Source organism: Thamnophis sirtalis, unplaced genomic scaffold (genome assembly GCF_051295495.1).
Source record: "Thamnophis sirtalis isolate CommonGarterSnake01/CBP01778 unplaced genomic scaffold, rThaSir2_p1.2 scaffold_4, whole genome shotgun sequence".
In the NCBI taxonomy this organism is placed as follows: Eukaryota; Metazoa; Chordata; class Lepidosauria; order Squamata; family Natricidae; genus Thamnophis; species Thamnophis sirtalis.
In genome coordinates, this window is record NW_028261384.1 from 82533307 (window position 1) to 82594254 (window position 60948).

The 60948-nt window shown below is 37.2% G+C and overlaps 2 protein-coding genes across 3 annotated transcripts in view; both read right to left on the reverse strand.

Annotated features, from left to right (window-relative positions):
* The window catches only part of ZNF830 (zinc finger protein 830), a 22579-nt gene extending 3865 nt beyond the window's left edge, over positions 1–18714 (reverse strand). Inside the window, exons 1-7 of the mRNA XM_087713193.1 lie at positions 18542–18714; positions 17168–17263; positions 12855–12954; positions 9894–9930; positions 7300–7532; positions 5664–5754; positions 3766–3829 (exon numbers count right to left, since the gene is read on the reverse strand). Of these exons, the coding sequence (XP_087569319.1) occupies positions 3766–3829; positions 5664–5754; positions 7300–7532; positions 9894–9930; positions 12855–12954; positions 17168–17263; positions 18542–18682 (762 nt within the window). The 5' untranslated portion in view covers positions 18683–18714. The remainder of the gene's footprint in view (positions 1–3765; positions 3830–5663; positions 5755–7299; positions 7533–9893; positions 9931–12854; positions 12955–17167; positions 17264–18541) is intronic.
* Positions 18715–26192: 7478 nt separating this feature from the next.
* On the reverse strand, positions 26193–60626 carry BAG1 (BAG cochaperone 1). Of its 2 annotated transcripts, XM_087713194.1 has the most exons (7): positions 60415–60616; positions 55614–55739; positions 54680–54762; positions 44702–44815; positions 44020–44127; positions 29485–29547; positions 26193–26666 (listed from the first exon to the last, which is right to left on the reverse strand). In XM_087713194.1, the coding sequence occupies exons 1-7, from the start codon at positions 60461–60463 to the stop codon at positions 26577–26579; spliced, it is 633 nt and encodes a 210-aa protein (XP_087569320.1). In that variant the 5' UTR covers positions 60464–60616; the 3' UTR covers positions 26193–26576. The 2 variants fall into 2 exon arrangements, with proteins under 2 accessions (XP_087569320.1, XP_087569321.1); XM_087713195.1 differs by lacking the exon at positions 44020–44127 and having other exon boundaries at positions 60415–60626.
* Between the last annotated feature and the right edge of the window lie 322 nt (positions 60627–60948).

The window sequence follows — 60948 nt, forward strand, 5'->3', positions numbered from 1 at the left end:
AGCAAATCTGCCTCATGGCAAAGAAAAGTGTGTTTAGTAAGGAGCATATTAGGAAGACAGGCTAGGTGTTCAAAATGTTAACATAAAAACTAATCTCTAGTAGGTTTCTTGCTTGCTTACTTTAAATATCAAGCAATATAGATTACGTGATACGTCAGCATTCTGGCATCACAAAAAATTGATGGGCAAAATCTTTGCCTTATTATGCATCCATTTAAAATATCAGTAAATTGTATATTTGCAAGATGTGATTAAATTTTGTATAATTGGTTGATTGACTGAAAGGAAGAATAGCATGTAAATAGCACATTAAGATTAATAAACAGAGAAGAAAGTAATGGAATTAGGTTTTGTATGCTAAGCAGAAGAAATTGTATTTTTATTAGTAATGTAAATATTGTAATGTGATCAGTTTATTTTTGTATAATAAATAACAGTTTGTGGATAATTTATTGCATTTATCTATCATTACTGCAATATAGCCTAAGGCTGTGGTGGCGAACCAATGGCACACATGCCAGAGGTGGCATGCAGAGCCCTCTCTGTGGGCACTCGTGCCTTTGCCGCAGCCCAGCTTCATCGGGTTTTTCTGTCATGGTTCCCGCTGTCGTTGGCAGGGAAACAAATGTTTGTGAGACTAAAAAAAATTCACTTAATCAATTCCAACTTCTCGCAAAAGAAAAAGATCTTGCAAAGTTGGAATTGATTGAGTGAACTTTTTCACCCAGGTGTTTCACAATGGGGGAGATGGAATCTCCTCCTCCTGAAGCCCATTACAACGCAGAGACACAATAAAACCCTGCGCCATCTCAGCTCGGCAAAAAATGTCAGTTGCTTTTCCAGCAGAGCTGCCTGTGTTGGGATTCCGTGCCTCCCAGCTGAGTTTCAGCGCACTGCTCCTGGGCTCGTCGGGCTCCAGGCTTCAGATTTCCACTACCCAGCACCAGTTCGGGTGGGAAGAGAGAGGGGGAAGAGGGAGGAAAAGAGAGCGACATAGAAAGAGAGAGAGACGAGAAACACAGAGAAGAGATAGACAGAAAGAGTGACAGAAAGAGAGAGAGGGAGTGAAAGAGACAAAGAGGTAGAGATGGAAATAGAGGAAGGGAGAGAGAGGTGAACAATATTTTTACAGAACTATAAATATGTTGAGGCCTTTGAGGCAAGGCTGGGCATGACAAGAGGTGGCTTGGAGGGGAGGGGTGAGGCAGGGCTGGGCGTTGCAAATAATTTAACAACCAGCTGGTCATTAAGGCAGTTCTCTGCCTTAATGACCAGCTGGGTTGCAATGGCTTGGGGTGTGTCATGTGACTGGGTGGGAGTGAATGACGTCAAGTTGGGCCACACTCACCCAGGTCTTATGGCTCCCTGTGTTTTTATTTTTCTGTGGGAAACTGGTCCAAATGGCTCTTTGAGGGTTTAAGGTTGCAGGCCCATGTTCTAGACCAAGTCTATGGAAGGAGATCCAATACTATTCTGGACAATATCTCTCTAGTCTCTTCTTGAAAACCTCCAGTAATGGAGCTCTCACAACTTCATTCCATTGATTGTTCTCATTGTCAGAAAATTTCTCATTAGTTCTAGGTTGGATCTCTCTTTAATAACCACTTCCCATTATTTTGTATCCTGCCCTCGGGTCCTTTGGAGAACAGGCTGATCCCCTCGTCTCTATGACAGTACCTCAAGTACTAGAATATTGCTATCATATTATCCCTAGTCCTTTTCCTCATTATACTAGACATATGTAGTTCCTGCAGCCATTCATCATAGGGTTTAGCCTCCAGACGCCTTATTATCTTTGTTGCTCTTCTCTGCACTGTTTCTATGGTCTCAGCAGGTTTCCTCTATTGTGGTCATCAGAACTAGACATAATATTCCAAGTATGGTTCCCCCACCAGTGCAGCATAAAGCGAAGCTATCATTTCACACAATTTTGAAACTTTTTATCTGCTAATGAACCTAAGACTGTATAAACATTTTTGGCAGCTGCAATTCATTGCTAGATCACGCTTAGTGGTGATCTACTAGAACAATATATGCTTTTCAAAGTTACCACTCTTGAGTCAGATACCATCTATTTTATAGCTGTGTATTTGCCTATGTGTAGGACTATACTTTTTTCACATGAACTGCACTTCGTTGGCTAGGGCCCAGTGTTCATGTCTGTCAAGGTCCTTCTGAATCGTGAGTCTATCATCTACAGTGTTGGCTATTCTAATCATCTTGGTCTGCAAATTTGATGAGTACCCATTCTATCCCCTCATCTAGATCATTTATGAAAATGTTGAAGAGTACTTGAAGAGATAGAACTTTGAGGTACTCCATTGTTTACTTCTCTCCATGTAGATGTAGTTCCATTGCAGACTACCTGCTGGGTGCAGTTGGTCAGCCAGTTTCAAATTCATCTGGTGGTGGTATACTCTATATCTGTGATGGTGAACCTATGTCACACGGAGCCATTTGTCCAGGCACGCGAGGCATTGCCCTGTCGGCCTTCTTTAGAGGCCATTTTTCACCCTCCGGAGGCAGCAGGAGCTTCACTAAAGCCTCTGGAGTGCAAAAAACCAGCCTTTCGGGCAAACTGGAAATTCAGGAACGGACTTCCAGTTTGCTTGTAGGGCCTGTTTTAGCCCTCCACAGCTTTCAGGAGGCCTCCCTGAAGGTTCCGGAGGGCAAAAAATGACCCTACGAGCAAAACGAAAGTTACTTTGAGTCATTTTTTGCCCTCCGGAGCCTTCAGAGAAGCCTCCTGAAGGCTAAAACAGGCCCTACGAGTAAACCGTAAGTCTGTTCTGGAAGCTTTAAGGAAGTTCCTGCAGCCTCCAGAGGGTGAAAAATGGCCTCAAAAGGCAACCGACAGGGCAACGCCTCACGTGCCCAGACAAATGGCTCCGTGTGCTATAGGTTCGCCATCACGGATATAGAGTATACCACCACAGCCTCCCCCGCCATCCCCCGAGGCCCTCCAGAGGCTTCAGGAGTTTCCTGAAGCCTCCGGGGGGCCTCCAGGGAGGAGACTGTTTTCGTCCTCCCCAGGCTCCTATAAAACCTCTGAAGCCTGGGGAGGGTGAAAAAAGTACACCAAAAATGGGGGGGGGAGCGCTGGTCATGCACACATGCACGCTGGGGTTGTGCGCATAGCATTATGGGTGTGGCACGCCCACGTACGACTCCCCCACGTGCTCCCCCCGCTTTTGGCACGCGAGCCACAAAAGGTTCACCATCACTGCTCTATATCATATTGTTCTAATTTACTAAGAAATAGGCTGCAGTTTACTTTGTCAAATATCTTATTGTATTCTAAATAAATTATGTCCATAGCACTTCCGTTTTCCACAAATGTATAGTTACTCATTCCATTCAAATTGTTGAGATTTCAATTAATACATCAGAAAAGGCATTCAACATCACCTTATGGAAGATTAGATCTAGAAAGAACCATGCAGGTTTTACTATAACAATAATATTAAAATATCAGTTACATTTTATAGTATCACTCAAGTCACCAAGAAGCATATCAATATTTTTAGGGACCTATTTAATTACAGCAACTAGAAGTCCTTGGATCATTCATTTATTTGTTTTCTTGATATATATCCTGCCTTTTGCTCTATGACCTGAAAGGGGTTTGATGGTATTCTTATTCCAACAAATAAGATGGTGATTTTATTTATTGCTACAGCAATAATGTAAGTTATGATGTAGGTAAAACACAAAATGTGTCACATGCCAAAGAACTCATATGAGCTGAAACAATTAAATACTTGCCTTTGCATCCACTTCTGGATCATCAAAAAATCCCTCTGGTAAGGCCTCTGCAGTATTTTCTCTTCTGAAATGTTAAGGCAATAATTAATACCCATCTCGAAATACTGTAATAAATGAACTATTCAAACTGAGAATAAGTAAAGATTAAGCCAACATAAAGCCATCTTAAAATACAATACAAGTAGTCTTTGCTTAATGACGAGTCATTTAATAGCCATTTGAAGTTAAAACAGACCCCTATAAGTTACTTATGACTTGTTCTTGATGTTTCGGCTTCCGCAACACCTCTTGCAATCATATATTGCATTCAGATATTTGGCAACCAGCTCATATTTATGACTGGCTGCACTGTCCCACAGTAACATGACTGCGATATGCAACATTTTTCTGGTTTCTGATGTTTTTTGCTGGTTTCAAACAAAAAAATGCCCATTTAAGAAAATGATTTGAACCATGTGGTTTGCTTAACAACCATGGTGACTCACTTTATGAATGTCATAAAAATGATCAAGTCTTAATGATTGTAGCAACTTACAACCAAAATTCCTGGCTTAATGGTGGTGGTTAGGTGACAACTACCTGAAATATTAACATTCATTTTATAACTACTGATATATTATAAAGGTTTAGTTATTCCAAGCCTTAACATCAAATTATGAAAATTATCTTAACCAGAATCCTGAAGTCAGAATTCCCAAATCTTATCTAAATTATTTTAATATTTTAAAAATATTTTAATGCTTTTAATATTTTAAAGTATTCAAGTTCTGTGGCTTAAATCGTGAGGTTTTATGCTACACCTTATGCTGGTCTACGACTAATAAAGATATACCATAATATATTTAATCAAGGTTGTACTATTAGAAGTGACAAAAGTAATATTAAGAAACTGGAAATTTTTCCAGTTGTCAAGGAATGGAAATGTGTGGTCCATTTTGGAAAGGCAATTTTTCCTACCATCTAAGGAGGCAGCTATATGTATTATAGTACTATATTTTTCAGAGTATAAGACTCACCTTTTTCCCTCAAAAAAGAAGCTGAAAATCTGGGTGCATCTTAAACACTGAATACAGCATTTTTAACCTCCTGAAGCCCCACCCCATTCACCAAAATGGCTGTGCATAGCCTTATGGAGACTTTCAGAGAGCTCCTGGAGACTGGGGAGGGCAGAAATGAGCAAAAAATGGGCCATTTTTTGCTCAATTTCCCCCAGCCCCCAGGAGCACTCTATAAGCCTCCATAAGACTATTCAAGCTCTTTTTTTTTAATGAAAAATGGGCTGTTTTTTGCTTGTTTATGCCACCCCAATTATGGCACACATTCTGTGATAATTTATACTATCTTGCATTGTTCATATTATATTAATTGCCTAGCAATTACTCTGTTTAACAATTAAACAACAACTAACCTTTTATGATAGTGCTGAAAAAGTAACTTTACAACCAGTTCTCCCATTTACAACTATTGCAGCATCCTCAGTCACATGATCAGTTTGTGGGCACTTTTCAACCAGTGGGTGTTTACAAATACTGCATTATAATCAATATTTATGCACTTCAAAACCAACTTCTGGAAAGCAAAGTCAATGAAGAAGCCAGCAGTAAAATCACAAGTTGCAGTCATATGATGTCTTAACAACTTGTTGTTTCACTTAACTGAATGGGAAATGACATTATAAGTCTATCACAGTCATAATATTTCACTTAGCAATCAAATTGCTTAGTGACAGTTGCCACTTTCAGTTGTAGTCATTATGCAAAAACTATGTATAATGCTATAGGTAATTTAATTTTCTGATAATATTAATTAAATATTACTAATCCATATTTAATTCTAATTAAGGAGAAAAATAATTCAGATTAAAATATTAGACTTATTTTTTGTTCTAGATACTTGACCTTTGATGGTTTTTTTCTTGTGGTTCTGCCTTCTGTACAGATTCGGAATGTGATAACTGAGGAGTAGCTAAAGCATTGTTCTCCAAGTAGTCTACAAAACACAAGGTTATACTTAAGCACATGTGATTTACTACCAAAATAGATATATTAATTGTGAATAGCACAAGGAATAAACTGAAAAAACATTGATTTAAGATTCTTTCTGTGTAAATCAACATTGGATCAAATTTAGAAGGACCTGAGCATGAAATTCTGGTTTGAGATTAAATGCAATTTGAATAGATAGGTGGAAAGAACAAGACCCATGGCAAACTATGACAATAAATACAATGTCATCTTTGCAGAAATGACACTACTATTTCTATACAGAACTATTCTATTCTTGCAACCCAGAATTTTCATTATTCATTTCAATATTTACTTACTTTGCCCAGGTGTGGATGCCCATTTATGGAGACATTCCAAGAGATCCACTGTTGAAGTAGGTTGAGCTTTATTTGCAGGCTTAACCTTCTCCTGCTTCTTCACATTCACTGCTAACAATTAGTTAACTACAGCATGTGTCTGTGAAAGCACTGGTGATCATGTTAGCACTAACTAGGATGCTAATAAATTACTCTGGATTGACTCATATTCTGGGTCTACTGTTAGTTCATACCCATGCACACCTGATCTGTCATGTCAGTCATATTCAGCCTTTTGACATGAAAAGTCCTGAGCCTGCCTAAGCACAAACACCAGGGAAGAAATGTGGAAGAAATAAGAAACCCAGCCTGTTTAAACACCATGCAGAACACCTAACTCTTTCTGTCCTGCAACCATGATACTGCTGAAAATACTTCATGAAAGAACTGGAGTCAAAACCAATCAAAGAGAGAAGGTAGCAAAATCTGTCACCTTCCATCTCAATGAGTGATGCTTATGGAGTACCATTAACTGATGATTTTGGACTATGCTGTTACTGCCACTTGAGGACTGCTTCACGTATTGATTCAGGGGAGGAGGCAGGCTTTTAAACTCAAATAAGGGTTGGCCTGAAAAACAGTGAAAAGGATAAGGAAATCCTTCTCTTTCTCACTATTATTTAGCCAAACAATAATCTGCTCTACAATAGTGGATTAAAATGAAACTAAATAAAATAAAAAGGGAGTGGGATATGGAGATCACTTCAGAGACAAATAGGCAGGCAACCTGTTATTTATCACCAGACATCACACTAGAGAAATACTAGATAAGCACTAAATTCAAAGGTTCCAAGCTGCAATTATTAGTTTCATATCTTACACTCTAGTCAGTTCGTGATGTACAGAATGACTTCTTTACTGTTGGCACTACTTAAACACTTGTTTTTTTACTTCAAAATTCCCTCCAGATAACCTCATAGTAGAGACATAACTGTCTACTCCCATATTGGCCCAGAAAGAACTGCTCCCCCCAAAAGCAATTGCAAAAGTCAAAGATTTTGTGTCAAAGTGCTTTGCTTACACCTAAAAGCTACACAATTTCTTCAAGATAAATTAAGCTTGTATTATTATTCATGTCATCTTTGCTCTATTGACCTTGGATAATGGTGTTTGGTTTTTTGGGGGGGCTGTGTGTTTCGTTATTTGATGGTATCTAAAAATACTAATCTTACCTGTTGATGAACAGGCCACAAGTTCTGCTTTTGGAACAAGATCTGAAGATAATTCATACTGAGCTGGGGTTGGCAATGAAGTTTTGCTGTCCCTCTCTCTAATTTCTTTTGTCATATCTTCTTTCTTTCCTTCCTCAGTTTTATAATTTCCTAGTAAGACAACACTTGAACTTTTTGAAGATATTATTTCTACTTCTGTTTGCTCAATTTTGTCAAAAAAGGTTTTTGGCAAGCTAAAAAAGAAAGGAAATTTTTTTTAAATGCAATCACAATGCAAATCAGAATTTGGACAATCAACTCCACTAGTTTTTCTACTTCTATTTTAAAAATGCATTATTGTGGTCACAAAGCTGCTGCAAAAATGGTTTGTCCTATAGCTGTGATGGCAAACCTCTGGCATGTGTGGCACAGAGTCCTCTCTGTGAGCATCCACGCCATTGCCAGCTGCTCTTCTGTTTTCTGGAGCACTGGGAAACGGCTTGAAAATGGCTCAAAAAACAGCCCAGAAAACAGGCATGCGCATGCCGGCCGGCTAATCTTTATGTTTCCGGCGCTCCAGCATGCACACATGGATATATATGCACCCATGTTCTGGTTTGGGCACTTGGTGTCGAAAAGATTCGCCATCACTGTCCTATAGCAATGCATGTTGAATCAGTCATTCACTGTTTTTGCATGCAATTCATAATGTTCAAAAAGCCAACTGTTTGATCTATAGTCTCAGTTCTCATGCCAATCTACCACACAGGAATTAATACTCAGAGCATAAGAAACAACCTGAACACTTTTAAAAATTTACTCATGTTTATAGAATAATGTGCAAAGTTTTATTGTAACAGACATGATAGATCCAAGCCGCAACATCATCATCATCATCATCATCATCATCATCATTCTAACCATTGTCTATCTATCCACTGAAGGATGTCCTTTTCCACACGTTTTTAACCAATACAGTCTTGAACTAGTTGATCCCACAATACTTGCCAATGTTGATCCATCTTGTTTTAGGCTCTTTTGTGGATGCTTTTTATCAAATGGAATATATTTATGACTGCCCTAGTCTATCTGTCATCAGTTCTTTCTTTGTCACTAGTCCATTTCCATTGCAATTCTTTTACTCTCTTGATATTGTATGCCTTCGTTTGTTCTCTAATCCATGTACAGGTCTTTCTATCTTGTCTTGTGATGCTGAGCATCTATCTTCCCATGGTTCTTTGTGCCACTCGTAGCTTTTGTACTGATAGTGAGGTTGGTGTCAATGTTTCACTGGCATATAAAAGAAGTCTATAGCACACTGATCAGGCATGGAAGGTTGTTCTTGAAAATTATGCTTAGCTTGCCAAATGCCTGCCAATCACATTTAACACACCACTCTATTTCCTTTATTATATCACCTTCCATTGAGATCTGTTTGCCAAGGTATATATAGTGGTCTATTATGTCTAGATCTTGTCCAGATATAACAATTATTCTTACTTTAATGAATTTATTTTTCAGATTTATTTTTAAGGAAATGGTTCTCCTACTTTGTGCAGCTCTTGTATGTGTCTTGGTAACTTTTATGGGACTTGTGAGAAGAGACTTGTGCAAATCTTAAGTGATTTAAATAGACACTATTGATTTTATTCCATCTTTTGCCCAGTCCAGTTTGTGAAATACTTCAAGGTAGACTGAGAAAAGAATAGATGATATTGTGTCACCTTGTCGTACACTTTGTTCTATCTTGATTTCCACTTTAAAGATAATTAAAACAAATTGTCATCATGTTTTTTCGTATAATACTATACTATACTATACTATACTATACTATACTATACTATACTATACTATACTATACTATACTATACTATACTACTGATTGTAGTAAGTTGTAAGAAATCTTTACACCTTGGTTGAGCAATGCGTTAATTATTGCTTGCTGAAATACTGAGTCAAATACCTTTTTGTAGTCAATGAAAGCCATGCACAGCATCATTGTGTACTCATAGTGCCTTTCAATGTCTTGCTGAACAATCTGGATGTGATCTATTGTGCTGTAACCATTTCTGAGCCCTGCCTACTCCTTTGACCAAACATCATTTAATGTTCTCAATATTCTTTTTACTATTACATTGGAGAAAACCTTGCAGATGACTGAAAGGAGGCTTATTGAACAATTTCTTTAAATCATCTTGGGTCCCTTTCTTATATATAAGATTCCCTTCAGCATTTTCCATGTATCAGGCATTTTTCTTCTCTGAAGCATCTCGAGTATAGTTTTCTTAACATCTTGTGTAAACTGTGATCACCAGTTTTCAGCATTTCAACTGTAATACAGTTGTTTCCTGAAGGTTTGCCATTTTTTATTGATTGTATGGCACAAAGCAACAAACTGTTAAGACTCCTTAATATAATGGCACTATGCTTTAAACATCTGCAGAAAACTGAAATCAGCAATAAAACCATTAATAAACCTACTAGTTTGTCACACCAAAACTTAATTTAGAGCCATTTCCTCTGCATAGTAATTTTGTACAAAAAATATAGAAAGCAAATTCTATTTTATATCTTTACTTGTGAAAAGGGGGAAATGCAAAAAGGTAACAACTTACTTAGATGAAACTGCTTGTGGTTGGTGGTCATTACAATCTGAAAATAAAGATATTAATCAGATTTATATCAATAGCAGCTTTGCATATACTATATAAGATTTTATCCCATCCTTATTTTTATCAACTCAAACATGGTTTAGTAATGCTCCCAACTCCCATTTTCCTCATAACAATAAGCCTATGAGTGGGTTGAGATGAGATAGAGTGACTGATCTAAAGTCTACAACCTAGCTCTCAACTCTGCAGGGTTCTGCTTGGTGCTTCACAGGCATCCTGCCATCAAAGACTAGAAAGGGAGGGAAGGAGAATGTAAAGGCAATAAAGCTATGTGTGTACGTAATGGGAAATTGGGGAAGGGGGGAATGACTAGTGATAAAGACCAGAGCACCCCAGACCCAGTTTGTACCAGCATTCCAAGGTTAGGCAACCTGAGAAAATATGCAGATTACACCAAACAAAAACAAAAAAACCCACCCATGGGAATACAGTAATTTGCTTAATGATCATCAGATTCACTTAATGACTTTCACAAAGTAGTTGTAAAATCTTTATGATTTGGTTAATGGGTGCCTTGGCTAACCATGTCATGAGTCTTACAATGGAAATTCCAGGCTCTGATACAGTTGTTAAGTTGAAGATTACCTGTAGAGCCTATTCAATCAATCCACTCCAAGCGCCTTGATGCACCTAATGCAGTGTCACTGTGAGGAATATACCTAGGATTTATGTAGCAATATTGCTCAACTTTGCATAGAGCTAGATTCTGGTCGGCCAGACTCTTCGGAGGTGATAGAGTCACATCTGAGCCTTGTTTACTGTCCTAGGAAGAGTTCAAGCCAGTTGCTCTTGAGGAAGTGGAAAGGAACCTTAGAACTGTAAGCATGGTACTGAGCCCATGCCTGATTGGTTAAAGCTTCCTAAGAAGTTCTATGTGGTTAATGTTTCTTTGCTGGAAGGATGGTACTTGCATATCCTTCTCAAGAGGCCATCCTTGGACCTCACAATATTAGACAATTTTTATTCGGTCTCCAACTTTCCCTTTTTAGGGAAAGTTGCTGAGAGGTTGGTTGACTCATAGCTACAAAGGTCCCTGGATGAAGCAGATTATCTGGATTATTTTCAAACTAGATTCAGGAAGGGCACAACATTGAAACAGAATTGATTGCACCTGCCAATGACCTTTGGAGGGCTAGGATAGGAATCATGCAACTATTCTGGCCCTCTCAGTGGTTTTCAATACCATCAACCATGAATGCTTCAAGACCACCTTCAGGGATTGGGAATGAGACACTGTGTTAAGAGTGGTTCTCCTCCTTCTTTAATTACATCCAGTTAGTGTTGTTTGGGGAAAAGAGTCAAGCCCTGCAATGTAGGATGCCTCAGGGCTGGAGTTTTTCTTTTTCTTTTTTACCACCTACATGAAATCTTTAGGGGAGATAATTTATTGGTATGGAGTCTGGTATCTAATATATGTGAATATGTTAATGAGTCCCAGTTATATATCTTTACCCCTAGCTGGGCAAGTGACAGGTTTAAGGGAAGGTGGGAAGGTGCAGGTTTAAGGGAAGGTGGGCAGGTGGCAGGTTTAAGGGAAATGCAGCTAGATCTTTCTCTTAAACATGCCCACTATATAGGAATTAAGAAGTGCACCTTTTCTATGGCAACTCTTGCTTTATGGAGTACTCTTCTCTCTTAACCTCAACAAGCCTCTAACCTCCTAGCCTTCTGAAAAGCACCCCCCCTCAAAGTGTTAGAACAGAATGAGATGTCTACATGTCAAAGCTTGACATAGTGCCAAGTTTATGGTTTTTAATGTTTATGGTTTTAATAGCTTTTAATATGATTATTATGTTGTTTTAATTCTTAATTGTGAGCTTGCCAGAGTTTGATACAAGACAGAAAGCTATATACATTTTAAAATATTTTTTTGAATAAATCAATAAAATCTGAACATTTCTTCTTTAGGCAAAGTCAGTGTTAAATACAAACAAATGGCATTTTCTTTCTATCTACCGTAGCTTTATACATAATGAGAGAAATGAGAATGAACATATTCTCTCTCATCATAATTTGGAGAATTATGGAGAAGAAGAGAAACTCCACAAAGAGAATGGTAAGAACAAGAATTAGTGAAATCACCCCTACTTCCCCTCCTCTTGTATAGAAATTACATGCAAAAATAATTGTGTTGTTTTAATTAGATTCCATCAAAAACAAATATGATAAATAAAATTTCAAATGATTTAAATCTATTCTGTGCAACAAACTCAATTCATAATGGAGATTTAAACACTCATTTTTCCAATTAGCTCAACATCAAATTCAGATGACAATTATTTCTGTCAGTCAAAATATTTTTTTCTGACAAAAGTTTGATCAATTTGTTTACAGCCACAAGCAGTCAAAGCCAACTTGTAACATCAGTTTGCACAATATCATACATAGTCACAAACTGAAGATTTACAATTACCCAATCTCATAATTTTCAATTAGCTACCTACCAAATTAAATTCAGTTAAATCAATTCAATAAGCATATTATTGCTCTCCCTTCCCAGTGTTTTAATGTGGTACTCTCATGTTATGCTTTGTTCTTCGATCAAAAGGCCATGACATTGGGTTTGTTTCATTGATTTTGCTTCATAATTTCAATATTGTGAAGCCTGAAAAAAGAGATAGTCTGTTGCTACATTACCAGGCTACAACAAGAGAAGGGCCTGCAGGAATCTAGAGAGAAGGGCATGTCCACCACCTAAATACAAATTAGAAATTCCAGAAATGACAATATTGACTTCATCCATAAAGCATTGCTTCATTCTACAATCTAACTAACTGGACGTAGCCAGTACACAAGAAATTTTATGAATAAAGTCAAACTTAAATGCAGCAGACCTTAACTGTCAGATTTTAAAAGCTACACATCAAATTAGAAATATAGCAAGCACAAAGGAGTTTTTCATACCTTGTCCTTTCTTTTGATCTAGAATTCTTGGTTCCAACTTTTTTTTTTTGAGAGGAGATGAAGTTTCAGTAAATGATTTGGATGTAGAATATTTAATATTCTAGAAAAAAAAATTAAAGCAGCAAATAAAATACCTGAGGATTATTTGCAGGGCTCAAAATCATATCAGAAATACCAATATCAAGAAGGAAAAAGTGCAACTGAAAGAACCTTTATGCAGTCATGTGAAAAAGAAAATGCACCGTCTATGGATTTACATCAGTGGTGGGTTCCTACTGGTTCGGTTGAACCAGTAGTGGTATGGCGGCCTTGGAACCAGCAGTGACCCAGGCCTGCCATGCCCCAAACTGGTTCCCTGGTCTCCACCGCCATCTTGTTTTTCAGTTCTGCGCATGTGCAGATCAATTTTAATTGAACTGCACAAAGTGCACCCATGAGCAAACCGGCAGTAAAGCCGGGCATAACCCACCTGATTTACATATTAAAACATAGTAAAAATCAGCTCATCCTTAGCAGTTCTTAAAAATAGGAAAACACAACTTCAGATGAAAAACAAAATGATATATTACACCATATTTTTTCTAAAGCTAAAATGGAGAAGCCACATGTGAAAAACTAAGTACACCCTTACTGCTTCCATTGGTATGAAGAGGCTAAACAACAGCCAGGTGCTGCTAATCAAATGCTGATGGTCAATTGACTTCTTTAAAAATTTAAGTTTTATGAGTTTTCTGGTCTGCACCACTGGCAAGCAGGGTGGATTTGATTTAAATCAAGGCGATTTAAATCATAATTTTTAAAGAGTAACTGTCATCTCTGTCCTGTAGCGGCTTCTCCACTGACCTGCTATTGACTCACCGACAGTCCCATTCACTTTAATGGAATGGCTGATGATATAGCAGTGGCACAACAAGGTGAGGGACATGTGCAGGCAGCAGATGAGTAGATGTCCGCTAACAGGCACTGCCATAATGGATCTAAAATAGCAGATGCTCTTTAATATTATATTTATAAGCTGCATAAAAGGTTTCACTTTCATTTTTACTGCTTGCCCTTCCTCCTCACTTAGAGCCTGGTGGTACAGATGCATTTCTCTTCAAATAATTGTACAGTTTGTAGTGTACATAGGTTTGCAAAACAATGGGATGAAGGAATATTCTGGAATTTTGTTTTATGATTTATCTCATGGTTATTCTGAAATTGTGTGAATGCATCAATGCAGTGCATGTTATTTCAGCTTACAGAGCTTGGATTCATTAAATGAGTTTATTAAAAATGTAAATATTGCAGAATATGCAGCCTCATGTTACATAACTAAGCTTCATTTCATGTGGCATAAACTAAATTATTAATGTATCTTAAATAGAAAGCTATCTTTGATAGACTTCTATTCCAAAAGCATTTTATTAAAATTAATTTGATAAAAATAAAAAAAATTCAATTTAAAATTTTAAAAATCTGATTTTTTTTTAAAAAATCATCAATTTTTATCCACTGCTGGCAAGGGATGGAGTAAATTCATAAGAATTCCAAAGAATGTATTCAGAAAATGACTGACTCATCATATCAGAAGAGTTTTAAACTAAAATAGAGGGGGAAAGTCTTCAACATCCTTAGAACCTAATTCCAAGATTATCTCTTTTCCATTTCTTTGTTTACAAGAACAAATTTGTATTCAATATAGCATTAAATCGTATTTTAAAATTCAGGTAGTCCTCGACTTACAATCACAATTGAGCCCAAAATTTCTATTACTAAATGAGACAGTTGTTAAGTGAGTTTTACTTCATTTTATGAGCTTTCTAGACACACTGGTTAAGTGAATCATTCCAATCGTTAAATTAGTAACATGGTATTAAGTGAATCTGGCTTTAACACATGGGCCTGATGGGCACTTGCCCATGGGTTCTACGAGCATCTTTGCATGTTAACCCTTCAATGCACCTTGTAATATATAAATACAGCAACCTATTTATTACATTTTACTGCATTTTTTAATTAATACTAACATGCAAATATGTGTTTAATTTTATCGACTATTTAGATTTTTATTCCTGTGAATAGTTATCATAAGGGCCCCAGTACACTGCTTTGCCTGGGGCCCATAATGCTGTTAAGACGGCCCTGTTCCCCTGACTTTGCTTGTCAGAAGATCACAAAAATTGATAACTTCAGATCTGGACATTGCAGTCATCATAAGTATGAATCAGTTACCAAGCTTCTGAATTTTGATCATATGACCATGAGGATGCTGCAATAGTATTAAATGTGAAAAACTGTCATAAGTCATTTTTTTCAATGCTGCTGTAACTTTGAAGAATCACTAAATAAATGATTGCAAATTGAGGATTTCCTCTTCTGTTCTATTGCTATCTATTGTATCTATTTGTGTTCTAACATCATTAGAAAAATGTATTGATTCTTTTACTATAAAAATAAACCCATGATCTTATGATCTTCCAAGAAACTCTCTATTAGGGAGCTGAATAACTTCAGACTGATTGCCTTGACATCTTCAGTTTTGAAGACCTTTGAGAGGTTAGTACTGGCTCAACTGAAAATCATCACACATCTGCTGTTAGACCCCCTTGCAGTTTGCCTATCAGGCAAATAGACTGTCAGATGATGCTATCAATATGGCACTGCAATCTATGTTTTAATAACATCTTGAATCCCCAGGGACCTATTCACAGGTCCTTTGTGTAGACTTCAGTTCAGCATTCAATACCATCATTCCAGAAATTCTTTATTCTAAACTGATTCAGCTAGTTGTGCCTCTCCATATTTGTAGATGGATTACTAGATTTTTGACAAATAGGAAGCAACAGAGGAAGCTAAGGAAAATCACATTGAGCACCCAGACAATTGGTGCTGCTGAGGTGCCACTCAGGCCTGTTTGTTCCTTCAATTGCTCTTCTCTCTATATACCAATGACTGCATCTCTAAGGATTCTTCTGACAAAGTACTTAAGTTTTCAGATGATACAACAGTCATTGTTCTCATTTGAGACAGTAATGAATCTGTATATAGAAAATCACATCGAGCATCTGGACAATCATATCAAGCACCTGGACAATCACACTGAGAAAGTAGACAATCACATAAGCGAACTGTCCGGGTGCTAGCTTTCTCTGTTGCTTTCTGGCCCTGGAATGTTTGTGCGCCAGTTATGCGCTTGGAAGTGGAGCGACATCACTCCATTTCCAAGCGCCCCATAGGCACTCAAACACTTTTTGTCCGGAGACTGGAAATTCTAGGGGCCATGGTCTCAAACAACTTCAGGTACCCATCCACTTTTGCAGATAATGGGTGCCTGAAGTCCTGGGAGAAGCTTCCTGTCTGTATGCAAAGTGTTTGCAGACCAACAGGAGGCTTGAATCAATGCAATTTCATTGCCCCAAAGCTTCACTTCAGTATGCAAATGCTTTTCCAATCAAGCCTGGAAGCCTTTGGAGGAGACTCATGGAGCCTGCCCACCATTGCAGAAGTGGCAGGCAGTCTTGGTGAGTCAGAGAAACTGAGCAGGGCATGCTCATCCTGCTCTCCCTCTGTTCTCACCGCTCACAGGCAAAGAAACAAGAGAGGCTCACTAGATCTTTGAAAGGGAAAGGAGTCTTCACAGGCCTGTTTGTGGAGACACAATATAGCAGGATGGTGGGGGAAAGCAATTGCATGAGGTAACTGTGAGTGGGGGGAGGCCTTGGGTACTCTGAAGCAGGTGGCCTGTTCCACCATTAAGCAATCCATGACCCTCCCGCACTCTGAGATACCTCATGTGCACTTAACAACCTGCGCATTTGATTAGTGAATGCATGCGCAAAAGGAGGGAGTGATCACGGCTAAGTTATGCAATTCACTCCTATGAATCCTTGGGTTACAAATGTAATTGACAAGCTCCATTACATTCGTAACTCGAGGATTACCTGTACTCTACTCTACTCCACTCCAATCCATCTCACTCTATGGTTCTGCCTTGCCCAAATTAAAAAAATACAAATATTACAAAAACCTATCAAATCAAAAAACTATATATAGTATCAGAAGTGTATCTCCTCATTCCATTTATTTTCTATGATAATTTTTCATTAACGGGCTATGATTTACCATTATTTTATTGCTGTCGTATAGGTTTTCCTGCATGTGCTGGATGAAATGGACTATCGAGTTAGCCAAGAAAGCTTGGTCCATGTGTTTCCACTATTTTAACAATATATTGATTAAATGACAGAATAGCTAGAGGAATTAAATCAGATATATTAAAAGTGAAAAATTAATGTATTCTTACAGTATGATACACATTAAACTTCTCTTACCTCCTTGTGCTGCTTTCCAAGAACATGTGTTTGCCACAGCAGTTCATTCTTCACAGTCACATTGCACAGGCAGCAACTTAAATTCCCCAAACTGTTATATGTAGTATTGCAATTAAGAAAATTAATTCAAAAATGATCTCTCAAAATTACAGCACTCTTTTAAACATTATTCTGAGAAATTATCACTGCAATGCAGCTACACTTTTTTCTGTGACTAAAGCTTGAAGTACAATACCATAATTGCTATTTTTTAACTGAAACTCTAGAAGAACCAAATGCACTAACTAAAGCAATCTGGTCACAAATTATATTTTCTTTTTAAAAATCAGTTTGGCTTTGTAAGCACTGTTAAATTCAGGCTTTAAATTCCCTCATGAGCCTGACTGTTATCTCTTTTATTATGTTTTACTGAAACAAAATATACTAATACTGTTTTACCAGCGAATCAATATAAACTGGATTTGTCATTTGAACATTACAGATAGTCCTCGACTTACAACAGTGATCATTCAAAGTTACAACAGCACCGAAAAAGTGACTTATGACTGATTTTCACAATGATGAGTTTTGCAGCTTCCCCATGGTGACATGATCAAAATACAGATGCCTGTCAACTTACTCATATTTATTGCAGTGTCCTCTGCTCATGGGATCACTTTTTGTGACCTTCTGATAAGCAAAGTCAATGTGGAAGCCAGATTCACTTAACCATGCTGCTAACTTAACAATTGCAGTGATTCATTTAACAACTGTGGCAAGAAAAGTCGTTAAATGGGGCAAAAATCACTTAAATGTCTCCCTTAGCAAAACAAATTTTGAGCTCAACTGTAGTCATTAAGTCAAGGATTACCTGTAACAGAATGGAGGAAACTGATTGCTGGAGGAATCTGCTCTTCACTTGAATGTAAACTGGCTACTAGGCACATTTAGGTATTTTACCAAATCCTTTTACTCTTATCAGTATAGCATACTAAACATCCTGCCAGATTTGTTGTAGCAGAAAGGAAAACATACATATGTCTAAGAACTAAGAGGGAGGAACTTAAAAGAAATGAAAAAGTTTTTCCATCCAGTTAACCCATTCTTTAAGAAGACATTTTGATCAGATTGCAAATTCTGATGTACAGTCTTGCGTTTTTGTTTCAGACGTGAATAACACGCTATTGATTACTATACTTCAAAAAACACAACATACAGGATAGCGATAATAAACTAAAATGCCTACCCTACAGAAAAAGAAGCGCGGAACGAGATTTGGTTCACTATCACTTCCAGTGAGTAACCGAGACAGACAAAACTCAAAAAAACTCCGTCGCAGAAAGGTGCAAAAGTGTGTGTGGGGGGGGGGGGGATCTCGCTCGAAGATAAGATAGGATATCTAACGTAGGGCGAGTCAATTTTCCTTTTCCCCGCAGCAGACTCGCGCTGTTTGGCTCGCATTAATCTCCGCAGCTCCTCTTGTCCCAAAGTATTAACAGATCGTCGCGATTGTCGGCCCGAACTCGAAGTAGCCATGACTGCAAAACAAAATCCTTCCTCTTTGCCGATTTCTCGGCCACAAGACCCAAGGTAAAAAAAAGCACGCAATCAGAATTGCGCCATAGTCGCAGAGATTGTACGTCACGCGGAGTCTGTCTCAAAACAATCCTGATTGCTGCTTCAATGCGGGGGGACGGGACTCGGTTCAAAACTGATCCACCAAGGAAAATGCAATTTTGACGTATATTTATTTTTCCCCGCGTTAGATATGAGGCCTGACTGATTCTGAAGAAATGAGATTTGATATAGCTATAAGATTCTGCTGTAATTCAGGTTTTATATAAATGGAAAATTACTATTTTAAAAAGTTTAATAAATAAATAGTTCTATAATCTATGAGCATTATCCAACTAAATAAATCAGCGCTTAGTTAATGAAACAATACAGAATAACAAGAGTTGAAAGGGATTTTGGAAGTCTTCTACTGTAGTTCAGTCTCCTGACACAAGTAAACAATTGTATGATAAATAGAGGCATTTTTTTAAAGAAGCAATTACAACAAAACAATGGGGGAAATTTTGGAAAAAATAAAATTTCTTCCACACTTTTACTGAAAAAAGTGCAAAATATTTTATATATGACAGAATAACAGTTTGAAGGGATCTTGGAAGTCTTGTAGTCCAACCCCATGCCCAGTCTATACCATTCTGGACAAAGAGCTATCTAATCTTTTCTTTAAAACCTCCAGCCCCCATAACTTCTAAAGTCAAGCTGTTCCACTGATTTATTATTCCCACTGACAAAAAATGTCCCCTTAGTTTGGGCTAGATCTCTCTCTATTAATCTTTCATCATTATTTTTTGTCCTGCTGTCGGGTATTTTGGAGAATAGATTGACCCCTTCCTCTCTGTGACAGTCCATTAAACATTGGAAGACTGCTATATCACCCATGCTGTTCTATTGCACTAGACGTTCTTGTAACCATCACATTCTCCCTATTCACTCACTTCCTACTTCATTTTTCCTACTCATATTTGTTGCTCTTCTGTGAACTTTTTCTTATTATTCAGTTGCTAAGTCTTGCTCAATTTGCTCAATTTTCTGCAAACTCATGAACAACACACCAGCCCCCTCTCCAATCCTCCACTATCTCGGCCCAAACCCATGCCCACCACGTCAATGACACTATTTAACCATCTCATCATCTGCTGTCTCCTCCTTTGCCTTCTATGTTTTCCAACATTAAAGTCTTTTTCAATGAGTACTGTGGTCCTATTGGTTGGCCAAAATATTTATGCTTCAACTTCTGTCCTTCAGAAAGTCAGGGTTGATTTTCTTTAGGATTGAATGATTTGATCTCTATGTAGTCCAAGAGACTCTCAAAAGTCTTCTCCAATACCATAATCCAAAAGCATCAATTATTTGTTGCTTAGCCACCTTTAGGGTCCAACTCTGAAAGCCATACAGTACTACTGGGGAAACCATAGCTTTGACTATACAGACCTTTGTTGATAAGATACTATCTCTGCTTTTTAAAATGCTGTCTAGATTTGCCATAGCTTTCCTCCCAAGCAGCAAGTATATTTTAATTTCATGGCTGCAGTTGCCATCTGGAATGATCTTGTAGCCCAAGAAAATGAAATCTGTTACTGCTTCAATTTCTTCCCCTTCTGTTTGCCAGGAAGTAATGAGACCTGATGCTATGATCTTAGCTTTTTTAATGTTGAGTTTCGAGCCAACTTTTGCGCTCTTCTTTCACCTTCATCAAGAGATTCTTTAATTCTGAAATAAGCTACCAACCGATGAAGAGATAATAAAAAAGCTATTAGACTGTGCAGAGATGAATAGGTTGACAATGAAAATAAAAGATAAAGAGGAATCGGAGTACTTCAAGATGAGGAAGATTTTATGACTGGCTAGAGAAAGGAAACTAATATATATATATGGCTAGCTGATGAGAGCTAAACAGCTTGGAATAGATCTATACTACTCTCCCTTTATTTATTTATCAGCACAAATACAACACACACACACACACACACACATAGTGTCACAACCCCCTGGTATGCCCCAATTATGGGAGGAAGCTAATAGCTTCCATTATCTGTCAATCGGCTCGTCACAAGAGTCCATCACGACAGAAACTCAATATTTTTACTGTTGCCTATATATATATACATACATACATACATACATACATACATACATACATACATACATACATACATACATACAGAGAGGGGGGAGGGAGGGAGGGGGGGAGAGGGAGAGGGGGGGAAAATATAGTTAGGATAGATTAGCGAAGGTAAGGGAATAAGAAATGATATTAAATTATATTTGGGTTTGCAGAAATATCATCCCAAGGAAACATAAACTGAGACTTGAAAGAGACACCTACAATAATAGAAAAGAAAGGGAGAGCGGAGGAGAGAATGAAAGGAAGATGGGGGAAAGAAGAAAGAGGTAAGAAGAGAAGGATGGGAGAGGAAGAGAAAGAGAGAGGGTAGGGAGGGGAAGAAGAAGAGTAGGAGAAAGGGAAGGGAAGAAGGAAGGGGAAGGAGAGGAGGAAGAAAATAGAGGGAGGGAGGGAGAAAAGGGAAAAAAGGTGGTGCTACAACAGGAGGAAGGGATGGTAAACAAAGCAACCCAAACTGCATATTATAACCTATTAAATGAAATAATAAATGTATAAGAATGATAAATGTAACGAAGAATAACCATTATGTGAATGTATAAAAATGGTATGTAAGAGAATAAAAAATTTAAAAAAAAATAAAAAAAATTCTTTAGTTCCTCTTCATTTTCTGCCATTGGAGTGGTATCATTTGCCTATCTTAAGTAGTTGATATTTCTCCTGGCAATCTTCTGGCTTGTGATTCATTCAGCCTGGCATTTCTCAAAAGTACTCTGTATATAAGTTAAATAGGCAGGGTGACAATATACAATCTTCTTGTCATTTTTTCCTATTTTAAACCAATATGTTGTTCCATGTCTGGTTCTAACCATTTCTTCTTGACACACATAGATCCCTCAGAAAACAGGTAAGTGTCCTAGAACTCCCATCTCTTTAAGAACTTTCCTCAGTTTGTTGAGATCTACACAAAGGTTTAGAGTAGTCAGTGAAGCAGTAGATGTTTTTCTGGGATTCCCTTGCTTTCTCCATAATCCAGTAAATGATGGCAATTTGATCTTTAGTTCCTGTCTCTTTGAAAGTTTGTACTTCTAGTATTCTCGTTCACATATTGCTGAAGTCTGGTTTGTAGGATTTTGAACATGACCTTGCTAGCGTGTGAAATCAGTGTAATTGTACAGTAGTTGGAACATTCTTTGGCATTGCCCTTCTTTGGAATTGAAATGTAAACTGACCTTTTCCAATCCTGCAGCCATTCTTGAGTTTTCCAAATTTGCAGGAAAAGTACGACACTTTTAACAGCAACATCTTTTAGGATTTTAAATAGCACAGCTGAAATATCGTCACCTCCACTAGATTTGTTATTGGTAATACTTCCTAATCAAAGCATATTCATCCCCACCTTGTTACCAGTGCCAAACACAGATGTAATAAAGCATAAATAAAGTTAGCTATTACAGGAATGAAATGTTTTAGGAAAGCTGCTTTTACATTTACATCAGCTTCTTCAGAACTCTGGAATGCAATCTGTCAGGTCCCAGTCATTTGAACTAATTTAGAGTGGACAGGTGTTATTTTAACATTTTCTTGCTTATTTCAATTTGTATTCCTAGTCTGTCTTTTAAGATTGTTTTTGGTATGTTGGGGTGAATTATCATTAGACAGATGCAAATGAATTAAGCTCTGATTTCTACTACCTGTTACTTCCTTGCCATTTTCTGCCATTACAAGACCAATTATTTCCTTGACTTTTTTCTTTTATAGATATATGTTGAAAAAAACTTTATTATTTTTGAGATTTGCTGCAAGTCTTACTTCATTCTGAGCTTTAGCTTTCCTGACTTCATCTTTGCAAGTTTTGGCTATTTGTTGTGTGCAACAAGAGTGGTTTCTTTTTGGATTTCTTGTTTTTCTTTTTCAGCGGTATTGTGCTTTTATGATAATATTTTTAAGAGATTCCCATGTTTCTTTTTTTCCCTGTTAAAATTTTCATCCATTGAATCCTTCCCAAGCCTTATATATGTTTGTTAAAATCAGCTCTTTTAAAATCTAAGACACTATTATGTTTTATTGCTTCTTGGCTTGTTCTCAAACTTCTTAGCTGATGCACTCTTCCGGATGTCCCAGAAGCACTTGAGAGGAAATAATTGACTCCATCATATCATCACAGCAGCTGGCAGCCCAATCCTTTGAGGAACAGCAAAGGGTGACCAAACTCCAGTGGCCCAACAAAGGATTAACACGCCATCTGAAAGAAGCCCTGAGGAAAGATGGGTGACTCAAGGCCCACCAGATCAAAATGACAATGAAAGAAGCCCTGAGGAAAGATGGGTGACTCAAGGCCCACCAGATCAAAATGACAATGAGGGATGAACTGGCTTAGAAAGAGAACAAACTCTATGTCCCTGCCACACTAAGGATCAATGTGCTACAGTAGAGCCACAATGCGAAGCCAGCCAGCCACTTCAGATTTGTAAAGACCTAGATTTTTTTTAAGTTAAATGAAAGTTTATACTCCTCAGCTACATCTTGTGGCTAGTGTTGAAGTCAAAGTTGGTACTCTTCAGAAGGGGGAGAGAAAAAATACAGTGAAAAATAATAGATGATAGATGATAGATAGATAGATAGATAGATAGATAGATAGATAGATAGATAGATAGATAGATAGATAGATAGATATGGATCTCAGTTAATTAAAAGTAGTCATGTCTGTCTATTCATCCTTCTTTTACTTCTTCCATTTCATCTGCCTCATTGAATGCTGCCACCATTTTCAAGTATCGCACTGCACATCTCACTTTCTTTCTGATGCCATTCCTTTTCCTCTCCACCTCTCTATCTCTTTTTCTTTCCTTTGATTTTTAAAGTTTATTTAACTTTATCTGTACTCTTCCTCCTCCTCCACTGTCAACACCTGCACTCTAAACCCCTTGTGATGCTGGTCACCCTCAGAGCCGCTCACCATCTTGCCAGTCACCTAGGTGATCCCTTAGCCTGTCATTCACCAATTTGCAGCCACATGCTCTCTTGATGGTCTATATCTTTCACTGGTCATCTAGTGGTCTCTTGTTTGCTATCTTATTGGTTACCTTTTGATAACTGGTTCCAGCTGCTTGTCCTCTCACCACTTGCTCTCTTGTTGCTTGTCTTCTCATTACTCACCCTGATGATCTGTCACCCTTTGCTTACTGGTTGCAGCCACTCTACCTCTTTCCAATTTCTTTATATTCCTTCTGGGAATGTAATCTGTTTTGTTCATATGAATTATATCTGGTACATATTTCTTTAAATGTTTAGTTTATATTGTAAGTAAAAAAAAAGTAACATTCAACATTCAAGAAGATGATTGTAGTTTCTTTGTTTCCTTTATATCAAAATAATATGTTTCTGCCTACATTTATAGTATTGTCTTTATTTCTAATTTCATTCACTATTTTGTCAACAGTTCTAGCAGTTTATCCTCCAGTTCTTTATAATACTGAGTTATTAGCCCATGGATGTGCCACCTTCCCAGCTTAGTTTGCTTTCTTACTTCTCTGTTTTCTTTTAAATTTTAGGCTTACTTAATATTTAATACAAAAGACTCAGAAACTTTAGAAGAAAAAACAGGAGTCATCTATAACATACAATGTAAGAACTGGAACAACCACTATGTAGGACAAACAGGCAGAAGATTGGCAGAACACATCCATGAACAGCAACTGGCAGTCAGAAGACATGATTAAAAAGTCTTTAATTTCACAAATTTTTGATAGGGAAGAAAAACACATTCTTGCACTGCTGCCCTCCCCCCCCCCCATCATAACACTGATGTTACTATATTCTGAACCAGTCTCTCGATCTATCTACAGGACAAGATACTGTTCTTTCTATCATTTTTTTCTTTGGCTATAAATGAAAATGGCTGAGCTCCACCTCAGTCCAACGTGGAGGCAACAAAGGAAAAGTATCAATTTGACTTGAACATGAAAATAATTAAAACCCATGAGGAGGGAGAGAAGATAACAACCATAGGAGAGAAAGGATTGACTCATTCCACCATCTGCACTCTTCTTAAGGATAAAGATAAAAGAGGTGATTAAGTCAGCTCCAGAAGTAGAACAGGCCTCGTTTCGACACCAGAAAAGCTACTTATGCTTTGGATTGATCATCAGATCAAAAAGAAAAAATCCAATTAGTTTTCATCTGATTCAAGCAAAGGCATGCAGCCTTTTTGAAATACTAATGCAAGGCGCAGATGAGAAGTACAGTGAGGCATTGGAACCAGCCATAGCGGGTTTATGTGATTTCAAAAATGATTGAATTGCTATAACATACGAACAACAGGTGAAGCTGCATGTGCTGATGAAAAAGTTGCCTAACACTTTCCAGACAAACTGCATGAGATTATAGTAGAGGACAACTATTCAGATCTAAAATATGAATGTGACTGGTCTATGTTGAAAGAAAAAGTCAGAGCAGACTTAAATCCACAAAGAAGCCAAAAACAATGCCTGGATATAAAGCATTTAAGGATAGAATAAATTTGCTGTTGGGCAGAAATCTCTCAGTGGCTGAAGCCACTGCTAATCCACAAATCAGAGAACTCTCATGCCTTCAAAAAGTTAAATAAGCATACTCTCCCAGTATATTACAGATCCAATCAGGAGGCTTGGATGAAACAAGTAATCTTTGAGGATTAGTGATCTGCTTTGGGTAAGGCCCTACTGCTTAGAGAACATCCCTTTCAGAATTCTCCTACTCCTGGACAATGTCCCTGGACATCCTCCACATTTTCAATTAAAAAGTTACAATTGAAAAAATATTTTTAATTTTTGGGAAAAAAGAAATTTAGAATTGAAAAGTATTTAAAAACTGAAAAAGAATTTACAATTGAAAAAAAATAAAATTGAAAAAATAATTTTTAAACTTGGAAAATATTAATAATGGAAGAATTTAAAAATAAAAAAATGACTAAGTGAAAAAAAATAGAAATTTGAAAAAAGAATGTTTTGAAACATCTGCAGATTTTAAAATGTACAAAAGTTCTTGGCCCTTTATGAAGTGATAACCACTTTTTGCTGAAAAACTCAGGCTGTTTTCTAGGAGATGCTTTCCTCTTAACCCTCTACTCCCTACCTTGAAAGTACTTCTTTTCCTCCCTGCCTTCTTGCCCTTCGGATGACTGGCCACTACTGGGGTTTTGAGGTAAGTGTGCTGATCTGGGCATTCTACTCCACTTTGCTGCTGCGCAGCTGTTCCTCTGCGCTGCTCTCAGCCACTGCTGTGGGCACTCCGGTATATATATATATTCTCATATATATTCATACACGTGCACACTGTCATACACATATAATCATATATTTCCTATATATTCATACACATATAATCATATATATATGTCATACATTCATACACATATAATGTGATAGGAAATTTGTTGCAAAGTAATACATTGTTTATTGAGTTTATTTTAAATGATAATGATAAAAGATATTTGATTGGACAACATCCATAGAAGTTATTAAAAGAACAAATAAAAATACTGAAACCACAACAGCTGAAATATGTGTTCATAGAAAGATATATTGAAATGTAGCAAGGGAAAAAATAATAAACAAAATAGAGATGGGTTGTGTGTCTGAAGACTATCCTTAAACATGACCAGAATACATATTGATGAGTAAACAATAGCTAACATGCAACACTTTCACAAAATTCTGCTAAAACTAAAATTTTGAACACTTGAATAACTGTTCCAAAAACAAGAGCAAACTTTTTGCTCACAGAGCAATTCATTATCAGTTACTTAAAAGAGCTTCATTCTGCAAGGACCATATTCTTTGACTGTAGTTTATCCATTTCTTGACCAATATTTCCTTCCACTGTATCACACTGCGCAAGAAAAGCCTGAAAACAAAAATAAAGACAAGCAATATTTGTCAAAATGTTATATTCTTACTACATTTCTAAGATAAAAATGACAGTTTAATTATTTTAGTTTAGTTTATTATACACCGAACATCAGAGATGATACTATTAGGGCATCTTCTTCCATATCTTTATTATAATTACAGTTTTCTTCCTCCCTTTCATTTCCCCCACCCCCACCCCTAGTGTAGCTCCCTTCATTTAACAAAGTAACTGGTTGACAAACTCCACTCAACATGTAGCCCTTAATGGAACCACATCTACATAGAGGGAAGTAAGCAGTGGGGTACCCAAGGTTGCATTTTAGACCCAAGACTCTTCAATATCTTCATAAATAATTTAAATGAGGGATTAGAGGAAAACTATCACATTTGTAGATGACACTAAACTGGCAGGAATAGCTAATATCACAGAATATAGACTTAAGATCCAGATGGATTTCTATAGACTTGAACACTGTATGTTATCTAATAAAATAAAATTCAATAGAGAGAAAAGTAAAGTTTTACACTTAAGCAAGAAAAACGAAATGTATAAGTACAGATAAGGTGAATCCTGCCTCATAGCAGTAATTTTGAGTGGAATCTTATAGTCCTTGGGGATAATCACTTAAATATGAGGCAGCAATGTGCGACAGCCACCAAAAAAGCCAATACAATCCTAAATTGCATTAACAGAAGAACATAATCATTATGTGAAGTATTAGTATCACTTCATAAAGCTTTAGTAAGATCGGATTTAGAATACTGCATCTAGTTTTGATCAGCATATTATCAAAAAGATGTTGAGCATTCTGGATAGAATGCAGAGAAGAGAAACAAAGGGTCTGGAGGCTAAAACATATGAAAAACAGTTGCAGGAAATGAATATGTAGTCTGGTGAAAAGGACCAGGAGTGATATGATAGCAGTGTTCCAATGTATAAGGGGCTGTCACAAAGAAGAGAGAGTCAATCTAATTTTTAAAGCACCAGAAGGCAAGGCAAGAAACAATGGATGGAAATGAATCAAAGAGAAAAACAACCTAGAACAATGATGGCTAACCTTTTTCTAAAGGTGTGCCAAAACTGTGTGGGCACGCTATCGCGTGCCCACACGTGCCCACCCACCTGCTCATGAGCAACCCCACCATGCATGCATGAGCAACCCCCAGTTCAGAAATGTTGGGCCTTTTTTTGCGCTCCCGAGGTTCCAGAGGCTTTTCTGAAGCCTGGGGAGGGCGAAATATGGCCCAACGGGCAAATTTGTTCCTGAACTTCTGGTTGGGCCATTTTTTTGTACTCCCCAAGCTTCAGGAAAGCTGGGAAGGGAGAAAAACATGCCCAATGGGCCAACTGGAAGTTAGTTCCCAAACTTCCAGTTGGGCCATTGGGCCTGTTTTTCACCCTATCTAGGCTCTGGAGGCTTTCCTGAAGCCTTCCCAATGGCCTCCCCTGGCCCTCTGGAAGGCCGAAAATCAGCTGGCCAATGTGCGCATGCACACCATAGCCAAGGGATGCCGTGCCAGCAAATATGGCTCCGTATGCCACCTGGGGCACGTATGCCATAGGTTCGCCATCCAGGACCTAGAACTAAGGGAAAAATTCCTAAGAGTGAGAGCAATTAACCAGTGGAATGGCTTATCTTCCGAAGTTGTGGGTCGCTTAATCACTGGAGACTTTTAAGAGTCCAGGCAGTTTTCTGGAATGATATATAGTCTCCTTCTTGAGCAGGGACTAGAAGACCTCCAATGTCCCTTCCAATTCTATTATTCTGTTTTTCATTTATCCTATTTACATCCTATTATCTTTTGTTTTGTTGCTTTTTTGGAAAGAAAGATGGAATTGTACAGGTCTGTTTTTGTTTACGAAAGAATGGTGGCATATGCACATGGAAATAATTTTATAAATTATTGATTATTTATTTTATCAATAATTGATTTTAATTGTTAATTAATTCAATTAATAATCATAATCCTTTTTGAAGATGGTTTCTGGAACAAATGTACAAGCACACAAGCTTACACACACAAAGGTATTCAATTCTTACCTATTATTACATAAGAATACATAAGTTGTATTAAAAAGGTCTATGTAATCAATGTCATCTATTGTAATACAAAAATTTGCAAATATTAAATTCTGTGTTCAATTATTTTTTATTCTTCAAATATGAATGTGTATTTAACTGTCATGAAATAATAAAGATAAGTACTTGCTGGATAGGCTTCGGGAACTGGGAGGAACTGTTTGCAGTCGTTGTTCTCTTGTCTCTGCAGCTGTTTCCAGGAGGTGTTAGTGGAGGAAGAGAGAACTAGACCTAGGTGGAATGCTGCAAGGTTCTGATCACTCATCTTTAAATATTATGTGAAATGGCTGAGTGAGGTCATTTGATGGCATGGGATGCAGTATCATCAGTACCCTCTACTTACTCAGTCACTGTATTGTGTGCTGGTCTTTTATTTCCTTGATTTGGACTGATTGATTGATACAACTTCATCCTGGGCCAAGGATGTGATGCTATTTCAGTGCTGACTCAGTAAAATTGTAGCTGTGAAGGCTTGGGTGGAAATGAACTTTCTTATTCAATCCTACAGTCTTGTTATATAAGTGAAAAAGGATTCTGTGCTGGAATTCTGTCAGCCTCACGAGTACACCAGACAGGAAATAAGACTTGATGAGCTAAATCTATTTTAAAGCTACACCGTATCTTGCAACTCTGAAGGTACAAGTCTCTCAACACCACTTTTAACTATTTACGATTTCTGATTTCTAATCTCTGCTTTACATGCAATACACTCTAACTTTATTATAAACTTACCTGAACTTTTTTCACTAGCCCTTTCTTTTTTTGTTTACTATCATTAAAGTTGTCTGGTAGAATCTGAGAAGAATAAAAATAAATATAATTAAAATTGTCTGGTACAATCTGAAAAGAATAAATCTTGGATGAGAAGTGAAATGCCTTTAAGGAAAACAAAGAAAGTCCAGTTGCCTCTTGGAAAAGTACTTTTGGGACAACCATGACCTGGATGACTGAGAATCTCCATAGACATCTTGGAGCCCTTGTTATTTAAGAAGTAAATTGACTCCCATTATTAACAGTTGAATTCTGGTAGACAAATAATGGTTTCAAAAGTTTGCCAACAAGGGAAAAATAAATTCCCTGCTCCCACTTTGTCTGCTGAAGAGAAATATTAACAAATATATGTATAATGAAGGCTTTAAAGAAGCTGTCAATAAACTGCTGATAAATATTGCTTAATTAGAAATAATTATTCTCTTTCCAAATCCTATCAATATTCTTATTTTAAGCTTTCTTATTTGGAACTTTTGGTGTTTTGGAATCTCTTCAGGATTTATAAAAGCATTCAGCTAATGTCAACACAATACTGCTGAACATATTTCATAAATATATGAAAATTAAAGATAATTACATGAGGCACGGATTTGAAAACAAATAAAAGCACTAAACAAATAGTTTAGAAACAAGGTCTCAAAATATTAATAGCCACTTAAATATCTTTATGAAGGCATTTTTCAATGAGCTTTTTCACAAAATAGATACTATCAGGAAATTAATTCCATATAATGTAGGGTTTTGCTTTAATTTAAAACTGAAGTCGTGCTTAATGAAATTCCTTTGATCAACAACTCACAATAGTAATTTGCAGCTCCCTGGATTATGCAATGGGGCAAAAAAGTATTTAGTCAGCCACCAATTGTGCAAGTTCTCCCACTTAAAAAGATGAGAGAGGCCTGTAATTGACATCATAGGTAGACCTCAACTATGAGAGACAAAATGAGAAAACAAATCCAGACAATTGCATTGTCTGGTTTGGAAAGAATTTATTTGCAAATTATGGTGGAAAATAAGTATTTGGTCAATATCAAAAGTTCATCTCAATACTTTGTTATATATCCTTTGTTGGCAATGACAGAGGTCAAACGTTATCTATAAGTCTTCACAAGGTTGGCACAGACTGTTGCTGGTATGTTGGCCCATTCCTCCATGCAGATCTCCTCTAGAGCAGTGATGTTTTGGGGCTATCGCTGGGCAACACGGACTTTCAACTCCCTCCAAAGGTTTTCTATGGGATTGAGATCTGGAAACTGGTTAGGCCACTCCAGGACCTTGAAATGCTTACGAAGCCACTCCTTCGTTGCCTGGGTGGTGTGTTTGGGATCATTGTCCTGCTGAAAGACCCAGCCACGTTTCATCTTCAATGCCCTTGCTGATGGAAGGATGTTTGCACTCAAAATCTCATGATACATGAGATTCATTCTTTCCTGTATATGGATCAGTCGTCCTGGTCCCTTTGCAGAGAAACAGCCCCAAAGCATGATGTTGCTACCCCTGTGCTTCACAGTAGGAATGGTGTTCTTTGGATGCAACTCAGCATTCTCTCTCCTCCAAACACGACGAATTGTCTTTCTACCAAACAGTTCTACTTTGGTTTCATCTGACCATATGACATTCTCCCAATCCTCTTCTGGATCATCCAAATGTTCTCTAGCAAACTTCAGACAGACCCGGACATGTACTGGCTTAAGCAGGGGTGTACGTCTGGCACTGCAGGATCTGAGTCCCTGGCGGTGTACTGTGTTATTGATGGTAGCCTTTGTTACGTTGGTCCCAGCTCTCTGCAGGTCATTCACTAGGTCCCCCCGTGTGGTTCTCGAATTTTTGCTCCCCGTTCTTGTGATCATTTTGACCCCACAGGGTGAGATCTTGCATGGAGCCCAAGATCGAGGGAGATTATCAGTGGTCTTGTATGTCTTCCATTTTCTAATTATTGCTCCCACAGTTGATTTCTTCACACTAAGCTGCTTGCCTATTGCAGATTCAGTCTTCCCAGCCTGGTGCAAGTCTACAATTTTGTTTCTGGTGTCCTTCGACAGCTCTTTAGTCTTCACCATAGTGGAGTTTGGAGTGTGACTGTTTGAGGTTTTGGACAGGTCTCTTTTATACTGCTAACAAGTTCAAACAGGTGCCATTAATACAGGTAATGAGTAGAGGACAGAGGAGCCTTTTAAAGAAGTTACAGGTCTGTGAGAGCCAGAAATCTTGCTTGTTTGTAGGTGACCAAATTCTTATTTTCCACCATAATTTGCAAATAAATTCTTTCCAAATCAGACAATGTGATTGTCTGGATTTGTTTTCTCATTTTGTCCTTCATAGTTGAGGTCTACCTATGATGTCAATTACAAGCCTCTCTCATCTTTTTAAGTGGGAGAATTTGCACAATTGGTGGCTGACTAAATAATTTTTTGCCCCACTGTATATTCTTTGGAAAACACTGAAATAATTATGTTTCCTGCTCTGCCTCCTCAGATAATTAACAATTCAGTTAGATTCGGTTCTTCCAGGAAAAAATAGTAGACTAAAGCTAGCTCTACAAAAATGAAGACATAGCCTTAGTAGTAGCCTCTCCTATCATGAAATCCTTGTGACTATCTATAATCTATTTTGACCAAGTCTAAGCTATGTGTTTAACTACGTACATAGTTTTCCTCAAAATCAAGAATTCTTTTGATGTTTCACTTCATTTATCGTTTGATCTAAACTATTCTTCACTTTATGCCTTTCTTTATTCTCTGAAGTAAAAAGTTGTTCATAGGACAGGTCAAGAATCTCCTAGAAGGGGTATAATTAACTTTGTTCCCAGTCGATATATTAGTTTAATGAAAATCACTATCACTTCCGTTCCATTGAAAGATCTGCAATTTGTTTCTTGGAAAATATCATTTACAGTTTTGTTTTGGATAGATAAGTGAGGTTATATACCAACATGATATTTAAAGCATTCTTCTATTTAAGAATGTTCATTTTTCATTTTAACTAAGATACTCTCTACAGTATTGCCAAGGTTTTTGTGTAGGTATTTTTAAACAAATAGTTAATTCTTTCTCCTTTCTATTGCTTCTGTTTCTTTTGCACACTGTTTCCTTTAATCGTTATTTTCTAATTATTTTTCCTATAAGAATGCAAGATCCTAAACCCTCATTAGTAATCTGAGTCTAATCAAAATAGAAGAATTAAAATTAGCTGGGAGTCCCCAATTCTCAGCTTGGAAAGATTGATCCTATCATCTTAAGTTTCAAATATTATCAAAAGAAAAACTAGGACATAACTGTAAATGCATGTTCAATTTTTTTATGCAAACATTTTTTATTAGGTTATAAAGTATTATAAAATGCAAAATACAAAAGTAAATAAAAGAGCAGTGAGAGGAGAGGGGAAAGGGGAGAAGTGATGAAAGGTACGGAAAAGAAAAGAAAAAGAAGCACTGACTTCCGACTCTGTTGCAGTAGAATAGGGCATTAAAATCAAATCACAGCTTTTTGTTTTTCCATAATATGAACAACTCATTTCTATAAAGATCTATCAATCTAATCTGTAAAACCCAAAGTCAAAGTTACATCCACATCAAGAACGGAATTAAGAAGCAGTTTCCATGTGGAAACAAAAGTACTTATGTTCTTTTCTGTAATCAGAGTAGGGGCGGGGGGAGAGGATGGTTCCACGCAAGCAGCAAGCAAGCAGGCACACGCAGGTCCATTTGCATGTATGGCTGGCGTGCATGCTGCTGGTTGTGTAAATGGAGCATGTGCACACTCATCCCTTGCTCGTGCAAATGGAAATGCGTGCACATGCACAGACTCAGCCATCATTTCTGTGGCATGGTTCCAAACGGCTCATTGCCCAGTAGTGGGCCACAGCCCATTATTTGTGAACCCCCAATCTAGAGACCTACAACAGGATCTCATGGTCTGAAATCTTCAGATTAAAGGAAGCAAAAGAGGACTGGAAATTTGACAGTAAGACAGTTGAAATGACATGAGATAGGGGCAGCTTTGAAAACAATTATGGACACATAGGAATCTTCTGACTGAAGTAAGATAAAAATGACAAGTATGAGAAATGAAGGAGGGAGATAATTATCAAGGTGTTTTACCATCAGGCAGCTAACTTAAAGAACAATGCAAAAAAAGCTTGCACTTGCAAATGAGGCTAAAAGCAGTATTTCTTATTTCTTTTTTGCTTAGGTCAATAGTAAGAAGAAAACAGCAGGATGGACTTGCTGCTGGTTGGCATGGCATGGTATTGAGATATGGTAAGGTACTGACTACTGAGAGACAGAGTTCATCTCCTATTTTGCTTCAGTCTTCTCCTCAAAAGAGATGTATTTAAATGGAATGAGGAAGAACAACTGGCAAAAAAGGAATAGATATGAAACACCAGTTTATATGTAGTCCTTGATTTAGGACCATAATTGAGCACAAACTTTCCATTACTAAGCAAGACAGTTGTTAAGTGAGTTTTCTCCCCTATTATGATTTTTCTTGGCACTGTTCTTAATTGAACTATTGTTGTTGTTAAATTAGCAACACAGTTAAGAGAATCTGGCTTCCTCATTGTCTTTGCTTGTCAGAAGGTTTTAAAACATGATCATGATGTTATATACAAAATCTACTAAAACATTTGTGTGTGTGTGTGTGTGTGTATAAGTGTGTGTGTGTGTGTGTGTGTGTGTGTGTGTGTGTATGTATATATATATATATATATATATATATATATATATATGTATGTATGTATGTATGTATGTATGTATGTATGTATGTATGTATGTATGTAGGTAGGTAGGTAGGTAGGTCTCTAGTTGTTCGGGTTCTCTCCCGCGTAGAATTGGAGATTTCTTGGCGACGTTTCGACGAAGTCTCATTCGTCATCTTCAGGCTGCTTCAGACTACTTCAGGTTTGGTGTTTCCAGGAGTTGACTACTCCTGGAAACACCAAACCTGAAGTAGTCTGAAGCAGCCTGAAGATGACGAATGAGACTTCGTCGAAACGTCGCCAAAACATCTCCAATTCTACGCGGGAGAAAACCCGAACAACTAGAGACCTACATACTAACACCCGTGAAAACCTCAGAAAACATATATATATATATATATATATATATATATATATATATATATATATATATATATATATATATATATATATATATATATATATATATATATATATATATATATATATATATATATTGTATTTGTAAATGTAATAAAGGCAACATTGGGTTTCTGTCTGGAGGGTCTCTTGTGACGAGCCGGTGGACAGAGAATGGAAGCAGTTAGCTTCCTCCCATAATTGGGGCATACCAGGGGTTGTGACACTAAATATATATCTATATCTATATCTATATCTATATCTATATCTATATCTATATCTATCTATCTATCTATCTTTCTATCTATCTATCTATCTATCTATCTATCTATCTATCTATCTATCTATCTATCTATCTATCTATCTATCTATCTATGTTGTATTTGTGCTGATAAATAAATAAAGGGAGGGGATATATATGTATGTATTTAGTTGTCACAACCCCTGGTATGCCCAAATATGGGAGGAAGTCTACTACTTCCATTCTCTGTCTATCGGCTCGTCACAAGAGACCATCAAGACAGAAACCCAATATTTTTACTGTTGCCTTTGTTACATTTGTGTTGTATTTGTGCTGATAAATAAATAAAGGGAGACTAGTATAGATCTATATCAAGCTATTTAGCTCTCATCAGCTAGCCATACCCTTACTGGGATTAGAACCTGTCCCGTATTACATCTTAGGCAGATGTGTTAACCACTAAGCCACAAGGTTCTCCTCCTTCTCCTCCTGGCTCAGCTGATAAAGGAGGAGAACCTTGTGGCTTAGTGGTTAACACATCTGCCTAAAATGTAATACAGCAGAGGTTCTAATCCCAGTAAGGGTATGGCTAGCTGATGAGAGCTAAATAGCTTGAAATAAATCTATACTAGTCTCCCTTTATTTATTTATCAGCACAAATACAACACACACACTCTCTCTCTCACACACACACACATTTTTATATATGTTTCAGTGAGGTCTCACTTGCCATCTTCAGTTAAAGAACTGTATATATCTCCAAGTACCCGCATTTTGATCATGTGACCCATGACAATGCTGCAACAGTAGTAAGTGTGAAGAACATTCATAAGTAACTTTTTTCAGTGCCATTTTAACTTTGAATGGTTAGTAAACTTCTAATCCAACCCCCAGCTCAAGCAGGATACTACATCATTTCAGACATATGGCTGTTTTGAAAGAGTTTGCAGATACCAATCAGTGGTGGGTTGCTCTTACTGCAGCTACTAGTACGCTGATCGCGGCTTGATGTGCACTGCGCACACACCTGATGTGCGCTGCACATGCATGCGCAATCCACTGCCCCTACGACAATCAACTGCTTGTTGGGGCTCCCACAGGCAACGCACGCTATGCGTGCATGCGCACTTTGCTGTTTGCCATAAAAACAGCTAGAGAGTGCAGCCAAGCAAGCCACCGTACCAGTACACTCTCAGCTGCTCCCAGCCACTCCTGGTACTGCTGTACCAGGCCATACCTGCAGCCATTCACCTCTAATACCAATATACCTTTCTGTGATCTCTACAATCATGGAGTACTTGCATAATGCCAGAGGACTGGAGAAGTACAAATTTATACCTATCTTCAAAGGGGGGGGGGAAGGAAAAATATAGACTGGTGAACTTAATATCAACAAACAAATTATTTGTATTTTGCAAATTATTTTGAAAAGAATGCATTGTTTGGCAGAAACCCGCATGTGCTTCTGCCATGAATGATTTTGAATAAAACATTCAAAACCAACCAGATCTCCTTTTTTTGATTAAAAAATACCCAAGATGGATAGAATGAACTTGGAAAACAATCTCCCATTATTTTCCAATATTCTCAAAATGCGGACGGGACTACATTATCTTTAAATAAACCCAGAGCTAGTTGAGTGACTGTATTTTGTGATTGTACATCAGTGGCTCTTTATTAAGAGAGAAATGTCAGGTATGATATCACATGACCTTGTTCTAGGTATTGTGTTCTTAAATATATTTATAAATTTCAGATATGAGAGTGTTAGAAAGTATGATAACTAAATTTGCAATAACAGAAAGGGCAGCAAAGAGAACATTAGCAAGATTCATGAGATCTTGATAAGCTGGAACATTGAATAAACACTACCAAGTTGAATTTTATTTGGGTAGTAAAAATTAAAGACATGACATGTATACGAATCTCGATGCCTTGGTGGATCATAAGCTGGATATAACAGTGCTTTTTTATACTAAGCTCATCTTGCTTATTTTCACATTTTCTGAGAATTAGCATATAGACAGCAAAGGTCAATTGACATGGCAATGTGCTAAATGCCTTCTGATCTCATTCAAGTTCATTATTAGTTTCCTATTTTCTAACTTCACTGTATTTTTAGTAAGAACTACAGATCCTCAAAGTACAACAGATCATGATTATTCAAAGTTACAACACATGCTCTAAGATTACATACAACTCTGTTTCAAGATTGATGGCTGCAGTGTCTCTTTGATCATTTACATTATGACTGACCATTGGGACACTGCACCTCTCTTCCCTCATCCTACTCCACAGGACCCCACAGCACTTAGACCTGTTCCCCACATGCACATTACCATGTGCACATCATTTGAAGCTCTACGGACCTCATGTTAGGGAAGAACAGATGACCATATGGCCCTGGGTCATGCAGCGGCAACCCAAACATGGCTGCCATTCTCTCACCTGTTTGTGGGTGGGGACAAAATGGTAGTCGCCAGACAAACTTTTTTGTTTTGCTACCTTAATGAGGTCTGCACAGTGCTGCAGAAGTTTCTGATTGCTCCATGATGCTATGCAGTTCTTGTTAAGACAAAAATACAAAGCAGCTTATCCCCAGGCTACGTGATGGTGATTTGAAAGTGACCACCATTTTCTGGGTGGAACAAATAGTGGTCACTTCCATGCAGCCAGGAATGAAGTATTCCATTTTGCTGCCTTTATTAAGTCTATATAACAGTGCATAAGTTTCTGAAAGCTGCATAAAGTTGCAGAGCTATGCAAACCAGGTTGTAGCAGTGAAATTGATTGCTTTATTATGTGGCCACATGGGGCGATTCTAGAAACAGTGGCAACACCAAAATGTAATTCAACCACTGGAAACAGGACAGCTGCTTTTAGAATCATTCCATGCTGATGCATAATCAAGTAATCTGTTCCAGTCCTCTGGAAAGCCTCGGAACTCTTCAAAGGTGAGGAGGAAGGTGGGGTGGAAATCAGGCCTAAAACCTGGGTGGCCCAGTAGTAATGGGAAAAGATCTCTGGGAAGGGTAAAAGTGGAGCATGGGACATACTGGATAGTGGGGAAGCTTTGGGAGGATCAGGGCAAATGATTCTGGACCTTTGTTAGGTCTCCAAGAGTCGCCCCTGAGCCACCCTCTGCTCCATTTACAACATTGTTGCAACAATTCTTGCTAAGAATTCACAAAAGGAAATGAATGTCTTAAATTTAAATATATGGGCTATTTGCAGGTCTAGGTTTTAGGATTAAAATTATTTACCTCAGTTTTGAGAATGTTTTACAATTGACATGGGAATCTTCAAATATATTTTGTTTGACATCAGGGCTAGATTCTTTTAGCTAACTATTTTGTCTAATGTTCAGAAAGAACTATAAGGATTAAATTGGTCCTTTAAATATATATATAGACTCCAGGAGTGGGTTGCTTTATTGCTGGTTCGGTGCGCACAAAGATTTTCACCGCCAATTCTGCCCCCCTCCCCCAGGAGAATTAAATGTGCCTTTGGCGCTTCTAGCCTCTGGTGCACTGTTGCCACACGCCTGATGAGGAGAGGCAGAGGAGGCATTGGCAGGAGTGCGGTTGGAAAGCAGCGGTGGTATAGTGGGTGCTGAGATCTGCAGTGTCACATTCGCCAGTTTTGGGTGGCGAGGGAAGAGGTGACAGAAAGGCTTTGCAGTAGCATTTGCATTGGGTGAGGGGATGACAGAGAGGCTTTGTCAGCAGTGTTTAGATAGCATGGGAGGGGTTTCGACAGCAGCTTCTGGATAGGGTGATGAGGGAGTGCCAGAGACTTTTTGCTAGCAGTTGTATCACTACAATTTGGGGATTAAATTCGCACACAACTGTGGACAAAGTGTGGTGGATCAGCCATGCTGGAAAATGCAGGGTCCATTGGCAGTGAAGTATTGTCCCAAACCCTTTATTTGTGCCCATCTTGCAATTTGAGGTGACACTGAGCAGCTTGTTGTGGTCCACCAGCAGTTGCACAGTGAAGAGGTTGGGGAGGAGCAGGGGCCAGTCCTGAGAGCTGAAGAAAGCTCAGACGAGGACTCTGCATCGGAGACAGAGAGGGAACTAGATAGCAGCAAGGCAGAGGAACAGCTGGAGCCTGTTGCCAGTGTGCGCATGTGCAGAGCTGCCAGAAGACAAGAACAACTTAGAAAGCAGGGTCAACTCAAGAGTAAAGCCACATCTTGGAGGTGATTGGCCCCTCCCATAGGAAACAAAAGAGGAACGGGGAGTGGGCTTTTGCAGGAAATAATTCGTTCAACTGTCTGGAATTCTGTTTGTGAGAGACTCTGTGCCATGGTTTATTTTGCTCTCTGGGTGGACACTAATTATCTGGCAGCACTCCTCATGAGATAAGGTGTATGGATAAACATTCCTCTGAAAGACTGATAAGCCTTGCTGACTCTGAATGAAAGTAATTCGCAGTTGGGTAAATAAAAGTTGGGACTGAGACTTTTCTTTTGCTTCTGAGGAAGCCTGGGTCAGAACACATCTTATAGTAAGATAAAATACACAACTATCCAAACAATTATGAAAAGAGATTAAAATTAGAAAAATTAAAACAAACTAAAAACATAAGCTTGAAGGTGAGGGTCTTCTTTGTTAATGCACCAATCACCTCCAGCCAACAGCTTCTCCCTCATGACCCCATGCCATCCAGCATAGGCTTTTTCTGAAGGCTAAAAGAGAGGCGGGGGTAAGAAGTTCCAAAGGGCGAAAGCCATGGCAGAAAAGGTTCTTCTCCTGGATCACACCAACCGAAATTCCTTGGCTGATGGAATTTCAGTAGGCCCTTTTCACCAGCATGAGTGGAGTGGGCTGATCCTATGATGAAAAGACAGTTCCATAGAAATCTGAGAGCCATGCCATAAAGGGTTTTAAAGATAGTAAACAACACCTTGAATTGCATTTGCAAACACATTGGCAGCCAATGCAGCTCACATAACAGTGGTGTTACATACAGGTGAAACTCGAAAAGTTAGAATATCGTGCAAAAGTTCATTTATTTCAGTAATGAACTTAAAGAGTGAAACTAATATATGAGATAGACTCATTAGCAAGATAGTTCAAGCTGTGATTTGTCATAATTGTGATGATTATGGCTTACAGCTCATGAAAACCCCAAATCCACAATCTCAGAAAATTAGAATATTACATGCAATCAATAAAACAAGGATTGTACATAGAACAATATCGACCTCTGAAAAGTATAAGTATGCATATATACTCAGTACTTGGTTTGGACCCCTTTTGCAGCAATTACTGCCTCACTGCGGCATGGCATGGAAGCTATCAGTCTGTGGCACTGCTGAGGTGTTATGGAAGACCAGGATGCTTCAATAGCGGCCTTCAGCTCTTCTGCATTGTTCGGTCTCATGTCTCTCATCTTTCTCTTGGCAATGCCCCATAGATTCTTTATGGGGTTCAGGTCAGGCGAGTTTGCTGGCCAATCAAGCACAGTAATCCCATGGTCACTGAACCAGGTTTTGGTGTTTTTGGCAGTGTGGGCAGGTGCCAAGTCCTGCTGGAAAATGAAGTCAGCATCCCCATAAAGCTCGTCTGCGGAAGGAAGCATGAAGTGCTCCAAAATCTCCTGGTAGACAGGTACGTTTACCCTGGACTTAATGAAGCACAGTGGACCAATACCAGCAGATGACATGGCTCCACAAATCAACACAGACTGTGGAAACTTCACACTGGACTTCAAGCATCTTGCAGTGTGTGCCTCTCCATTCTTCCTCCCTACTATGGGTCCTTGGTTTCCAAATGAGATGCAAAGGTTGCTCTCATCAGAAAAGAGGACATTGGACCACTGAGCAACAGACCAGGTCTGTTTTTCAGGTAAGACGCTTCTGATGTTGTTTGTTGTTCAGGAGTGGCTTGACAAGAGGAATACATTTCAAGCCCATGTCCAGGATCCGTCTTGTGTGGTGGCTCGTGATGCACTGACTCCAGCCTCAGTCCACTCCTTGTGAAAGTCCCCAACACTTTTGAATGGCCTTTTCCTGACAATCCTCTCCAGGCTGCAGTCATCCCTGCTGCTTGTGCACCTTTTTCTTCCATACTTTCCCCTTCCACATAACGTTCTATTAATGTGTTTTGATACAACACTTTGGGAACATCCAACTTCTTTTGCAATTACCTTTTGAGACTTTCCCCTTTATGGAGGGTGTCAATGATGGTTATCTGCACAACTGTCAAGCCAGCAGTCTTTCCCATGATTGTGATTCCTACTGAACCAGACTGAGAGACCATTTAAAGGTTCAGGAACCCTTTGCAGGTGTTATGGCTTAATTAGCTGCTTAGAGTGGGACACTTTGAGCCTAGAATATTGCACCTTTTCACAATATTCTAATTTTCTGAGATTGTGGACTTGGGATTTTCATGAGCTGTAAGCCATAACCATCACAATTATGACAAATCACGGCTTGAACTATTTTGCTTTGCATGTAATGAGTCTATCTCATATATTAGTTTCACCTTTTAAGTTGCATTACTGATATAAATTAACTTTTGCATGATATTCTAATTTTTCGAGTTTCACCTGTATATCACCCTAGGTCAGTGGTTCCCAAACTTGGCAACTTTAAGACTTGTGGACTTCAACTCCCAGAATTCTCCAGCCAGAGCTGGAAACCACTTTTTCCAACTAGAAAGGGAAGATGGAAAACTGGATGACAATTGTCCAGTACAGTGGACTCGAATGATGGCTTCTTAACGGAGGGGCAGACCATGGATTCCTTAAAACAGCAGTCACCATCTAGTGGTCCGTGAGCCACTGGTGATCCACGCAAAAATTTTGGTGGGATGCAGAAAAATTATTTGTATTTTTTATATTGCACTAAATCAGGGGTCCTCAAACTACGGCCCCTGGACTGGATACGTGCAATGAATGTTTGTGTTGCTGCAGAGAGTCGGTGTCTTTTTGTACAGGTCGGAGGGGGGAAGGGTCTGCTTCACTCTCCTAGTGTGGGCTATGGATGAAGGCTGGAGGGAAGTGCGCTGGTGGCAAAGAACCGGAGGGCCTTGTTCCAGTGAGATGGGACTGCATCATGGCCTGGAACTGGCTGACCATCTCAGCCTGCTGAGCCTCCAGGAGCCGGTACCAGGCCTTGCACTCTTGCAGGTCTTCTCTTTGCTTGGAAAGCCTGTGCTTATAGTCCTCAGTTAGATGCTTCTGCTAAGCCTCCTTCTTGGCTAGATCCAACTTGAACTGAGTTAGCTGTTTTGCCAACTTTTTCTTGTGGTGGCTGCTTAGCTCTAACAACTGCTTCCTGTTGGGGCCCTAAGGAACCCAGGCGGGCAGGTGAGGAGTGACTGGCAGGGCAGAGGCGAGTAGAGGCCAACAAGGCATCCCTTGCATAAGTGACATCGAGTTGGCCACACCTATCCACACCCATCCAGTCATTAGGCAGATCATATTAATGGTCCGTGGGATTTAAAATTAGGAATTTAGTTGTCCCTGAGGTCCGAAAGGTTGGTGACTCCTGCCTTAAAAGATGTCAGGAATTCACCCTCCTGCAGTGATGCTTTAATCATAGCTTGCACTCATTCCAGAAGTTACTGTTCTGGAAGTTTTGAGTAATCAGGAGGGACAGAGATCAAATCAGCAAGTAATTGCACTGATAACCCCAAAGATCCTATCTACTTCCTCAAACTCCTCTCATCTAATAGGGTAACTTCATTCTCTGAGCATTTCAAATGGAATTGCAGCACACTTAGCTCCAATCAAGAGTGAATCCAAGTGATTCTATCCATCAAATGTTTCACAAACTCTTCTGTGAGGCCCTGAAAATGACCATCTGAGAACTTTCCCCAAGAAGGGACCAGATATCCTGAACAGGACCATTGGACAACACCCTGTGGATGCAGACTGACATTTCAATGTTCTCACTGCACAAGGTATGCTTTAATCACAACTTTAATATGTGATTGGTTGGATTTATTCTTTGTTTTCCACCAGTAGTGCTCTTGTCGTAACTCTGCTCAGTTCCTCTGAGAACCTTGGGGAGTGTGGAATCTGATGGGTCAAGAGAAGGCACATAAGTGCAATTCTGTTCAGGGCTTCAGGCATTCTCTGACTCCAGGTTGCAGCCAAAGCTCCCAAAGGAACATACTGCAGTGTCTCCAGGATCGCTCCCAGTTCTTTTTGGAGCCCAAGCAGTTTCATCAGTCACTGAGACAGATGACATGAATAAGTCTAGTGTTCCCCACAGTGGGGAGCGGTGAATCTCAAGATCATCAGAACATGGTCTGATCATGACAAAGGAGCTATTGACAGGTCCCCCACCAGGTCACTTTGCCATTGTTCCAACATGAAGATTATATCTGGACTGTGACCATCTAGTCATGAATGTCTTGGGATAAATCCATGGCAATCATGATGGTTATGAATTCCTGAGATACAGAATTTGGCAACAGAGTGGGAGAAGCAAAACAGTTTAGGTAAGAAACAAGACTATTATATAAAAGATGTTTGATAGGGAAAGGGAAAAAAGAAACTCACTCTAGTTACAACTGTAAGTAGGAGAATTATTTTTGTTACCTTTCAAAATTCCATAAAGTTAAATTACCAGCAATAAATATATTTCCAGAAATCCAAGGGATTCTTTGTTCCTGAGCATTCCAGCCTCTAAGGGCTTGACAGTCTGCATTAAAACTGGTTAACAGTAAACTTAACTAATAAAATGCAGTTTTCTCAAAAGGGAGATTTTACTACGAATAATTTAAAAGATTAAGATTTGGTTACAAGACATCTATGAAACTATGGCTTATCTTCCAAAATCATGTCCATAAACACCAAGAATTCAATTGAAAATAAAATAAAATGGCCAAACTCTCATGAGAATTTGACATTCCATAAAACTTTATAAAATCTTGATATAAATTTCAACAAATTTTGTGGATTTAAAAATCTTTTTTAATGATTCAGGAGATTTTGTTGGGGTACAGGAACTCCTTAGACTACTGAAGCTTCTTAACCCCTGTGACAAAGTATTGTATCACTTTAGTGATGATTATAGATTAATTTATGTTGACTATTATGATTAATCATGCTTAATAACTCTGAGGTCAACATCATTTAAAATTAAAGAACTGAGATTTCTTTTAGTTAACCACAATATGTTGTCATTATTTACTTACAATAGCATCTATTTGTTCCAGAATTTTCATAAACTGCTCAGCAGTTCCCTTTATCCGCTTATCCAACTGACTAAGCGCTTCAGTTTGATTATTCTTTGCAAGAAAACCCTATATGAAAAATACACTGTTTACATTATGCTTATTCATAATTGAATTGGGATAGGCATTTTTATTATAACAGCTATAAGAGCCATGTTCCTATAATATCCATACTAATTCCATGTATACAAAAGGCAATGTGTCCAACTTTCTATGCAGACAAGAACTGACTCATATGAATATAAACAAAGTTTACTAATATACATCAATAAGTCTGGATACACCATTCATTTTCATTTGTTCATCAACATCACATATTCAAACTTCCTTTATATGCAGAATTCTATTCTCTCATATTTTCTTCTTTCCTTCTGCTGTACAAGCTGGCTGTCTTCTGTCTCAACTCTGAATCTATGCAGTTCTTCCCCAATATCACATGTACAGATTACACATCCTCTTACACGTCCGCATCATTAATTGGGAGGATTACTTTCAGATCCAGTCTCTAACATAATATTAAAAACACTCATGGTCAAAGTCATAGCACTCTGCATTTTGCCAGATTTTGTCAGATTCTAAACTGATAAATCTATACTTGACATTTACAAATATATATTAACGATAGAAATGTAAAATAACTTACTTTCTGAATCTCTCTAAGATCTTTATTTACTTCATCTATTTTTTTAGCAAGCTGTTCCACTGATTTCTCTAAAACTTTTAATTTCTTTAATTCAGTCTCCTCTTCAGGACTGTTCTGTTAAGAGAAGAGAAATTACTATAATGAAGTACCTGATTTGCTCAGGTGGATGCATTCAAATAAAAGGTAAAAATGTTATAATCACAGAACAATATATAAGGGAACAGCCACAAATCACAACAAAATTTACAGTTAAACATACAATGAGCAACAAGTTATGTGGCATAAGTACATCCTATTCTATTTGGCCTTAAAATGATGCCTAGCATTACAGTCTGAGTATAACTGCTCTGCAATCTATGGAAAAAGTGAGATGCTAAACTAGCTTTTCTGGCTTCAAATTGCTACGTATTTACCTATAGCTAGGTTATCGATGCCAATCTCCGATTGTCAAAATATAAGGTTTTTAGTACAATCTCTGCTTGATTCCTAATGCTATAATAAGTTAAGCTATATTTATGCCTATTACAAATGTTGAATATTACACTACTAATATATTATTTTGCAAACTATTTTTGCATTTTGCATATTTGCTAATCAAAACATAATCATTTTCTTTAGCATGTTTCAGGATTTACTCCTGATTGACAGGAAGAAAGTACGCCTTGAGCCTGAAGCAGCAGACACTGAAATAACAAAATATCTAGACAACCTTAATAGCCAATATTAAACATCTTAATGGCCAATATTAAAGTTATATGACAATAGCTGACAGATGATAATGCCCACTAGGATAATGCCACTCCCTGTATTTGCCCGAAGCTTGTGTCTCTGCATGCCATTTTTTTAATAACAAGAAGGAAAAGGCATTCCTTTAATTTATATGATTCTCCTTGGTTAGGGAAAGTCCTAGAATCACCTTACAAGATCCTTCATTCAGTAGTAGTCTGCAAGAAGTTTCAGGAACTGTCCTTCAGAGCAACTGGTGAGCTGTTTCTGCTGGGGGGGAGGGGGGCTGCAATCACTTCAATGTTGAAAAAGAAAGCATTCTGGAATTTATTTTTCAAACAGATAATAAATTGTGCCTTTCATTTCTTAATTTATGGGGTTATTATCTGTATAAGCTAAAAGAGGCTTATTTAAGTCACAGTCTTTGTCCCCTTTTGAAGCTCTATGCCATTTTTGAGATTTCATTGTTATAACTACAAGGAAGAGGTTTTCTAGAGACATGCTAAAATAAAGAAGTGTGGAGTATCATTTTTTAAAATTTTGAAGGAGAAACATGATGGAAATCTGTGACTTTATTTTACTATGTTTAAATAATCTGTAACTTTGGATTGCTTTGTTGTGGGTGGCTGAAATTTTTTGATTTTTATGAACTCTGATTAGCAATAGCAATAGCAGTTAGACTTATATACCGCTTCATAGGGCTTTCAGCCTCTCTAAGCGGTTTACAGAGTCAGCATATCGCCCCCACAGTCTGGGTCCTCATTTCACCCACCTCGGAAGGATGGAAGGCTGAGTCAACCTTGAGCCGGTGAGATTAGAACCACTGAACTGCAGATAACAGTCAGCTGAAGTGGCCTGCAGTACTGCACCCTAACCACTACGCCACCTCGGCTCCTATTAGCTAGGAATCAGCAACTTCTTTATAAAAAAAATATATATTCTTTGACCACAAGAGAGAGCTAGAAAAATGGCTAAAAACAAACATATTTTTACAGAAAATCATTCACTTCATAGACCAATTATGTTCTAAGAATGTCGTAAAGAAAGATATGAATGTTATAGATGATACGAAAGAGGAGCAAGAGGTGCAATCCTGTATAAAATCACATATCAAAGCACTGAGGCAATTTCACAAAAAAACTGACAGTGTAAAGGACTTAATTGCAACTATGGAATACAAATATAGCACCATAGATTAAATCCAATCCTCTCAGCACAACTGAAACAACAGTTCCAAGTAAATCCACAGCTCCGAAGAGCACAAGTTTGGGAATTTTTCTTTATGGATACTAACAAAGTTGACAATTATTTGAGAAAAAGAGACTTGATAGACATTCCAGAGAAGAATAAAATTTTATTCTATGAGGATAAGCGAGTGGGAATGCCTTAAATTTAATGAAGCAATTGAAGTTAGAACGGGTCTTTACAAATCTGATATATGTAATTGAAAGAAAGTTCTAATGTAATTTTGTGTTTATAAAGTGGATTTGAAAATATACATATACAATACTTGAGTAATTCTTAAAATTTGAAAAATACTATTGAAAGTGAATTTGAAAGATTGAATGTTAGGAGGATGTAAAAAAGATGTACTAAAATTTATTGATTTTAGCAATATTTTCAAAGAAAAGTCTGGAGTCTTAAAATGGGTTTAAATAAAAGGCTTTTCTTCTTACAAGTTAAAGAATTAATAAATTTAATATGATAGATTATAAAATTAATAAGTACAAACAGAAATATATATTATTTCTCACAGCAAGGGAAAAAAGTAGAGGTGGTTAAATTGATTGATTTATTTTTAAAAAACAACATATCTAATCTTGTGTCCATTTGCAAATCGCTTCTGGATTTTGTGATTGTGATAAAAAAATGAAATTTTGCTGATTAGATGGGTTTGTGGTGATTAGAAATGGCTGGTATTTATTATTGTGTAAAAGTAGAAAGTTGAGTGTAATTTTATTATTTTTTATTGTGATACAATGAGTTGGAAGTCAGAACCCTTTTTTCTTTTTCCCCTTCTAGCCCATAATTGTTCCCATTCTCTTTTTCCTCCCCTAGTTTCTCATTATTTTCATTTTCTTTATATTTTATATTTTGATAAACTAACAGATTTTGTAACAGAGAAGTTAAAAAGCCAATATTAATGAGTTTTAAGACCATAGGTCTTAGGGTTTTGGACCACAAAGTTGAAAATTTCATAAATCTTAGCCCTTCTCTGTATGAAAGGTATTTCAAAATCGACATAATTAAATGGAGAGCTACAAGGGATTGCTGTGACTTGGCTAGACATAATAAAGAAAAGATGCCCAAGGTTTTAGACTCCATTCCTTTTTCTAAATTTAAAAATTGTTTTATTTATATAACATGTAAACATTTAATTTCAATCAAACTGTGTTGTCTGGGTACAATTATTTTTAGGAAATCATAATCAAAATGTTTGCAATAGTATTCATCACAATAGTATTAATTCTATAATAATTATATTTTACTTGTCTACTTTAACAAATCTCCTTTATAACATTAGTCCTTTTTATATCCCCACATTTCTAACTTCTGTTTTTATTATCTAACCATTGGTAAAATAAGTCTCATGTCAAGAAATGTTCAGTCCCTTCTTTTTCCTTAATTGTAAGCATTAATCTATCCATTTCTGCACATTCTATTTTTTTTTTATTACACTCTCATCTGTTGGTATCTCTTCGCTTTTCCATTGTTGTACAAATACAATTCTGGCTGCAGTTAATACATGTAAAATCATGTATTAATACATGTAAAATCATGCAGTTAATACATGTAAAATCATCTAAAATATAGATAGATAGATAGATAGATAGATAGATAGATAGATAGATAGATAGATAGACAGACAGACAGACAGACAGACAGGCAGATAGATATAGATAGATATAGATAGATAGATAGATAGATAGATAGATAGATAGAGATAGATAGATAGATAGATAGATAGATAGATAGATAGATAGATAGATAGATGATAGATAGATATAGATATAGATATTCCTTTTATTATATTTTTCCAACAGGATGCCCAATAAAATATTTCTGGTTGCAAATCTATATGCTGCTTTATCATTTTTTTAAACCAAGTATGCATTTTCGTCCAACATTTTTTTTTTCCTTTGGGCATGCCCATCATATATACGAACCAGGTGTCTGGATGCACTTCCAACATTTAGCGGACCTGTCTTTAAATATTTTTGTCAATATAGTTGGTGAAAAATGCTATTTGTAAAACATTTTATACAGATTTACTTTATACGCAGTTGACATAGTTAATTTAACATTTCTATTCCATAATTTTCATTTATCCAGTTCTACTGAATATCCAAAGTTTTTAGACCAAGCTATCATTGTTTCCCTTTACTTGCTCACTTTCCAAATTGATGCTTAATAAAAAGCCATTTTTTCTTTATTAATTTTTCATCTCTTCCAGTTAATATGTAATCCAATTCTGTTAATTCTTTATTAAAGAATTACATTTTAGCATCTTTCTCATATCGAGATTGTATCTGCACTTGTGGCCACCATGTTATATCCATCTCTTCAGCTCTTGCTTAGTTTTTAATTCCCCCTTTACAATCAAAGTATCTTTCTATATTATATTTTTTCCCATATTGATAACATTAGGATGTATTAATGCTTCCATTGTGGAAAGCCAGATTGATATTTTCAGCTAATGTTGTTCTTTAACTTTTACCCATACTGATAATTGCATTTCTAATATAGTGTCTTTGAAAATAGCTATAGATCTTATTCTTCCCATACCGCAAAAAAGCATGCCAACCTAACTGAAGGTCGTGTCCCTCTAAAGTTATATTTTATGCATCAGATTAATCCATTCTTTCACCCATGTAAGTACCGAGGCCTGGTAAAACAATTCCCAATCTGGCAAACCCCAAAACCCCTTTTTTTGAAATCTTGCAAATATTTTCAGACTTATTCTTGTTTTTTCCTCCTAGCCAAATGTATCTTAGTCTACATTCATTTTTATAATAGCTATTCTTCTTGTCAATGACAATTGCAAGTTTTTCCATTTTTCAAAATCTGATTTGATTTGTTGCATCAGTTTCATGTAATTATCCTCTTTAATCATTGCACATTTTGCTGTTAGTTGTATCCCTAAATATTTTACTTTCTTGATTATCTGTATATCAATGTTTTCCATTAGCACTCTTTTCTGTGTATCTATAAGATTTTAACTAGTATTTTTGTCCTTTTTTTGTTTATTTTCAGTCCTGCGACTTCATCATATTCTTCTATTTTTTTTAATTAACTTTGGTCCAGTTTCTAGTGGATGATCTAATATAAAAACCAAATTGTCCAAAAATGCCTGTAACTTATATTTCTCTCCCCACCCCATACCTTTTATTTCTTCACCTTGCCTAATATTTCTAATTAATACTTTCAAGGTCAAAATAAATAGTAGAGGGGACAGTGGACATCCCTGCCTTGTGCCTTTTTTGTATTAAAATTCTCTGCCATGTTCCCATTTACCATCACCTTAGCTGATTGTTTGTAGTATATTGCTTTGATTATATTAATAAATCTCTCCCCCAAATCCATGAATTTTAATTGTAATAACATAAGCTGCAAATTAATGTTATTAAATACTTTCTGTGTGTCTAGAAAGAGCAACACCATTTGTTTTCTAGGATGTATTTTATAATACTCCAATGTGTTTAAAATCATTCTCATATTGTTTTTAATCTGCCTCTTTGGCAAAAATCCATTCTGATCTACATGTATGAATACATTTAAAAACCTTTTAAATCTCTCTGCTATTATTAAAGCATATAATTTTTAGTCCACATTCAATAAAGATATAATTTTTTGTCTGCATTAAATCTGAATTGTCTTTCGCTATAAAAATAATATTTGCTTCCATCAAATTGCTATGACATGGCTAGACATAATAAAGAAAAGATGTCCAAGGTTTCAGACTCCATTCCTATCACTTATAACCCAGCAGGAAAAAAACATTACGGTTTGAAGCTGTAAAGTTTTATTTGAAAAATTCTGGTAAAAGTTTAAACAATAATAAATCAATGGAGATAAGTTTTTTTTAAAGAACTAGTAAGATTTAGACAATTTTACTAAGGAAACTGGATGCAATTACCGGTTATCCTAAATCATTTGTTTAGTGACTATTTGAAGTCATAAGAGCACTGAAAAGTGACTTATAACTGGTCCTCAAACTAAGAACTGTTGAAGTATCCCCTGAGGCACATGATAAAAATATGGGCACTAGGCAACTGAAGAAGAAACTTTCCTGTCTCAATCCTCTCGGTGTCTGGATTCCTGTGGTAAATTTTGGAGAGGCTGGGTTAGTCTTCAGCTAGGGGCAGGCAACCAAGAAGATCACCATGGAAGAATCAGAGATGTTTAATTATTTTATCATGGAAAATAAAATGTGTCTTCTAACTCTTAGGCATTTAATTTTGTTCATTTTTTCTACTTTAAATGGGCCTTTTTTCAGCTGCAGCCTGCTTCTTTTTTTCAAATTGCATTATTATGGAAATTCCATGATTTTAAAATGGCAGAGAGAAAGATGATGGCACTGAACCAGAATAAAGAAGCTTGAAACTACTTTTTACATTTTTGAAACATAATGAATTAAACATTTTTGAAGAGTCTTTTCCTTTTACATTAAGTCTGCCTGATTTCCTGAAGTTTTGAATAAAGACTATATAACTAGTTATTTTAAGAAGTTTGTTGTGGAGAAATTATGATTGGAGAAATTAATATCAGATTTAAAGCTGTTTGACTGTGATGGGATATTTGACCACAAGAGAGAACCAAGACGAACAATCACCGGGATCTCGTGGATTACATCTCAGAATTCTGAAGGAGCTGGCAGATGTTATCTCAGAACCATTGTACCATAACTTTCAAAAATCCTGCAGCACCTGGGGAACTACCTGAGGATTGGAAAAGAGCTGATGTGGTTCTTCAAAACAGGAAAAAATACCAGGAAAATACAGACCAATTAGCCTAATATCAATATCTGGGAAGATACTGGAAAAACTAATCAAAAAACAGATCTGAGAAAATCTAGAAACAAATAGTTATAATTAGTAGCCAGCACAGGTTTGTTAAAAACAGATAATGCCAAATCAATCTTATTTCCTTCTTTGACAAAGTGACCAAATGCCATGGACATAGTATATTTAGACTTCAGCAAGACATTTGACAAAGTAGACCACAACCTACTTCTTGGTAAGCTAGAAAAATGTGGGACAGTTTCACCACTATATGGATTTGTAACTGGCTGACAAACTGTACTAACAAATAGTTCAGAATAGTACAGAAGTAGATTGCTATTTTTTTTTACTACCGGTTCAGATGTGCTCCTGCATGTGCGTGAAGCTTCTGCACATGTGCAGAAGCGTCTGGGTGGGTGGGCGGAGCTTCCCGCCGCCGCTACTACCGGTTTCCCTGATCCAGGCCAAACCAGCAGCAACCAACCTCTGGAATAGTACTACGTCTAAAAGGCGGAAAGTAAGCAGTGGGGTACCACAAGGTTCTTATCTTAGGCCCTTAAATTAAACATCTTTATAAATGACTTAAATGAGGGGATATAAGGGAAACTCATAAAATTTGCAGATGTCACTAAACTGGCAGGAATACGCACACCCCAGAAGTTCAGGATCCAAAAAGATCTTCACAGACTGGAACAATGGGCTCTATCCAACAAAATGAAATTTAATGTGGACAAAAGCAAAGTTTTACACCTGCACAGGAAAAATCAAAAGTACAAGTACAGCTTAAGCAAAACAAGGTTCAAAACAGTAACTGTTAGAAAGATTTGGAGTCCTAGGGGATAATCACTTGAACATGAGCCTAGGGGATAATAACTTGAACATGAGCCAACAATAGGTGACAACTGCCAAAAAATCTAATACAATTTTTGGTTGTAGAATCAGAGGCATAGATCATAACTATGTGAAGTATTAGTACTGCTTTATAAAAGTTGGAACTAACACTTTTTCCTCCCCCCCCCTTTATGCTACAGTTCATTCCCCCGCTTTTCACCTTTCCCCTGTATTTTCTTTTTCCTGTATATGTTATTTTTGATACATCTAATAAAATAATATATAAAAGAAACAATAACTGTCCTTCTTAACAATGAAACTCTGGTCACTGTTGTGGTCATAAGTTGAGGACTACCTATATTGAATAAACTACCACTGAAATGAAGATTCTGAATTAAAAGTATTCTGTTCATAAAACTGTAGTTTCTAAGTCAGTACTGCATGAAAACGTTTTAAGATCTTTTTCTGTGTAAATAATTTCCTGCAACCTTTTAATTGTTTGATTAAAATAATTTTAATACAAAGCTTTTAATTAAAATTTAATTTAATTAAAATTACATTTTAATTAAACTTTAATTTTAAATTTAATTATGTTTTAATTTATTTTTAATTTATTACTGTGTTTCCCCGAAAATATGACCTGTCCTGAAACTAAAGCCTTGCCACATTTTTTGCGTGGGCAAAAATATAAGCCCAGCCCGAAAATAAACCCCCTGGACAACCCCCCCCCCTCCGGCCAGGCAGAGCACCGCTCATCGACATAGCGGTATCCTGAAGGCGGCAAGCTGCAGGAGCCCGAGGAGGGGGGAAAAAGGCGCTTACATTGTTTGGCGCCTTCGGGATACCACTAGGTTGGGGAGTGGCGTTCTGCCTGGCCGGAGGGGGAGTTGCCAGGCGGCTGCTCCCTTGCGAACTGGCTCTCAAAAGCCAGGCACAGCCTCAGGTGAGAAGCAGCTATGAGGTGACCATGCTCATGAGCAATCGCCCGGCAAACCCCCTCTCCAGCCGGGCAGAGCACCATTAACTGACTTAGAGGGTATCCCTAAGGCACCAAGCCATGTAGCGCTCTGCCTGCTCCCCAGCTCCCGCAGCTTGGCACATTAGAGATACCCCCTAGGTCAGTGCATGGAACTCTACCAGGCTTGAGAAGGGAGTTGCACAAGCGCCTGTTCCGCCCCCAGCAGGCATGCCTCCTAACCACAACTTGTCCGGGCCCAGCTCTCCCTGCAGAGCCACCACCGCACTCCGAGCATAATGTCTTCTCCAGTTCCAAACTCCTTAACTCGGCTGCCGAGTCTTCCAGCAATGGCCACTCTAGGAGTGCGCTCTATGGTTGTGGGCTGGCTGCTGGAAGACTCTCTGTTCAGAAGACTCTCTTACAGATAGTTCCAGCAGCCAGCCCACAACCATAGAGTGCACTCTTAGAGCGGCTGCTGCTGGAAGACTCGGCAGCCGAGTTTTGGAGTTTGGAACCGGAGAAGACGTTATGCTCAGAGCACGAGGCGGCTGCTGTAGGGAGAGCTGGGCCTGGACATGTTGAGGCTAAGAGGCAAGCGTGCTGGGGGCCGGACAGGCACTCGCGCAACCCCCTTCTCCAATTTGTTTTAATTGCAAAATATGAACTAGCTTATTAGGTTAAGGACTACAACACAGAAGCTCTTTCATAAACTGAGGCAAATATGAAGAGCACTACAGTATGCTATTAAACATTAATTTCTTAATTTGTAACATTAATTTAAAATAAACTGAAAGGTGTTATCAACTTCAAATGCAACAATAAAGTAACTACCAAATGTAGGGAAGCAGCTTGACTAGATGTAGGGCAGGAGCACAACAAGAAATAATTTGACACCCAGTCAGAGAATGATGAGGCTGATGTATTCCTTACACCCGTATCAATGCAATGTCACAGTCAGGAACAGGCCCTTGCTGCTAGTAGTAATGGTAGTACTACACTCTTCATTTTGTAGGCCTCCCTAAAAGCTTTATCTTGATTATTTATTGCCTTTCTTATACTATAAAACAACTTTCCATTAATTGAACTCTTTCATGTTTCATCAATACATTAAGTTATTAACATAATTTATTAGGTTTTTACTTCCTATATAATGTGAACCATGCCACTCTGGTTTATTTAACAACACATGGCAAGAACAAACAACTTTGAACAATATGTGAGTCCAATTGTATTGCTATAACCGTAAAAGCTTTAGAGGTTAAATAGAACAAGAGCAACAATTGTAAAATTAAAATTTCTGATCATTCCTTTAGGACATAAAACAAAATAAAATAAAATAATGGAAAAGTTCCAAAAACAGTTAGACTAGAAAACAATGTTACTCTACATTTATTATATAAGGGATATTCACCGATGTCATTGATTTGCAAAATTCTATATAGACTTCATAAAAACAGTTACCCTTTTCCCAATCAGCATAACTTTACAACCATTTTTCACTCCAAGCGTTGACAATGGTTGTTCCATTTCTTTCAATGACTTTCCTAATAGAAAAAGAGTAACCAAACCTCAAATTTATTTTTGGAAATTCAACAAACAAAAACAAAAACAAAGTTTTAAATGTATTCAAAATATGATGTATGAAACAGCATTATTTTAAAATATAAATTGTACTTTGTATATATAGTATATGTCTATAAAAACCTAAGTACAGCCTGTTTCCAATAGGATTATTAACCTCCTATCTCAAATGCAGTCTACTGGAAGGAGGTAGCAGTTTGGAGGCATGCTGAATTCAGAACAGGTCTGCTTTAAATAACAGCAGACCTCCAAAAATTCTTGACGTATCATTGATGGAATGAGATATTTTACACAAAGATTCCCCCACCACAATATTTTTAAACCAAAATAATTTTTGTATTAAGTTCTTTTCAATCCACTAAGTTAACAATTATTTTAACATTTCAATTTTATTTCAAATTTTAAAAAATAGTTTAAAATTTAATTTTCATTAATATTGTTAAAAACGGAAAGCCATTAAAATAATTTGGAATAGTTTCATTATTCTTGGATATTACAGATAGTTTTGTTAATCTACATCATCTTTATTTTTCAACTATTCCTAAGTAAAAAAGTTGTTATGAAATATTATAAAATTTCTTTGTAAACATTTCTTGTATATTTTCCTCAACAATAAAATAATTTTATCTGATTTTAAAATCAATCCGTAGATGAATAAAATATGGAGTTATTTTAACTATCACAATCTTCCAACTAAGTAGAATCTTTAATAATGGATACATCAAGCACCTTACTTACATTTTTATATCTTGGGAGTAAGCTGGATAGAACTTAATAGGACTTGTGCCTGAATATACATGGAAGTTGTACTTACCCTTATATATCAGTTTCTGAAAAGAAACTGGAACTCCAGTTACTTGCTCAGTTAGTAAAGCCAAATCATGTACTGTTGGTTGACTATCCTCTTGAGAATCAACCTGAAGATTATGCTTTTCATTGCCTGAAGATAAATAATATGAAAATATATTCATATATTTTCCCAGTTGCAGGGAAAACAACTAGAACCCCCCCAAAAAATACCCTACCCTGATTTTAGACTATCAAAGATCAGACAGTTCTAAATCTCAAATCTCTAATAAAACTAGGTAAAAGCAGAAATTTCAAGGATTTTTGTTAATAAAGTTGTTTTAATGCAGATAAGAAAGTCATTTGGTATATACATAGGAGTCTACTGCATAAATCAAACCATATGCAAATGTCTGTCCCATGGATTCAACCTTAATTTTCTTCCAGCTTTGAATAAAATAACTTTTGATGATTATTATTTTTTGGCCCTGACAACAAAGTCTATACAACAGATCTCTCTTGTGTGAATATTATTGATTGTCACTTCATCATCTTTAATCATTTTTTTCCTGAGGTTTTAATGTTTTAAATTTTTTTTCTTCAAAATTTTTTATTTCATTCAGAAAATTAAAATACAAACTTCAAAACCCTTTCGATAAAAGGAACTAGTCAAAGCTTATTAGAAAAAAATGTGCATTAAAAAAGACAAAAATACATAATATATCTTGTCCTCCCTAGTTGAGTACTAGTAGCAATGTTCCCCCCCCTTGCAAAACAGGGACATAATTTATAAATCTACAAATCTATTTGCAACCAATTGACCTGCTATCTTTGTATAAAAAAGGTAATTAACAGGTAATCCAACAATGAAGTTAAATTTCAAAACCCTCTGTTAACAATATGTTATTATATTTAACTTGTAGAAGGTCTACAACGGCTTCTTATCTACCACTGACTACCACGTTCATGGTCTCAGAACCGTCCAGGATCTTTGTTTGCTTATTAATAATAATATATTTTCTTAAAATTTTAATTAAGATTTTTCTGAACAATTGCTTCTCATTTCCCAAAGTCATAGATCCTCTCTAGGTTGAGACACAATGTCTCTTAATATTTATTTTCCAATTAAATATAATAGTTCAACTCCCCAATCTCCATCAATCTTCTTGAAATAACCCATTTCATCAGTCATTAATTCTATCAGCTTTGAGTCTTTAAGATCCATAGCCTTTCAGCTGTCACCAAGGAGCCTGCATTCAAACCGGGATCCTTCTTCAGATCCTGCCAGCAACAAATTAAATTCCAATTCACTTGGTGGTCAAACTGACTCAATAATTGTTGCTCATAACTGATCATCCTTAGGTGAATTTAAAACCATTGTTAATTAATCAAACTTTTAAACTAAAGTTTCAATTAGAGCTTGTAAACTGAAAAACATTTTATTGTTGAAAGCTTCCCAAAGAGCTTTGTCTTTAAGTTGACTTATTGTTTGCATTTTTGTTTTAATACAGGACTGTCCTGTATCTGAGTTTTTACAGCTAGTCAAAACAATTCTAAGACAAGGGAGGAACCATGATAAAGGAATTCAGAGAAGATTGAAAAAATCTTTTCCATAGTAAGAGATATAAGGAAAAATTAAAAAAACAGAAGACCAGAGCTTTTAAAAATTAATAAAATGTGAAATGTGAAAGTCCAGTACAAATGCAAATAATTCCTGATTCCAGAGAATTGCCATGCAACTCCATAGAGAAAAAATGAAATTGATTTAGAACTGCTATCAAGGAATAAGAGAAAGTACAGAGAATCTACTTTAAATACTACCAAGGGTTTAGAATAATTCAACATTCAACAAATTGATTAGTATTTAAAACTAAAGGTCAAAAGGAAAAAGAAATATCAAAATGTGGGATTAAAATCAAAGCAGGTTTAAAAAAATATAGCTGAAAATAAATGGTGGAAACCCAATGCTCTGGCCACTACCGAAAATTGCAATCATCAAGATTCCTTTTCAGGTAGTTGCAATGGTAATTTTGGATCATTTCTAGGAGCTCACATTCAAATCTAGGGAGCTATGTGCAGCCAAAAATACCAGTTTTGGCAGTAAATCAGCTGTCTGCAGCAGGGAGAAAATCACTTTGGGATAAGACACCAAAGTAACCTATTTTTCTGACCTAATATTTTTATTAGATCAGGAAACTATGTCATATATTTGAGCTTATGCTCACAGAAGACCCAAACTATATATGTATTGTTAGTATATAATAATTTATGAACTGGAATAGTTATAGCAACAAGTCAGCCAATGGGAACTGTTTGGTGACTGAGACATAGGATTTTGTTGTGTGAGCCATGTGAGATGGCTTGGAGCCTGGGCACAGCTTAGCTTAACTGTTCTGTGCTGTGAGAGTCAGTTTGTCTTTGCTTGAGTGTACGTGCTACTACTTCTCTCTTTAACGTTGTAAGAGCTGCATGGGTATTGTATATATGCATCATGTTTTATATTTTTATATATAAAGAAGTTTCTTCTATATAATGAATCCTGCTGAATTATTTGCTTGTGTGCTGCCTGGATCACTACAAACTACAAATATGTATCAAATGTAAATCATATAAATTACTAGAAGAAAAAGTAAAGGGTCTAGAAGAAACTCTTAGGAACTCCGAAATTCAATGAACAAAGTGAGAATCTCCAACCTAAACAAGAAGACTACATCAAAATTAAACACAATAGGGAGCAAACAGCTTCTTTAAAAATGACCCCATATATGAACAAAAGAAGAAAACCGATACACCAAAATTGCACACAATAGGGAACAAACAGCTTCCCCAAAAAATGACCCTATATACGAACCCAAAGAACAAGACTAATGGAACATGTCACATATAGAAGAAAACAGAAAACAAGAGCTCACTCCAAAGAAGCCCTCTGGAACTGAACAATTGCTTTCATAGCCTTCCCCTGGAAGAAAATATGCAGACACCTACAAAAGAGCAGTCATCAAAAGTTTCTAAAAATAAGACACAACCCAGCATTCCTGTGATAGACAGGAAGAATAGTATCCCGGACTTCCCTTGGGGAAAAAAATAGGTGAATATTGGTGATATGAGATTTGATTCTTTGAGAAACAGAAACTATAGTCTGCAGATGGAACAGTCAATCTAGGGAGGTATGCTGTCTCCATGGAGCAAAAATCAAAGATGTAACTAAGAATATTACTAAAATAATCAATCCTTTGGATTGCTACCATTTTCTTCTCCTATACGTGGAGACCAATGACACTACAATGAATCTAAAAACAATAAAAAGAAATTACAAACATCTAGGGGAGAAAGTTAAAGAATTAGGAGCACAAGTGGCGTTTTCATCTATATTTTTCACAAATGGCCAACATCCAATGAGGGAAGAAAGGATTTTAGAATGAATCACTGGCTTAAAAACTGTTGTCATAAAAAAATCTTTAGTTTCCTAGACTATGGTCTGCATTACCTTGCAGATTGTTTCCTACCTAGACCATTGTCTGTATTACAAGAAAGGCTACTGGCAAGGGATGAAGTGAACCTCAAAAGAACTGGAAATAATATATTTGGAAAATGACCGGCTTATCTTATAAGCAGAGGTGGGTTGCTGTTGGTTTGTCCTGGATCGGCCAAATCAGTAGTAGTGGCAGTGGGAGACTCCACCCTCCCACCCGGTTGTGCGGAAACGTGCCCAAACCGGTAGTAAAACGATTAGCAACCCACCTCTGCTTATAAGAAAGGCTTTAAGCTAAAGTTGAGAGGGGAGAGAAAGTCAATCTTCAAGACCTTTAGAACCTAATTCTAAGCAAAAACCACAAGCTAACCAATTATATAAGGAGATGGAGAATAAAGAGAAAGAAGAAAACAAAAAACACAACTAGAGAATAATGGAAAGGATGGAAAACCCAATTACAAAATAGAAGATATAAGAAACATACCCAAGACTCATAAAGGACTCAAATGCCTGTACACTAATGCTCAAAGTTTAGGAAACAAGCAGGGTGAACTTGAAGTACTAGTGCATGAAGGTAAATACGATATAGTTGTCATTACTGAAATATGTTGGAGTTGGAGTTGCATTATATATACAAGATCATTACATCACTACACAAATACACAGAACTAAAAATGAAAATCTCCTAGAATCCATATTGCTTAATATATATTAAAAGGGGGGGGGGAAGTGACATTGCTATGTATATATTACAGACCACCCAACCAAGCAGAGGAAATAGATGAACTCTTTACTAATCAATTAACAATTGTATGTAGGAAACATGCCACAGTAATATGTTTAACTTTGTACACCAAAATGTTTTACAGAATTTAAAAACTAATTAATAATATTACAATTTAACAATGTAGTGGACCACTCTTTAAGAGCAGATGATGGCCTCTGTTGACCAGCATTAAGTAGATAAAAGCGGCTCCAAGCATAAAATAGTCGAAATTTAGTTTTACCTTTACCAATTTTTGTTTTTAATTTACACACACACTCACCAAAATACAGTATGGCTACTTCTGCTGGGAGAAGTAATCACCGGGCCAAGAGGTAGATTAAATTCGATCAAAATTCAAAAGAAAGGGGAATAGGGTGGGGAAATGGAAGGCACAAACAAGAAATACCAAAAAATAAAAATAAAAAAAATCCTATGCAGTATCCGTGGACACCGTTCCTCCCAAACCGATTAGCCTGATGGCTGTCATGCGTGGCTGAGACAGTCAAGGATCAGCATCTTGTCAGTGCCAAGCCGCAACAAGTCAGCGAGGAAGACTCCCCCCCCCCCCCGTTTTCTGGCACGGCTTCTTACCGTACGTGACCGTTACTATTACAGCCGAACTCTCGTAAGGTCCCGCCATTCCTGCTCGCCCACCCCTCCGCTCGAGCTGCCTCTGAGATGGCCAGCAATCGCTTCTCCTTCCTCCTAGTCCGGAAACTGTCCGGCGCCTAGGAAAAAAAGAGGGAAGAAGGAATGTGACGCCAGAAAACTTCCGATAACCAGCCCCTCGTCTTGATAGCGGTGATTGGAGGGCAAAGAAGTACCGCCTTCCTTGTACTACAAATAAGGTACTGCAAGGTATTTCTGAGAGCCAAGTTCAAGCAGCGTTTAGACGTTCATTTGTGCAGAAGGGAAATTGTTAGCAGACATAGTGTATTCTATCATACCATATCAAAGATTTTTTTTTTTTACAGTAACACAATTTTGTAAGGCGGAGGTGACTGTTCCAGCAGTAATAAGGGATTTTCCACTCCTATTTCATAATTAGCAATTTAGTCTATATGTATATTTTTTATTGTCTGTTCAAACTGAATGCCCAAAGTAATGGTTGCACCGATGTATCAG

What these genes read in the sequence shown, in the direction of transcription:
- BAG1 (XM_087713194.1), bottom strand. Translation starts at nt 60,463, where the DNA reads ATGGCGGGACCTTACGAGAGTTCGGCTGTAATAGTAACGGTCACGTAC. An exon ending in TCAGAAACTGATATATAAGG is followed by an intron (nt 54,763 to 55,613) that starts GTAAGTACAACT and finishes TTTTTCTATTAG; the next exon opens with GAAAGTCATTGAAAGAAATG. An exon ending in GGCTAGTGAAAAAAGTTCAG is followed by an intron (nt 26,667 to 29,484) that starts GTAAGTTTATAA and finishes TTTTGTTTTCAG; the next exon opens with GCTTTTCTTGCGCAGTGTGA.